Below are 72,089 nucleotides of genomic sequence, written 5' to 3'. Positions count from 1 at the left end.
AGAAGATTGGTTGAACATAAAACAGATTTACGAACAGAATGTCATTACTCAAATATTGTACTCCGATAAAACCTAAATATAGTATAGCTTCAGGCCAACACGTTTTGCCTTCCAACGCTCAAACCATTTTATGTTAAAATATTTTTAAAGATTAGAGGAAAGCTCTTCCTTACACAAGGGGTTCCCTAATAAACGTGAATTGTGCTAACTTTTCCAATGCTCTCCATTCCCAAGTGTCTGTCGTTTATCTCTGTGAAGACCGGTGACCTAGAAAGGAAACATTGAACTGCAGAAGAGCCTCTAGAGATAATTCTCATGTTATATATCACAAATATTTTAACTTGCACGTGCTTGTACCATTAACCCACGAACACATAAGCGTTTTCTAAATATTGCTTTTGTGTAAAGATAAATACTATATATAATTTGAAAATAAATGGTTTTAATGTATAAGTACGAAAACAAAGTTGAATTTCAATTAAACGAAACTTTCTCTTTAGGCCTCACGTTTGTTATACATAGACTGCATACGTTAAAATTGTTTTGTTTTGTTAATGTAAATACAATGTACTCCGTGAAAACAGTATTCTAAATGTTTAAGTGTAGATAGTTGAATACCAATTAAACGAAATTTTCTCTTTTGCCTTGATGTCTTTTACACATAAAAAATGTAGTGGAGTGCTTATATTTGTTTGTTTTTCACTTTAATTTTATCTACAGCTTTACCTTTCATCTATTAAAAGCCCCGCCACTTAACGTGCTCGCTCTTTCAGCACTGCGAGCAGCCGTGGATTAACCATTAAGCAAAATAAGCACATGCTTAGGGCACCAAATGAATGGGGGAACCACGGAGTTTTCCCCCAGCTCTTATGGCCTTAACTCTTTCATTGCCACACTTAACTTTAGTCGATTTTTTTGTAATTGTCATGATCTGCCGTGTTTAGCTTTACTCTGCATAGTTGGAAAAACGTTTTCTTTGTCTCGGTGAATGACTAAAGCTTTAAGAATGTGTGTGTGTGTGTGTTTTCTTATAGCAAAGCCACATCGGGTTGGTTGTCTCTGAGACAACGGAGGTGAATCGAACCCCTGATTTTAGCGTTATAAATCCGTAGACTTACCGCTGTACTAGCAAGGGGTGGTTTCCAGAAACTACTAAACTATGTATCTGAAGTAAGATGTCATTGATTGGCGAAATATTACTGTAAAGAGTAATATAAAATGTTAATAAAACTTCAGGTAAAAGATGATCGAATGTTATAATGTTTGACCTTGCAGATGAAATATTTTTCTCGATCATTCCTTCTGTCGTGACTATTTATAATAAATTACAGGCAGTGGAACTGTTTTGTTTTACCTTTTACTGCTTTATTCAGTCACATCTACAGAAAATTAGAGTATAATTCAAACGAAATGGTGACAGATGTGTACAGAGACGTGGCTAGTTTTATGTTTTTTCGGCTTCTGTTTTCGTACGTTATATTTGGGTTATCGTCTCGTTTGTTTTAGTTTTCTTTGTGTTAGTATTGCATTATACATGTGTGTTTTGTAATATTTTTATAAGTGTTTTTCACTGAAGCTTTTCTGAGCCATAATTTTGTGTGTTAGTGCATGTTTTGAAATTTATCATACCAACAAAATATTTAGAAAAGAATGCCACTGTTCATAGACTACATGTAACCTATAAGAGTTTTGGGTATGTATGTATTCCCTTATAATATAAACAGATCTGAGCTGAGATTTACTTTGTGGATAAATACAAAGGTGCCCAGTTTTAAATGTGATTTTAGATCGGGCACTCTTGTATTTATCCTAATTCATAAATAGCCTACAAAACTTTGTCAAATATTCCATTTTTAGACCCAAAAATGGAAATAAATTATATTCTCCTTACTTCTTTCTTGATCCTATCCTGACGTCATAATGCCCGACCCGGCCCTCTGGTGATATTTTTATGAGACGAACGAACAATCCGAGACAGAAACACAGAGACAATGACGACAAACTCTTAGGTGTAATTCGACTATTTTGCGACTATAAATTCAGATTAGTATGTGTTCTGTTACATACTTGAAAAGCTGGGAAAACAATTGACTGATCGGAGCAGTCTAAAGGCGATAATTCGACCTTTTACGCCAAATTGCGTAAGAGTTCGACATGTACGATAGCATGATTCTTAACGTTGTTATGTATACACTACACACTATACTACTTGTAATGGTACGGTGCTGTGGCATCGTGGTCATAAAAAGACATTGTAAAGAACCGACAAACCAACAAAAGCAATTTAGGGCTGTCTGAAAATGTACAAGAATTGAACAAGTTCATGTGAGAAAAGTTAGTACTGTGCACTAGGCTTAACGTCAGTGGCCTCATTTGTAATGTACACTGCTGGCCAAAATCTTAAGGCCAATGAATATAAAGAAAAAATACGCGTTTTGCATTGTTAGACTCAACCACTTATTTGAGTTAAGCTTCGAAAGATGAAAATAAGAAAAGGGAAAATAAAAAAAAAAAACATTTTAAACATTTAATAGGGAAAATATGAACACTATGAAATTAGCCTAAATACTAGCTGGTCAAAAGTTTAAGACCATACCAAAAAGAAGTCCTAAACAGGGTGGGAAATGCCCAATAAGAGGTCTCAGTAGTGAGTTGCACGGCCGTCATTGCGAATAATGGTAAACATTCGCTTTGGCATGGTCGATATAAGCGCTTGCAAAAGGCTGGCTGGAATGTTATTTCAAGAGGTGAAGATGGCTTCACGAAGATCATGCACTGTTTGTAATTGACGTCCATTTCTATAGACTTCCCTTGCCATCCAACCCCAAACATTTTCAATGGGATTCAGTTTGGGTGAACACTCTGGATGGTCCAAAAGAATCACGTTATTCACCATGAAAAAGTCCTGCGGGCATTGTGGATTGCTGCGTTGTCCTGCTGAAAGATCCAGTCATTTCCACACCAACGAGGGCCTTCAATCAATATGGATGCTCTCTCCAACATGCCAATGTAGCCAGCTGCTGTTTGACGCCCCTGTATAACCCGGAGCTCCATTGTTTCATGGAAGGAGAAAGCACCCCAGATCATGATGGAACCTCCTCCACTGTGTCGTGTAGAAAATGTCTCTGGTGGGATATCCTTATCGTGCCAGTAACACTGGAAGTCATCTGGATGATCCAGCTTAACGTTTTCTCATCAGAGAACAAACTCTTCTTCCACTTTTCTACGTCCCATGTATGGTGATTCTCAGCAAAGTTTAACCGAGCTATTTCGTGGTGTGGAAGGAGGCGTGACCTTTGAAGACGTTTACGGTTTTTAAAGACTTTCTCTCATAGATCCTATCTTATTGTTCTTGAGTTACATTCTGCGTAAGGACCTTAATCTGATTCGACGATCGGCTGGTGTCTTGCTAGACAACCCGTTGAATCCTTCTGTTCAACGCCTGCGAAATTTTTCTAGGCCAACCACCTAAAATTCTCTTTCCGTATCCCTCAGGGTCTTTTAAGAAATTTGCAACAGCAGTTTTGCTACGCCCAATCTCACCAGCAATGGCACGTTGAGAGAGACCTTGCTTTTGCAGTTGACAATTCTGCCACGTTCAAACTCTGTCAACTTCTTAGCCTTTGCCATGCTTTTACCATATGTAACACAGGAGAAGTCAGTGAGAGATGTTGACAACGCTAATGCTTGAACACAAATGACTAAATGTCGTTACGTGTTTACCGATTAACGCTTCGTTTCAGTATGCTCTTGAACTTTTGACCAGCTAGTATTTAGACTAATTTCATAGTGTTCACATTTTCCCCATTAAATGCTAAAAAAAAAATATATTTCCCCTTTTCTTATTTTTATCTTTCGAAGCTGAAGTCAAATAATTGTTGCGTCTAACAACGCATAATGCATATTTTTTTCTTTATGTTTATTGGCCATAAGATTTTAGCAGCAGTGTATTAGCGTTAGGTCTAACGTTAGTGTTGTTGTCTGAGAACTGAGTGACAATAACGTTAGGCCTAAATACTGTAACTAATTTAGTGTAAATACATTGGAAACGCTACTGTATTCTGAAATAATGAAGTGGACTATTGCAATTTAAGACCGTCGTTTTAAATTTACCCTTGCATCCAGGGATGCAGAAAAATTTTCAGACATATGCATATTTTGTTAATGTATGATTTGTTAGCTCATCTATAGTCCCCAGGTCAAAATTGAGCTCAAAGCTGAATTTACAACTCATTTTTCAGATATTTGATTAGGATTAAGGTACTTTAGCCTAGGCCTAACCCAGTATTTAGTAGTTGACTTGCTGTCAAGTGGCAGTTAATTTTTTCTCTACAATGCATTTGTTCTATACATTTTTTTTTGGCTTCAACCAGTCGGTGGAAAATTCTTCAAGCTGGTCTTGGAAATGAAAGTGTGTTAAAATCCCTCTCTGATACCAGATGGGAGGCACATGCTGTGGCAACAATAACAATTTTGAAGTCTTTCTTTAAGATTTTAGAAGATTTAGAATGTCTAGTTGAAGACCAGTCACAAAGGGGAGACACTAGAAGTGAAGCAGATAATATGAAAAATAAGATGCAAGAGCTAGAATTTGTTTTTATGTTGATCATGTGGGATGAGATTTTGCAAAGGTTTCATAAAGCAAGTCCAAGTTCTGCAAAATGAAAATGTGAAGTTAAAAATACGTTCAGAGCTGTACCGGTCATTAGCTGACCAACTATGCACTTTAAGGAATGACTTTGAAAGATTTGAAGCAGTTGCAAAGGAAATACTACCAGATGTTGATTACAATGCAGCTTAAACTTGCAAACGTGTCAGTAAGAAGGTACTCAATGATGGAAATGCATAAGAAGTAGATCTGAATATTAGAGATAAATTTAGTATCACCACCTTCTACAGAATTGTTGACAAACTATAAACCCAGATGAGAAGAAGAGAGGTGTACAAAGAAAGCCACCTTCTGTACAATTGTTGACAAACTAGAAACCCAAATGAGAGAAGAGGAGGGGTGTACAAAGAAAGCCACCTTCTATACAATTGTTGACAAACTAGAAACCCAGATGAGAGAAGAGGAGAGGTGTACAAAGAAAGCCACCTTCTATACAATTGTTGACAAACTAGAAATCCAGATGAGAAGAAGAGGAGGGGTGTACAATGAAAGCCACCTTCTATACAATTGTTGACAAACTAGAAACCCAGATGAGAAGAAGAAGAAGAGAGGTGTACAAAAAAAGCCACCTTCTATACAATTGTTGACAAACTAGAAACCCAGATGAGAAGAAGAGGAGAGGTGTACAAAGAAAGCCACCTTCTATACAATTGTTGACAAACTAGAAACCCAGATGAGAAGAGAGGAGAGTACAAAGAAAGAGAGGTGTAGAAGAAGAGAGGTGTACAAAAAAAGCCACCTTCTATACAATTGTTGACAAACTAGAAACCCAGATGATAAGAAGAGGAGAGGTGTACAAAGAAAGACACCTTCTATACAATTGTTGACAAACTAGAAACCCAGATGATAAGAAGAGGAGAGGTGTACAAAGAAAGCCACCTTCTATACAATTGTTGACAAACTAGAAACCCAGATGATAAGAAGAGAAGAGGTGTACAAAGAAAGCCACCTTCTATACAATTGTTGACAAACTAGAAACCCAGATGATAGAAAAGAAGAGAAGAGAGGTGTACAAAGAAAGCCACCTTCTATACAATTGTTGACAAACTAGAAACCCAGATGAGAAGAAGAGGAGAGGTGTACAAAGAAAGCCACCTTCTATACAATTGTTGACAAACTAGAAACCCAGATGAGAAGAAGAGGAGAGGTGTACAAAGAAAGCCACCTTCTATACAATTGTTGACAAACTAGAAACCCAGATGATAAGAAGAGGAGAGGTGTACAAAGAAAGCCACCTTCTATACAATTGTTGACAAACTAGAAACCCAGATGAGAAGAAGAGGAGAGGTGTACAAAGAAAGTCACCTTCTGTACAATTGTTGACAAACTAGAAACCCAGATGAGAAGAAGAGGAGAGGTGTACAAAGAAAGTCACCTTCTATACAATTGTTGACAAACTAGAAACCCAGATGATAATAAGAAGAGAGGTGTACAAAGAAAGCCACCTTCTATACAATTGTTGACAAACTAGAAGCCCAGATGAGAAGAAGAGGAGAGGTGTACAAAGAAAGCCACCTTCTATACAATTGTTGACAAACTAGAAACCCAGATGAGAAGAAGAGGAGAGGTGTACAAAGAAAGCCACCTTCTATACAATTGTTGACAAACTAGAAACCCAGATGAGAAGAAGAGGAGAGGTGTACAAAGAAAGCCACCTTCTATACAATTGTTGACAAACTAGAAACCCAGATGATAAGAAGAGGAGAGGTGTACAAAGAAAGCCACCTTCTATACAATTGTTGACAAACTAGAAACCCAGATGAGAAGAAGAGGAGAGGTGTACAAAGAAAGCCACCTTCTATACAATTGTTGACAAACTAGAAACCCAGATGAGAAGAAGAGGAGAGGTGTACAAAGAAAGCCACCTTCTATACAATTGTTGACAAACTAGAAACCCAGATGAGAAGAAGAAGAGAGGTGTACAAAGAAAGCCACCTTCTATACAATTGTTGACAAACTAGAAACCCAGATGAGAAGAAGAGGAGAGGTGTACAAAGAAAGCCACCTTCTATACAATTGTTGACAAACTAGAAACCCAGATGAGAAGAAGAGGAGAGGTGTACAAAGAAAGCCACCTTCTATACAATTGTTGACAAACTAGAAACCCAGATGATAAGAAGAGGAGAGGTGTACAAAGAAAGCCACCTTCTATACAATTGTTGACAAACTAGAAGCCTAGATGAGAAGAAGAGGAGAGGTGTACAAAGAAAGCCACCTTCTATACAATTGTTGACAAACTAGAAACCCAGATAAGAAGAAGAGGAGGGGTGTACAAAGAAAGCCACCTTCTATACAATTGTTGACAAACTAGAAACCCAGATGAGAAGAAGTGGAGAGGTGAACAAAGAAATAGCAAACAGATTTTCTTTCCTAAGTAATGTGCCAAATGACGTCACTTCATCTGCTGGAACTGAAAGGTACTCTCAGTGTTCCCAAAAGCTAATTGATGCTTACCCAGAGGACTTGGACACTAATCTCTCTGCCGAGCTTCAACATTTTCACTCATATGTGCGCCATAAGTTCAGTGCAACAAAACTGTAAAAAACATATTCAGTCATGCTGAACTTTATAAAATAATTTCAGAAGACAAAATTGAGTGTGTGTTTCCAAACAAAGGCATTGCATTGTGTATATTTTTAACATTAATGGTCACAAACTGCACAGCTGAGCGTTCATTTTCTCAACTCAAGCGTGTTAAAAACCCCAACAGAACAATTATGCTACAAGACAGGCTGGATGCCTTGTCTCTGCTAAGTAAAGAAGCAGATTTGTTTCGCCAAATTAGTTTTGAGGACTTGATCAGAGATTTTGCAATTAAAATATCTAGAAGAAAGCATTTTAAAATTTAAATGAATATTAAGGTATAAGTAAATAATATGGTTACAGGATTTTAAGTTCAAAGTGAAAAATTGTTAACATCAAAGTGAGAATTTTTTAATAACAATGTTTTGAGTAAATTTTTCATTTTTGTTGATATCAAAGTGTAAGTTTGTTAAAATCAAACTGAGAATTGTTAACTCAGTGTGAAAACAAATATACAGTAAAAATCATTCTTTTTAATTATCATTAATCAAACAAGTGGTTTCCCTCATCATTTCTAAATAAAAGGCCTCGGTATTGCTTGATTTTGATCCATACCCAATCTGTTAAACAAATAAAATAAAAATGTTTTTATGTAATATAGTTGTGGGGACTAGTCTGGAAGAAAACTGAAGGAGGGTTATAAATTTTCAAACTTTCATTTCACTTTCAGCTCTTATTGAGTCTTAATGTCTTGTCAGTTAAGCAATGGAGGGGCCGAGGGGGGCACCATTGCTGGGCAGTTCTTAGAGCATCAGTTGCTCTTAATCCGGCCCTGACTGGGAGGCATTATAAAGTAGCTGTCAATCCCCTTATTCGTTAATAATAGAATAGCCCAAGAGTTGGCGGTGTGTGGTGTTGATTAGCTGCCTTCCTCCTAGTTTATCAACTGAAAATTAAAGACTGCTAGTGCAAATTACTCGAGTAGGTTTACTCAATTATTTAGAACAAACAAATCTTTGTTTTTTAATTCAAACACTTCTGGTTTCCAGAAATAATCATTTTTGGTGGGAAAGTGTAGATTTATCACATCTGAAACATTATTTTTACGTATTTTCTTAATTGGCAGAAAGAATGTGGAAAAAGTAAAGAAGTCTAGATTGAACAATTGGGTTCGTTGGTTTTCAATGCTTCACTAGCATTAAATGAATCAATATTAAAATCTTCTCATTCACATCTCCTTAAAGAGCCAATTATATATATAATTGTATCACAGAAATGTTTGGTAAGCTAAAACTAGAAGTTTCAAGATAACACAAGCAAATATAAACATTTAAGATAAAGAAGTTACCCGGCATGGCCAAACGTGTTATGGCGTGCGTAATCTGAGGGTCATGGGTTCACATCCCCGTCGCTCGCCCTTTCGCCTTTATAAGTTTACGGTCAATTCGTTAGTAAAATAGTAGCTCAAGAATTGGCGGTGGGTGGTGATGATTAGCTGCCTTCCCTCTAGTCTTACACTGCTAAATTAGGGACGGCTAGCATAGACAGCCTTCGAGTATCTTTGTGCGAAATTCAAAAACAAAGTTAAATATTAATTTTTCTTTTAAACTTATTCATGCGATTACGTTAGACGGGCCAAAAATAGTCGAGTACCTTATCCAATTTTTAAAAGTGTATAAGCTTATGTACATGCCATTGCAAGTCTCATTGGATATTTGCAGTTTTATTATCAATACCAGCTGAAAATACATTTTGGAGTGCTAGTTAATATGTATTGGTTTCAAAATGCACAGGCTTCGGACGATTTTCAGCTATTTCATATTTAGGACTTTTCTTACATCACCTGAATGACTGTATGTGTAGAACAAATTATAATAATTATTATATAAATGTATTTATCTTTGCTGGAAGGACTGGAGACTAAATTGTAGTAGTGTAACTAAATTTTAAATAACCATAAACTCGAATAAATATCGAAGTCTTATATTTAAATGAACGGTTTATTTTAATCCAAAACTTATAACAATATATTAATTTTATTTAAACAAATACCTAAAAACTTTCCAACCTCGTATATAACTATGGCATACATGCTAGGTTTTAGCCTTTTTATTATTATTTTTGGCCCTGAGCCTGAACGGTAAAAGTATTACATTGTCCTATTTTAACTGTACCTCATTGCGAGTTTCGTATGCACGGTTGATTATTGTACATGGCTCCCTTAAATTTTACTTGGAGAATGACCAGGCTTAGGTAGATTATTCAGTGCAGTGGTATTTCTCTGTTACGTTTCCCTTAATCTAACCTGTCATTGGAATGACATAGAAATCGATGCTTAAAGACGTGCATAACTGCAAAAAATAAAGTAAAAAATCAGCATCTTTATTCTGAGTAGATTTAAGACAACTTAAGTGCATTTTTATTCATTAATTTTATAAATATATAAGGTTTTAATAAATGTTGTTTGATTATTTGTTTGTCACGTTATTTAGAAGTGGGTTATGACAATTTAAACTGTATCAGAGCTGTTAGTATCGATCAATATTGGAAGTAAAATACGTCCCAAATTTTGACACTGGAAATTCAGTAGCCATTGATTATGACCATGCCTATCGAGCATGCTTAATTCGAAAATATCTTGTATTGGTTTATGTAGCCTTTGTAGTTTGTCATATTTATTATTAGATAAAGCATTCGTTTAATTGTTTAAAACTAGGGTACTCTTGGATGGATGATTATGTCGTTGACTGAAAATGACAGCTAACCAATGTTTTCGGCTAAGCATAACCAGGTGATTAAGGCACTCGATTTGTAATCCGAGGGAAGCGGGTTTGAATCCCCGGCACACCAAATATGCTCGCCCTTTCAACCATGGGTATGTTATATGTGACAGTCAATTCCACTATTCGTTGGTAAAAATGTAGCCAAAGAGTTGTCGGCGGGTGGTGATGACTAGCTGCCTTCCTCTAGCCTTACACTGCTAAATAAGGGACTGCTAGTGCAGATAGCCCTCGTGTAGTTTACGTGAAATTCAAAACAAACCAAACCAATCAATACTTTTAGGGAACAGAAGTTATATGGTAGCGCCATCTACTAACAAAGTTTGTTAACATTCTAGATCCGAGAGGTTTTTCGGTCCAACACTCTATTAGTCAAATTAAAGAAGGACAATCTTGTTGTTCTTCTTTATTGATTTCTTTCTCTATAGTTTTGAAGAATTCAATCCAAGAAGAGAGGAGGTGGTAAAACTAAACACTAACTAAGGGAGAAATAATTGTCTACTCCTTCGCAATGGGTACACGCATTGCTTTTTATTGTCTGAATAAATAGTTTGTTGAAAACGTGTTCAGCTTTATTATTTAAACACGGAAGAGAATTTCGGTCTAACTGTTTCTATCACAGAACCCCGTAAATTTCCTTGACGAAATTTACCGTTATGCGAAATAATCTGTCCCAACTCTGAACACCATAATAAAGGAGGGAGAGTGTGTTGGAAAAGCCACCAAACTGAAAAATTGTAAGTTATATATTTCTGCCAAAGATCAATTTAGTAAACATGTACTGCAGTCTATTGTATGCATTGCTATTAACAACACTAAAAAACAAACTCTTTATTAGAAGAGGCTTCAAATGCGATATCGTTGCAAATTGAAAGTGTCAAAGAAGTATCTCAGCTGTTTATCAAGTACGAAGTAGCTGATACTTGTTTGTTTCTGGATGCTGTATATACATATGTAAAAGGCTAGTTGTCAGATTGCTTAATTCATTCTGGTGTAAATTTGTCATTTGTGCACCTTGCACTGTCAAGAGATTTCGCTGTAAACTGGAGTAAAAGAAAGAGAACCGTTCATACTTACGTATGAGATCTCAGACCAGTGTGTCAAAAATATATTTCCAACATTCTAATTTCTTGATGATAGTGAACACGTGATATAATAATCATCTATTATGCATAGATAATACGACTACTATATTTAAATATATTTCAAAGTAATATTTTCCCAAAAGTTCCTTAAGCCTTGTCCAATATTTTGCAATGAAATGCTCTCATTTTCTATGGATAAAAATGATTTAAATTTAGATTTAGTTGTTATAGAAAATGTATAATGCCGTGTTCTTTGGGTGTAAAATAGTCACTAGAACTTTGGGTAAAGAAGTTACTTTTGGGCAGCTCGTTTCAAGACAGTTGGTAATATTTAATGTGAATATGCTTAATTTGCTGCAGTGTTGTTCTTTTACATTAAGCACAAAGCTATACAATGGGCTATCTGTACTCTGCCCAAAACGAGTATCAAGCGCTGTAAGTCCGCAGACATGTTGCTGTGCCATTGGGGGCTTGCTGCAGTAACGGATCATGGAGTTCATTTTATAAGGGTCAAGTAAATAGTACTTGATATCTATAGATAGCTATATTTTATGGCATTAATTATCTATCAGATGTAATAGCGATTTACTGAAAAACAACAAACACACACATATACACAAACACGGTAGCCTATGTGTTATTGTCACGGATGAAAGATGTATCGTCTACATCTAGTTTGATTTGGTTTGTTTTGAATTTCGCACAAAGCTACACCAAGGCTATCTGAGCTAGCCGTCCCTAATTTATCAGTGTAAGACTAGAGGGAAGGCAGCTAGTCATCACCGTCCACTGCCAACTCTTGAACTACTCTTTTATCAACGAATAGTGGGATTGACCGTCAACTTTTAACGCCCTCACGGTTAAGAAGGCGAGCATGTTTGATGTGACGTGGATTCATATCCGTGACCCTCGGATTACGAGTCGAGTGCTTTAACCACCTGACCATGCCGGGCCCTCTAAATGTAGAGAACATAGTATAGATCCGTGGATCAAATTCCTGCTTCGACTTAAATGCGACAGAACGACTTTCATATACTCACAAATATATATACATATTATAGTTTTGGCCCGGCATGGCCTAGCGCGTAAGGCGTGCGACTCGTATTCCGAGGGTCGCGGGTTCGCGCCCGCGTCGCACTAAACATGCTCGCCCTCCCAGCCGTGGGGGTGTATAATGTGACGGTCAATCCCACTATTCGTTGGTAAAGAGTAGCCCAAGAGTTGGCGGTGGGTGGTGATGACTAGCTGCCTTCCCTCTAGTCTTACACTGCTAAATTAGAGACGGCTAGCACAGATAGCCCTCGAGTAGCTTTGTGCGAAATTTCCAAACAAACAAACAATATTATAGTTTTAGTTACACAAAATATCATAATGTTTATACTGTTTTAAGATTGATGAATAAATAACTAAATAAACATTATTATCATTAAATGTCTGCCAACACTTAAAATGAACCACAAATTTTCAAAAGCTAAAACTTTTTTATCTGTAAACTTGCTCATTTACAGTTTAGGAAATAATATTTGGTATTATTATTATGTCTAGAGTTTTCGATTAATTTCTTACAATATCTCGAGTCACCTATAGTTAAATCTGAAATAACTATTTTGCACTTAAACGAGAATGATGGGTTGTCTTCAGATGCATCTGTCAATTGTACGGGTATTTTCGTACTGAAAATTTCTTGTATTTTAAAATGGAAGGAAGGTTCTACGGAGCTGGAAAGGCTGGAGGATCTTTTGATCCGTTATCTTTCATTCAAAGACCACAAGTTATATTAAGATCTTTTTGCTGGGTAAAAATATTCGATATTAATACTTAATTGATAGATGAAAGTTCGATTTTGTAAATTTTAAGAGTAGGTGTGAGTGAAGAACAATGTATAACTTAGCTCATTTTTAAGAAATTTCAAAATAATGAATTAATAATAATTTAAAGAAGAATTTAACTTTCTGTAGTGTAAAGTAAGGTTCGCCAGTGTTTTTTGTAAGATTTGAAATTTTTAAAGTAGTTTTTTCACTTCTCACTTTTAGTTTTACTGGTGGTAGCAAACAAATTAGTTTGTAATGACAACTGATTCAAATGTTAATTTGTAAGGCACGTTATCGGACGATTAGTAACTAAGACAGGAAGGGAAAGTGGTAAGTATACTTAAGGTTTAGTACAAATATGGTACTCGTAGACTGTAACATATTGATCTTCTAAAATCTGAGAACTAGAATTTAAAGATTTTTCATGAACTAAACTTGTGAAATGCATACTTGCTTATACAGAAACTTAGTGTGATGGATTAGTAGTCACTGTTGGAAAGATCTAATATTTTTAAGCATAAATTGAAACATCAAGTACATTATATATACATGGTGTTTTTACTAAGCCCAGCAAACAGAACAAGGAATAGCTTTCTGATGTTTCATGGATCTCAGTTTTTAGTTCTATACTATTTATATGCTTTCAAAATATGCCATTTGTTTTTTGTTGACAAATAGATAGCCACAGTTTGTTCATACTTGAATTATATTTGTTTATATTTTTTAAATTCTAAATTTTTGACCTTGTAATGAATTATTTTGTGCGAGTTCTCCTGAAGTGAAGTAATTTATTCTATAAATGTATTATTTCTTTTTTTTGCTACACAGATTTTTGCCATTGTGGTTTTTGGATGCATTGTGGATGAAGGTTGGCTGAACAAAGACTGCATTTTTAACAAGGACAACAATGCTTGTAACTACGGAGTTGGTGTAGGAGTTATTGCATTTTTAGCAAGTATGGGTCTCTTGGTGGGTGAAGCATTGTTTGAGAGTATCTCGAGCGTCAAAATTCGCAGGCGACTTGTTCTTTGTGACTTGGGATTTTCAGGCGAGTGTCAGTTTCATATAACCAAAAAGATATATTATTTTTTTGAAATGAAGTTTCAAATTATTTTAATATTTGACTGTATTTTACTGTGTAGGTGACCAAATGATTAGTAATTCTTGCTGGAGATTAAGCTGATGTCTTTAAATGTTCATATCACAGTATTTGGTGAAAGGTTAAGTCTTAGGTTTAAGTGGCTGAAGTTTCTTGCTGTAAATGGTCAACATGAATGTAAACAAAGTTTTATTCTCTGTTGTAGGTTTGCTGAAAGTAAAGGTAATTCTAAGGCTACTGAGCAAGGTCTTTCAAAGGTTAACTATATCAATCAAATTTCTTGAGCTTTAGCTTTGAATATAAGTTGTATATAAAAAGTTAAGTTAATCTGAAAGAACAGTAGTTGAGGTCACTCAGTCATTTTAAGTCCAAAGTGTATTATTTTAATTTTGTCTTCCAGAATGTCTTGAATAGTATTTGTGGATAGTGACTATGGTCACACAAAGATCAAGCTAATTTTTCTGCTTAGTTACTTCTGATTGACTAGAATAATGTCTTCTTTACTTGTATATTGCCATATTAGTATCATAATTTATTTTTTGTCATAATCAAATACAGTCTTGAAAATCAGTTGACCAATCTTGTACAGTTTTGTCCATCTTGTTGTAGATGTTTAATCCAGATCACATGTAGTTGTAGATGTTTAATCCACATCACATATCTCATCTTGTTCTAATACAAATGCTCCTCTGTAAAACTAGACTGAACTTTTGGACACCTGCACCCTTTTAAAATTTGGTCTCTAGAAGAGCAGTCTTGTTGTATCACTGTCCTTATGATTTTGGCTGCTGTACAAACTTTTTGCTATTATATATCTCATTATTTTGTCATGACATATTCTGACAGTCCTGTGCAAATTGATGGAAGAAAGTGGCCCATGAAATCCCTGTTTGGTTGTCGGTCTGTTTTTGTCCTGATAGCTCTGAACTTGACCAAAGATGAGCCATCTTGCCTAACCCATATCCTTCCCACGAGATGCTTTCTGTATCCACTGGTGTTTTAATGAATTTGTTCCCACATTGAAAGTACACTCATTAAGACTTCTGTAACTTTTTCTCACATCAACATTTCTACTTTCCTGGTCACCAGTCCAAGATACTGCCACACTTGTTGCATTTATTCTGGTCTATGTACTTGTCAATAAACTTCAATCTCTTTGTCAGGCATTTTTCTTTTCTTTTTTTCAGTTTTCATGGATCTTTTCCAAGCTTTTCTTATCAGTTGTCCTTCTTGCCAGGTTTTTCTTACAGATTAAAACCTCAGTTCTCATATCTTTCACGTGTCCTTCCCAAACTCTTTACCCCAGCAAAAAGTTGATTTATTCCTAGACTGCTTTGCTCCCCAATGGCACAGCAACATGTGTGCAGATTCACATCACTAAATATCAGGCTTTGATACCCATGGTGGGCAGAGCACAGAGAGGTCATGGTGTAACTTTGTGCTTAATTCTAAACAAACCAAACCAAAACCCAGAGTGCTTCATCTTCCTTAAAAATTTAGTTGTATGAGAGGATGATCGGATATTTTCCACAATCACCCTTTGTTTCCTTTCTTCACAATATGATCATTCTAACTTAATTGTCTCATTTGTCATGCTGGGGCAGTTCATTTTCATTTCACTTGTACTGCAACTATTCAGGGCATTTAACATTTTTTTTTGTCAAATTCCTCTTCCTTTTGTGAATCATTTCCTTTTTTTTTGACTGCTTGGCCTTTCGATATATCCTTCCAGTTTTTGATTTCTATGGGTGATAACATTTGTTTTGCTTCTAACTATAAATGCTGTTGAACATGACTTTTTAGGCAGGGAGTTAGATGATCTTTGTGTTGCATTCCTTATGCCACATTATATTTTTGTCTTCCTCTAGTGGCCATTCTGTAATTTTCACACAGACTGTATGCAGATGAATGGAAATTCTTTCTCTGGAAGTCTGAACACAATATTCCAAGTATGGCCAAACCAGTAACACTTGTGATATAAATATAGCCTCTTTAAACTTTTATTCAGTATTACTGTAGATAAAACCTAAAATCCAGTTTCCATACCACCAGCAACAACACACTCCTCGATCAGAATACCAAGATGTTTTGCTTCCATAACACTGCATAAGTTATTCCTGTTAAAATTATATTTATAATCTGAATTATGATAACCTACATGCATTATCTTAGATTTATTATAATTAAAAACTGATCTGCCATTTATTCACTCAACTATCCAAAACAAAAAATAATCTTTTTGTTAAACATTTTCCTCCTCACAACCATCAAGGTCAAAGGTCTCAATATCATCAGTAAACTTAGGTAATTTAATAACCATTCTTTTATCTGTGTTATTGACAAAAATCAAGACTCAGTCATGAGGTACACCATTCTTGGCATTAATCCAGATGGGTTGAACTCTATCAATAACAACTCTCTGTTTTTTCCCATCCAGCCACATTTCTATAAACCTTTTCTTAAGAAGTATTTTTTTTTGTGATGCCTTATCAGATACTGTTTGAAAATCCAGATACTTCAATTACCTTTAACTTCATCTACACAAGTGAAACATAGTGAGTATTCAGTCGTATTTTAACCTTTGTGAAACATCTCTTATCAGAATTTAACACACTTTCCTCACTACTGATGTAAGATTAATAGGTCTATAATTACAGACACAGATTATTTTCACTTCTGAAAAGAGAGGTAACATTATCCAACTTCCAATGTTCTGACATCTGTCCATTGTTTAAGGACCAACAGTGTATTGTAAAAAGTGGCTCACTTATTCAATCCTTGACCTTTGGAATCCTGGAAATTCATTTTAGCTGTTAGTCCTATGGAGACTTTAGTGATATTTACATTTTCTTTACCTGAAAGATCTATTTCAGATAAATACCTTCCCACTAAACCTCTCACCCATCCTCCCCACTTCCTGTGTGTTTCCTTTTATCTTGTGAATGGGTCTCAGGTTTTACTGGTCTTGGAGATAGATGTCACCTTTCTTTTGATCACAGGTTATCACAGTACACAGTAGTAAGTGTATGGGTGGGAGTTTCGTCTGATGCATTTATAAACTTCCCTGTCGTTGGTGTTAGGTAACATCTGTCGGTATTCTTAGATGAGTAACTACTGAAAATATGTTTTCAGATCAGGAAAATGTCAATTTTGTTTTACTGATGAAAATGAAAAAAAAAAAAATCAAAATAAATACAAAATACAATCTTTTGTACTCTTCATTCTGATACCAAAAATATTTGCATGTTTGGTTTATTATTCTATTGATAATTAAGATATGTGAATGTTATAACATTTTAAGATACAATCAATTAATAATTAAATATTTTTTATTGGTTAATTAGTTTTGTGGTATGTAACTGAATAGATTTTTTTACTTTATTTGTAAAATTTAATATTTTTGTATTACACACAAGTCAAAACAACCAATCTAATAATTATTAACACCTGAAGGACTTCTGTAACTTTAAACTCTGTATCATTTCACACAAGTTGTATTTTAACATTTTTTTACCCAACGAAATATGTTTTAGAACTGGACAGTTAATTTTATTAAAGTCACGTGACTGATCAAATTACTGTTTTTGATTATTTCAGTTCAAGTTTCTTGTGAAAATAATGTGTTACTTGAATAATGTGTTACTTGAATGCAACAAATTAATGAGTGACACAAAAATTTCAGAGTTGAAATTTAAATTGTCGTATAGTTTTTAGGTAACTCTTAAGAATGAATAAAAATTGTAAGTTTTGATTTTCGGTTGATTTTAGCATGCTCTCAATAAAACCCTTAATGTTTGTGAATTTACTGAATTTTTTCAGAATATTATATTAAACTTGTAGTTCACTGGAAACAAATTAAAGTAGTTTTTAATAAAATAACAGATTTGTACTTTTAACTTGCCTATTTATCAGTTTTGGTTTGGCATGACCAGGTGGTTAAGGCACTCGACTTGTAATCTGAGGGTTGCGGGTTCAACTCTTCGTCACACCAAACATGCTTGCCCTCTCATTCATGGGTAGGTGTTATAATGTGACGGTCAATCCCACTATTTGTTGATAAAAGAGTAGTCCAAGAGTTGGTGGTGGGTGGTTGTGACTAGCTGCTTTCCCTCTGGTCTTACACTGCTAAATTAGGGACAGCTAGTGAAGATAGCCCTCGAGTAGCTTTGTGTGAATTTCAAAACAAACCAATATATCAGTTTTAAAAATTTGTAATAAAATTTTATCCATTCCTTTCAATTAAGATCCAAAAGGCTTTCAATTCAACATGGATTCAAGTAGCAATCAGGCTTAAGTCATACAGGCTTAGTTTGTGAGATGAATTTATGTTTCAGAACAATGTGTACAATAACTTAAGTAGTTGTTTAGAAGCTTGCATTATCGTTTCATATTAGCAAGTTTTAAAATAATATCAAGAAACAAAAAAATTGTAATTAAAGTTAAAAATGATTAGCTCCTTATAAATTTGTTTCTCTGTACCACAATTAAATCTTTTTAAAGCTTTACAGCCGTCTATTCTTACACACATGTGACATGTTTTATATGCAGAAGTTACATAACCTGTAGAGGGCAGTTCTGAAGTTGCTGAACTATTTTGTAGTACAGTAAAATATACCAAACAATGTTAGTGCTGAATCGACAAACCTAGACATTGTCGAGTTAAATACGTTGTCATGATATTAAGTTAATTTTATCAGTATGATTTATATTTACCATAAGTTCTTTAACTGTTTTATTATAATTAAAATAACTATTATTAAACAGAATTACCAACTGATCACTGTTTCTGTTGCAGGTTTCTGGTCCTTCATGTTTTTTGTGGGCTTCTGCTATTTATGTGATGCATGGCGTCGTGCAGAGTACCCCATGAAAGGTTTCGGTGTTGGTAATGCTAGGGCAGCCATTGCTTTCAGTTTTTTTTCTATCTTTCTCTGGGTAAGTCTGAAATTACACCATTTGAAATTTAATCTGTGGTTAAAAAGTTGTAATTATTATCACACTTTGTTACTTTAATATGAAACCCTCCTTATCTGAAAACAAAAGAGAGAGAGAGAGTCTAGTTTTAATAGGTGTTTGTTTATAATGTGATTCCTTGGTGGTTCAGTTTTGTTAGGTAGTAGAAAAGGTTCAGACAAAAGGTTAGGGTTAGCCACTGTTTATTAAAACATTGTGGTAGATAGTGATTTTGATGTGAATAGAGAGAGCTGTTCAGTTATATGCTGTACTGAGAAGACTGATTGTAAGCTTATATTTCAAAGATTTCAGAGTAAAACAACCAAAATTATTACGTGTGCCTGTATGTGCTCCTTTTCTTTTACGATTAATAGGTGCTGCAAACTAGTTATTTAATCTATTTATTTGGTTATCAGGAAAAGCCAGTTTAGTTTATTTTACAATTTTTCAGGAAAAGTGAATAATTGTTTTTAGTTAAAGTTTCATAGTAAAATAAAAAAATTATAAAAGTAATGAACTTTTTATCCATGGATTAAAAAAATTATAATTAGAATATTAAAAACTTGCGGATAATTCAATATAAATTATAAGCAGTTCGAAAACTCTTACAACATTCCAAGAATAATGTAAAACACTAACTTCAGTGTAATAAATGTAATCTCTAAATGTGTAGAAACTGTATAAATGACTTTGATAACTGCTGGATACAAAACTGTTTTGTGTTATCACAGAGAATGTTAGTATTCAGTTTAGTTAAAAGCTTTCCGTACAAGTTTAGAATTCTGTACCACCATAAACAAATAGTATACCCTTGAAGTTTTCTAATGCTAACTAGTTTCAGATATGTAATATGTTAAAATGTCTTTTTTTTTTCCCTATTGGTTTTTATTATCTATAAAAACAAACATATTTATACTTTTTTGGGGGCATTTTGATTAATTTTTGAATGAAATATTGTTTATAGGGGATACTGCTTGGTAAAAACAAAGAATATCGGGGGGCTAGAACTTAGTGTGTGTATTAATGTAACAAACACCGTGTGTGGGATGTACAAAAAGTATGTATTAATGTAACAAGTACCGTGTGTGGGACGTACAAAAAGTATGTATCAATGTAACAAACACCGTGTGTGGGTAACAAACACAGTGTGTTACAAAAGTATGTATCAATGTAACAAACACCGTGTGTGGGACGTACAAAAAGTATGTATCAATGTAACAAACACCGTGTGTGGGACGTACAAAAAGTATGTATTAATGTAACAAACACAGTGTGTGGGACGTACAAAAAGTATGTATCAATGTAACAAGTAAAAAAATAAATGTGTGGGATGTACAAAAAGTATGTATAAATGTAACAATTAACGTATGTTGGACGTACAAAAAGTATGTATTGATGTAACAATTACCGTATGTGGGACGTACAAAAAGTATGTATTAATGTAACAAACACCGTGTGTGGGACGTACAAAAAGTGTGTATTGATGTAACAAACACAGTGTGTGGGACGTACAAAAAGTATGTATTAATGTAACAATTACCGTATGTGGGACTTACAAAAAGTATGTATTAATGTAACAAACACAGTGTGTGGGACGTACAAAAAGTGTGTATTAATGAACAAATTCTTCGTGTTGATTCAATAAGTATTTTTGGAATACTAATTCTCAAAACTTCTGATTTTTCTAGGAATTGCACATCTGAACTAAATTTGTAGTCTTAACGTAAATACTGATTATTACGTTTATAATTAACTGTTTTTCTTTGGACATCTAAGATTCAGGTGTTGTTTTTTCAGTTTTATTTTTCATTTCAGGCTGGTTGTGCATACCTAGCTTTTAAGCGTTATCGTTTGGGTTTAGACACTTCATTTGGCACTGGCTATGACGCAGGACCAGAAGATGGCCCATATAGCAGTTATCCTAGGGGTCCAGATATGAATGAGGCATACCAAGATCCACCTTTCCCAGTTGGTTCCAAGCAAGGAACAACAGGTGAAGGAGTTCCTAATTTTCCAGTTTCATCTTACTGAGAAAATGGAGCATTTTGTTATCTCAGGCTGCTCAGAACAAATGAGCTGAGATTTCAACTTTGTATTTTGTTGTAAAATGTGGTGGTGAGAATGTTCTTTGTTTACGAGTGTTTGCAAGTAACCATGTTCACATCAGTAAATGTTAAATGTCATGTACACAACACTAATTTTATACGGTGTTAAAAAAAAAAGATTTGTTACAATCTGTTCACCACTGGTGGAATAACCCGGTTTGAGTGTCCTTCTCTTAGAAGATGATAACAGACCAGGCTCCTAGGTGTCATGGGTCCTGGGGCATTGCCTCATCTACTTCATGCTAATTCTGCCTCTGTTGTTTACCTATATCCAAATATGTACATGTTACAGAAGATATGTTTATTGGAAAAAAACCCATTAAATCTAACTTATTTTTCTAAATAATCTATAGATTGGTGCAAACAGCTTTTGTTGATTCTGTTATAATGTTATGTTGTAAGTTTAGTTTTAAACGGTTCATTTAACTTGGACCCCATACTTGTCACTTCAAAGTGAGAAGGTAGACTGTTAGTAAACTGTTTAATTGATCAAATGTGTAGACATAGTTGTATGGTAGATGTATTCCAGATTGATTTTATGTGTGTTATCACTTATTCCAGGATTGAAATGTGTAAGCAATATTGAATATATTTAACTGTTGAGAAACATACTTTTCTATCCAGAATCACTGATAAAACCAGACACAAATCTACATATGTTTCACAATCAACTTCTCTCTTCTCGGTAGGTAGAAGATTAGAGGTGTGAAAGACTGTGTGTAGTGAAGCAGTAAGGGATTTAGATGTATTTTTTTGTTTTCATACAAAAGAAAAAAAAGTGAATTTCTAGTTTAGAAAAGGATTTGAATAATACCACCTGACAGTTATTTTAGCACTTGTAAAGTGTGTTTAGTTATCAGTGTTACGTATTAACTACGTTCACAAGTTTAACTTCCTCACACTGTATGTGCATGTGAAATGAAGTATTCTATACATGTAGGGTACTAATTGCTAATCATTTATTTAGGTTAATGATCTGGTAAATGTAACAGGTTTGTGGATTGTACCAAACAACTTGTTTTGTTCATATCTGCACACTATGGGTGTGATGAAACTAAATATTTGTGGTTACATATGTTTCAAGCATAATTCACATCCTTGTAATGTTGAAAGGTCAAAGATATGAAATGTTGCAAAATGTGAGGGCTAAGCATTTTATATACATAAGCTTCTGATAAATTCTAGGTTGTATTTATAAGCACATTTGAAAATTGCATCATGTATGGTTACTAGGATATAACTCCTATAAATCATAAGCCTAACTTTCACATTGCATGCACTGTTAGATATATAAATGTAACCTAAGGTGTTGTAACTAATCAGATACTTTTGTGAGTTTATACTTGTTGAATTAAACATATCTACATGTAAACTTCATGTAAATTGGTTTTCCTGTTGTTTTTAATCAAAATTTTTACATTTTTAATATACTTACTAGCTTGTGCATACTTAGAAACAAAACTTAATTTTCTTTGTGTTCTGATGTATTGTTCAAACACCATTTTAATAAAACAAACAATGAAATGGACAGTGTTTATGCAAGAGGTTTGTAATTTTTGCAAACCTCAAATTTATTTGAATAATATTATAAGATGAAATGTGTGTAATGTAGTTCTCTTTAATTTACTATTTTAATATATTATTTTAAACAGTATGTAAAACAAATTATAATTAGTTCTTTATAAAATCAAAGTTTTCAGTTATAGATTACTTGTGTACGTAATATATACAAGATTCAGAACTTGTAGTCGTTTCAGCAGAAACCATTTATTAAAACCAGCTCAGAATTACAGGTAATATCAAAACCCAAATGGCCTGAATGTTTGTGAAATAAAACATTCCATTCTGGAAGAGATGTTCTCATTATTTGGACTTACTGATATTATTTAATACAATAGAAATATCTTTATTTCTAGATTTGTTATTGTCATGGTATCATAGCTCATACACTGTTGATATTCTGACTAAGTCAACCAAGTTCATAACTGAAACTTTAGGTTAAGCAAAACTGTTTTAATCTTAATAGTACACTAGCTTTTATGTCCATCTCCTACATGTAGAAAATGGTTTTAGTTCAGAAAAACTCATTTCATTAGAACTAAAGGAATGTTTATGCACTGATAAATCCATAATTCTAATGAACTATAGATAAGTTTTTAAAGCAGTGATGGGTTCATAGTTCCTTTTCATGGTTTAAAACGTTTAGCATGTTGTTTATCATATCTGTTTGGATTAGATTATTTTCTAAGTTTTTCATTTTGTTATATGAACAATTAGCAACACTTTGAGCTTACTTTTAAAATATTTATCATGGTTATAGACTTGTGTACAAAGTTGGGCAAGAGTAGAATATATACTCCTGACAAACAAGTGTATTTTAATTAGGATCTAACCTGACATCCTGGTCAAGTGATTGTTCTAAAATCCAGTACCAGGTACATAAGCCAAAAAAAAGTTTCAAAAGTAGAACAATCGATACAAGGATCAGTGAGAAGGAGTAGACATTCATTATAACTATCAGTAGACTGACATAAAATTTCCAAATAACAGTGACGTAACACCAGTGTTAGTAACATAACACCAGTGTTAGTCATTTATTTCAACACATTCTTCTCTTAAACTGTTGCTTTTTTCAAGTTTTTTGAAATCATTAAGTTAGAAAAGCTACAAATAATTAAGACTGGTTACATACTTATTAATTAAGCAAGTTTTAGCTATGTCACCCCTGCCTTATCAAACCTGCTTACAAAATCCCACATTTAGATGTGAAATGACGATGAGGTATTGAGAAATATTCTCTCCATTGTTTTTCTGTTGAAGCATAATCATTGTTATTGTATCTCAGAACAATTGGTATGGATGTTAACACTTCAAGTGGGTTTCTCGTCATTACGAATCAGTGTTGTGGTAGATTATAAAATAAGTATAACCACGAGTGAAATTCTCGAAAAATCTAATTACTCAACTGGGTAAAGCGGACTTGTTTTTGAAAAAGATTGCATGAACATACAAAAATAATGCAGCTCAAATAAGTCCAGGTACTTAGTACTGTCTTAAAGTAAGTTCTGGTATTCATTACCAGTGAGCGTTGATGGAATTTTACTTTAAAAAATTAAATATTTCAAATATAAAATGATTTCATGGATTCACTGGTAACCTGAATCTAAGATATCTAGCAAGCTTTATGAGATACCACTCAGACTGGGATTACAGATGTAACTATAATATTAGGGTAACAGTTAAGTTTGTGAAAATGGTGGAACTCCTTTTAGTGACCCATGTTTGACATTCCAGGAATTCTAATGGCTTGAATCTTCAAGATAGTCTTTTGGTCTTGACCATACTTAACCTTTGACAACTACAGTGCTCAATTGATGATTTAGTTCAATCTGATTTATTTTTTTTTAGTTTTCTTTCTCATGTGTATAATAAGATACTGTCTTGTTCCACTTGTCAGGATTTTTATTACTTCTGAGTTCTGTTTTATATAATTAGAAGATGAATATGATGCTGTTTGGTATTAGAAAGACGTCACATTTTGAACTTAGTTCTATGTGTGAACACAAGCTGTATTGACCTAATACCTACAAGATGTACGTTTAAGAGAAAGTTTGTCATTTATTATTTCATCTTGATGCAGGATGTGTGTCAAGTTAGAACTGTTTAATCTCTGTTTTGTACACTTTATTATACTTCCAAAAAATGGTGAACACAACAATAAGTTTTATGTAGATACCATACATGCACTGAAATTGTTTTTTGGTTTATTTTTAATGTTAGGTTTACATGTGGAAATTGGTGAAGTAATACAAAGAAGCTTGTAGTGTATCTTTCAGTTAATGTTAAATAATTTGTTGTGATCTAGTATTCTAGGATCCATTGTCGCAAAATTGTGACTCTTGATTCATGGCTGTGTGATAAGAGTGATGGTCATATCCTACTAAGTGATTAGTCCAAGGACTGACAGAGGGAGCTGTTGACTATCGTCCTTCTCTTCTTTCTTTCAGTTCAAAATTATAGACATCTTATTACAGACAACTCTTATTTACTTTCATGCAAGTATCTAAACTATTTTGTCTTTCAGCAGACAGTAAAGTGTGTTAGTTACACAAACTTTGTTTCAACAGACATTTCAGTGTTAATTAACACAAACTTTGTTCCAACAGACATTCCAGTGTTAATTAGCACAAACTGTCCTTGATGACGAGGAACCCACTTGAAATAAAAATGTATCTCAGAACGGCTGGTATCAACACTTTTATTGATAAGGAGGGAACAACATTTTGACCATCCTAGGTCACCTGAAGATGACATAAGGTCAAAATGTTATCTCCTTATCGATAAAAGTATTAATATCCATGCCAGCCATTCTGAGATACATAGCACAAACTTCCTTTCAGCAGACACAACAATGTGTCAGTCAGCACAAACTGTCTTTCAGCACACTGGTGTGTTAATTAGCACAAACTGTCTTTCAGCAGACACTACAATGTGTCAGGCAGCACAAACTGTCTTTCAGCAGACACTACAATGTGTTAATTAGTTGAAGACAAATTAACAGTTAAAGATTGTTATTTATTAGAGTGAAGTCTGGAAGGCCTTATAGCTAATTTGTTTAAAGTGATGTAATTACTTAACTACAGGAAGTACATCTGTATATTTAACAAGAATCTATCTTATTCACACAAACTTCCTAAAGCTACTGCACCTTTACCTTAATCACCATTGTTACCACTAAGTTGTTACACATTCCAGAAATGAGAGCATATAATATTCTAACAATAACTGTAAGCTTACTCACTACAATATAAGGAATAATAAATACCTGTATTATGTTGTATTTTGTAGCAGTTCTTTATAACTGTAAGTTTAACAGTGCTGTCTCCTCATTGGTCGACAGAAAGTTTTATGACTTGCAACACTAAAATCAAGGTTCTATTCTCTGTAGTGGACATAGCAGATAATTCATGGTAGATTTACTCTAAAACAAACAGTTCTATATTTAAAGACAGTCCATTTTGTTTTATTTCAGAGAAATTATGAAATTCGTCTTTTACTTCTTGTAGGAGTGTATTAAAGTTGTTTATGTCTGGAAAGAGTGTAATACGGATGCCATCTTTCAATGATTTATGTATAAAGACAAAATACAAGGATGTGCCGTGTATTCCAATGTTTTGATCATTAAGTCCTTATTATCAGTAACTGTTGTAACTGTTTTCATTGTTATTAATGTCAGATTTTATCCATTGCACACTTTAGTGTGCTGGAGACTCGTCAGAAAAAATGTAGGATTCATATTTTAATCTGCAGTGGTACAGTTCACAAAAGTGTCTGATATATGTATGAAACAAGACATGTAGAATGCTGTATTTGTAATTTGATTAGCTATCTAAGGCTTAAATATCAAATTAAAAGTTAGATGTTAAGTGTAATACACACATGTATAAATACTATGAAATTTCCTATTAAATCTTTTATTCTGACACAAATATTGTTAATAGAACAAGTTCTTGTGAGACTGTATGACTTAACTTTTGATAATGGACACAAGGAAAACCCAAATTAACTTTTTGGGACTTAATCACAAGAGAGACAAAGTTGAAAATGTGAAAGTGTTTAGATGGATTAATCAACTGATAATTGTTTTTAAATAACCAATAAGTAAGAATATTTATTTTAAGTACTACACAAAAGTTAATGTTTTATTATACACAGAGAATGAATTCTGGTTTGTTCCTGTCCAAAAGTGTGTAGAAAAGTACATGTTCCAGTATGTAATATAAAAAGCTAGGTATTGTGATATGTCTTCATAACACAAGTTTCACAGTCTGTTAGCTTGTAGTGACTACTTGTTTGTTATATTAGTCTAAATCTTTGCAAGTTTGCACAATACATATTCATGTGTTATTTTGTACATTGAGTATAGAAAAGCATGGCCATTGTGAAGGAGTTAAACATTTCAGTCTATTATCTCAATGGAGGATTTTAACACTGTGGGACCCCAACCCTGTAATGGATAGTGTGTACATGAAAGCCAATGGCACAACTTTATAAAGTGACTTCATATACAAAATATTGTCGAAAACTACAAAAATCAGTTTTTGTCTTTGGCTCACTTTGCTCCAGGGTAAAGGGTAAGAGATAGAATTCCCTGAAAACAGTAGTATTTGATGAGTTTTGTATTTATGTTTTGTATCTTAAATATTTAATCCCATAAAATAATAATATGAATGTCTACCATAACTTATAAGATTTCTGGTTTATTAATAAAAGGTTAGGGAACAACATAGTTTGGATTCCTTTTAAGCCAAAGAGACATAACTATTATTCGATGCTGTCATGGTCTTATGGATAGATTGGGATTCTTGGTCAGATGTTGGTAGCTTTCGCTTCGGTGTAAGGAGTTAAATAGCTTGTCTTCAGAATAAGTCAGTAAGGTAAATGCTACACGTCTAAATACTGTATAAACATAGGTTCACTGTGCTGAGGAAAAGACAATTAACAGCAACAAGTAATAATTTTCATTAAATTTTTTTAATTGCAAGAGAAGAGGATGGTATTTTGTTTTCAATAATGATTGACTGTAAAAGATTTTAAAATTAATTTTAATTTAAATTTATATATTATATGAACGTTGTACCTGTTTTTTATGTTCTGTTTATATTGTATCTTTAACAGTGTATGTGTACACTTGAGGTTTAAACACAAGTGTACCTAATTTAATGTTGCCACATAAATACATTTTAATTTGAAAGTAAGGAACTTGGAATATATGCACTAGTTGCCTAGAGATTTGGATATTCTGTTTTTATGTATAGATGGTTATATATATGTTTATGTCGTTGAGATGTATTGTTTCTAGTCCTAATAAATGTTTCAAACGTTAATATTATAAACTGTATTCTCCTGATATATCGTAAGAGCACTTCGAAGTTGATTCTTGGTATCACTGTGCTGGCATACTCACAAAATATCAATTTTTTTACCCTGATCTACAATTTGTTACTGTATATGCAATCATGAAGAAAGAATTGTATTTCACAAATATGGTAATAACTCTATAAAAGCTTCTCTTTTCCACGATCTCAGTCAGTAGAGGTGATAGTTCTTCAACGTTTTGTACTGGGCTCGGCATGGCCAAGTGTGTTAAGGTGTGCGACTCGAAATCCGAGGGTCGCGGGTTCGAATCCCTGTCACGCCAAACATGCCCGCCCTTTCAGCCGTGGGGACGTTATAATGTGACGGTCAATCCCCCTATTCGTTGGTAAAAGAGTAGCCCAAGAGTTGGCGGTGGGTGGTGATGACTAGCTGCCTTCCCTCTAGTCTTACACTGCTGAATTAGGGCGGCTAGCACAGATAGCCCTCGAGTAGCTTTGTGCGAAGTTCCAAACAAACAAACGTTATGTACTATCATTACAACAGCTAGTCCTAACGACGAAAATAGCCTGGATTGTATGTTGATGAGTATATCAAATCTCAAATTATTTATGTTTTTCTTATTTCTTGTGGTGGTTTGTTTTAAAAATTACAGCTTCAGCAAGCATTTTGAAAACTAAGCGGAAAAAAATATTTGAATATCTTAGGTAAACAGATTTATATTTTAGTAAGTTACAAGCGAGTACCTCGACTAAAAACAACTGTTCAACCAGGAGTCTCAAGCATGCAATACCCACCCAGTGGCGGAAGTGACGTCAATTATTCATGCCATTATTCAAGGTTATTTGTGGAACAGGTTTACTCACAGATAAGCAGATAAGGAAAGGGATTTATAGATAGTGACTAAACGAAAGGTTGATACTACAAAAAAAATCTGTATGTTGTGGTATCTTGATTTTCGAACAATTACTAAAAATGAACAGATCCAATAGTTTTGTCAATATGTTGTATGTAGAAAAGTATTTTTGAAACAAATCCAATACAAGTTGGTTGAAACAAAGCGAAGTAATTGACCAAAACCCCTAAAATTATGGATTTATTTAACCTTTTGATTCCACATTTAAGTTTGTGCGTTTAGGATCTCTAAAAGAATATATTTGTACTAAATACAATGTAAATTGGCCGAAATGTGGCGGAGCAACTGTCAGAAAGCCTTAAGATTATGCCACAAAGACATCTAAACCACGTATATTACAAAACGGAAAGTCGGCCATTTTTGTCTATCGGTGTGTGGGACCTGTAGAAATGTATCTGTGTAGCAAATCCCAGGTAAATTAGTTGACATATGACCAGGTAATGGACTAAAAACCCCAAACATTATTTGTTATGAGCTCTGGCTGTCCTAACAGGACTCAAAAATGGACAAATCCGAATTATTTTGTACGTCATTGTGTTGTGGGCATGGAGATTTACCTTTGTACCAGTTTCTTGATTGTTGTAAATGTGATTACACAGGAGCTAGAATATATATTTTTGGAGTTGTTTGATTTTGACCTCATAAAATCATTGAAAAGGCCTAAATAAATAATTAAAAATAAAAGTTATTTTCGGCATGTTGGACCAAAGTATAACCATAAAAAATTTTTAAGTCAATCCGCGGTGACAGGAAGGTTTGGTTTGTTTTGAATTTTCGCGCAAAGCTACACGAGCGCTGTCTGCTCTAGCTGTCTCTAATTTAGTAGTGTGCGGTTGGAGGAAAGCCAAATAGTCATCACCACCCACCGCCAACTCTTGGGCTACTTTTGGTCAACGAATAGTGGGATTGACCATGATATTGCAACACTCCCACGGCTGAAAGGGCGAGCATATTTGGTGTGACTGGGATTCGAACCCGCGACAGAAAGAAAGGAATAGCTGTCGACTGAAAAAGTGTTTGGAAAAAGAATATGGAAAAACAGTATGTTCTCTAATGAAACGTACACTGCTGGAAAAACAGTATGTTCTCTGATGAAACGTACACTGCTGGCCAAAATCTTAAGGCCAATGAACATAAAGAAGAAATACGCGTTTCGCGTTGTTAGACTTAACCACTTATTTGAATAGAGCTTCGAAGCATGAAAATAAGAAAAGGGAAAATAAAAGTAAAAAACTACTTTAGCATTTAATAGGAAAAATGTGAACACTATGAAATTAGTCTATATTCTAGCTGGTCAAAAGTTTAAGACCATACCAAAAAGAAGTCCTAAGCAGGGTAGGAAATGCCCAATAAGAGGTCTCAGTAGTGAGTTGCACGGCCATCATTGCGAATAACTGCAAACATTCGCTTTAGTACGGTCGATATAAGTATTTTCAGGAGGCTGGCTGGAATGTTATTCCAAGTGGTGAAAATGGCTTCACGAAAATCATGCACTGTTTGTAATTGACGTCCATTTATGTAGACTTCCCTTGCCATCCACCCCAAACATTTTCAATGGGGTTTAGTTCGGGCGATCACGCTAGATGGTCCAAAAAAATCACGTTATTCGCCATGAAACAGTCCTTTGTCCTGCGGGCATTGTGGATTGCAGCGTTGTCCTGCCGGAAGATCCAGCCATTTCCACACAACCGAAGGCCTTCAATCAATAAGAATGCTCTCTACAACATGCCAATGTAGCCAGCTGCCGTTTGACGCCCCTATATAACCTGAAGCTCCATTGTTCCATGGAGGAGAAAGCACCCCAGATCATGAAGGAACCTCCTTCACTGTGTCATGTAGAAAATGTGTTCGGTGTGATATCCTTATCGTGCCAGTAACGTTGGAAGCCATCTGGACCATCCAGGTTAAATTTTTTCTCATCAGACAACAAACCCTTCGTCCACTTTTCTACGTTCCATGTTTGGTGCTTCTCTGGAAAGTTTAACCGAGCTGTTTCGTGGTGTGGAAGGAGGCGTGGTCTTTGAAAAGATTTGTGGTTTTTAAAGCCTTTCTCTTGTAGATGCCGTCTTATTGTTTTTGACTGCATTCTGTGTCCGTAAGGGCCTTAATCTGGTTCGACGATCGGCTGGTGTCTTGCCGGACAACTCGTCGAATCCTCCTGCTCAACGCCGGCGAAATTTTCTTGGGCCGACCACTTGAAATTTTAGTAGTACCTAGTGACGATTACCATAGCATTGTGTTTTGATTGTTATATTTCGAACATTTAAAGGGCTATTGGTGCTAACTGCTCTTAATTTTGGGCTGCTGTAAACACACAGTGGGAGTTCATAGTTACTTCTTTCACGTACGTACGATCCCAAACCATGACAACTGGACCCTCATATTAACAGTCCGACACTCTAATAATTCGGTCGCGCCTAGCCCTCATTAATAAGGATATTTCTTGCTGTCTATTTTTCCACACTCGCTTTCATATTGCAGGAACCAAGTGCGGACCCAATGTTTTTTCGGTTCTCGTCCATTTACCGAAAAAAACAAAACAAAAAACGCTCGCCGTACTTTGTGACCGGTGCTGCGTAACAAGAGTGACAGTCAAATCTCTATATTCAGTCTGACAGTGGCTGGTATTGTTTAGTTGCTTTCATTCTAGTTTGTCACTTCAAAATTAGGCATATTTAGTCCTTGAATAACTTCAACAAACAAGTTACACAACAATTTCATTATGAATATGATTTCTGAAACAACTGATAGCGTAAGTAGTGTCTCGACAACTACTGTATCTGATGTATTCCAGCCAGCCTGATGAATCATGGTATTTAACGAAATGCCTCATCGGGATTGGATATAACCGACGTCGTGTAGTTGACATGTTATTTCCTTATACTTTTCTGTCACTCAAAAGTCATTATAAACCTCATTACGCCTATCTTTACGCTCTGAGGTTTATTTGACGTTTATTCTCTTGTCTGAGTATCTAGCAATAGTTTTTTGAGGGTTAGTAAGTTGGCCTAAGTGGGATATTTGTCCTGTTTATCTACAAGGGCTATTCAAAAAATACGCGGACTGTTTGAATTGCGCGGCTCTAGTTGGTTCCAGGGAAATCCGCTTGGTGTCACTAGGTTTGCACAGATCAGCTGATTACGACGCCATTTCCCGATTGCAGATATCTTCATTTGTGTATTAGCTACGCGGTTGTAAGTGAAGTGCGATTTTTTCGTTTGGCGGATTTCAGAATGAATGACCTGAAGGAGCAACGACTCACTGTGAAATTTTGTGTTAAACTTGGAAAATCTGCGACTGAAACTTTTGCTATGCTTAACACGGCTTACGGTGATGTTGCTATGAATCGTACGGCATGTTTCAAGTGGCATGAACGTTTTAAGGATGGTCGACAGTCCATTGAAGATGATGAGCGTCCTGGACGTCCTTCCACGTCAACTGACGACCCACACGTCGACAAAATCAACACCCTGGTGCGGGCAAATCGACGTCTGACTGTCAGGGGAGCTTGCTGAAGAGTGTGAGATATCAGTTGGATCTTGTTACGAGATTTTGACCGAAAAATTGAAGATGCACCGCGTTGCTGCGAAATTTGTGCCTCAGAACTCGTGAGTTTTTGGCCAAACACTCGATCACTGTTCTTCCCCACCCCCACCCCCCCTACTCACCTGACCTTGCTCCTTGAGATATGTTCTTGTTCCCCAGACTCAAAAGACCCTTGAAAGGAAGAAGATTTGAGACGATTCCCGAGATTAAGGCAAATGCGACGAAGTAGCTGGAGGACATTACAAAAGAAGCGTACCAGGACTGTTTCAACAAGTGGAAACACCGTTGGGATAAGTGTGTGCGTTGGGGAGGAGAGTAATTTGAAGGGGTCCCAGACCTGTAACTTCTAAGTGAAGTACATTTTGTTTTATGACGTCAGTCCGCGTATTTTTTTTGAACAGCCCTCGTATTTACATGACAAATTATTGTTTCATTCTTTACCTGGATAGCATATTATTCAGAACTGTAAGGAAAGTACATAGTTAGCACTCTCCGCTACCGGAAGCGGTTACTTTTAACCGAACAACACTATTGACTAACCAGAGCTAAATTAAAAATATAAATAAAGCAAGCTGGTAGCTCCATGTCTCGAACCTAAGATCCACTTATACACTAAACTAAATTTAGTAGTTACACTTCCCGAACCAGACACCCTAATATACACTTACATATCCCCATGGCTCGAACCTGCGATCCTCGTATTATTAACCTAAATTTGTTAGTTACACGTCTCGGACTTGGGGCTTTCGTATACGCCAATCGAAACCAGTAAGGTTTTCATCCGTTTGTTTTGAACCAACAACGAAAATTTCATACTTCATATTTGTAGTTATCAATTTATTGCTTTAGTTTTAAACAAACCGTAAATCAACATCAGTATAATATACAAGGCCTGGCATGGCCAGGTGATTGAGGCACTCGACTCGTAATCCGAGGGTCGCGGGTTCGAATTCCCGTCACACCAAACATTCTGGTCCTTTCAGCTGTGGGGGTGTTCTGAAGTGACGGTCAATCCCACTATTCGTTGGTAAAAGAGTAGCTCAAGAGTTGACGGTGGGTGGTGATGACTAGCTGTCTTCCTTCTAGTCTTACACTGCAAAATTAGGGACGGCTAGAGCAGATAGCCCTCGTGTAGCTTTGCGCGAAACCATTTGATTTCCGAAAAAATTAGACGTTTCAAGAACCAAAATACACTTCTTATTTACCTCTATGTTCCTTTCACACATTTTAATGCAAGATAGTACAAGTTTTGAAAACTTAAGACTCCTTGGCTAAAACGAGTTAATAGTCTATTAAAACATTACCACGATTCAGTGGCATTTTAAATAAATCATCTCATATTGTTAGAGTTCTGTTTTTATTAATTTAATCTCCATTTCAAGAGTCTTTGAAGTGTGTGTGTGGGGGAGAAATGTGCCCCCTTTCTCACTGAGGCACAATGGTACGTCTCCGGACATACACCGCTAGATACTGAGTTTTCGATATCCGTAGTGGGCAGAGCATAAATGGCCCATTGTGTAGATTTGTGCTCACTTCTAAACAATTAATCAATCAAAAACCAAAAAAAGATGAAAGAAAAAACGTCATTAAGATTCGAAAGTATCTTAATCGATTTGTTTATCTAATGATTTATTTTGTAACAGTAAGACCTTAAAAACGAGATGGAGTCAACTTGTCACGAATTTAATTTCTTGGATAACAAATAACGGGTTTTAACGAACTATAGTTGAAAGAGAGATAAATAGTAATACTGTGTCAGCAGGTGGTAAATAAAGATTTCTTTACGTTCGTTAATTATGTTGCTGTAAGCGTTTCTGGTTATAAAATCCAATATGATGGATTGCTCGAAAGGGTATACATTCTTTCGTTATCTGATTTAAACTGAAGCTTCTCACAAATCAATGTAGTGCATTACACTAAACATTTTATTTCTTTCTGGTCTCGAATCCCTGCTAAACCATCTCAATGGACCGATATTACAGCGATGGATGTAGTAACACTCACCCATGAGGTGATCGATACGGAGTATGCGCAGTAAGTAAAAAAAAATCGAGAGGTATCTGCAGCGTCGAGAAACAAGGAAAGGTGACAAATACAAGATTATATTCTCGTTAAAGGTTTATACTCACTTAAAACTGGATCAAATCCTGCAAAACCCAAGGTAAGCGCTCTTCATTAACTTTGTTATTAAAGTTAAACAGTTCATTTATCAGAAGCTCGTCCAGTTATTCTAACAACAGAATCACATGCTGTGTTTTTAAAGAGATTCTTACATGATGAGAAAGGCTTCTAACGTAGATAGTTGATAAAAACTTTTACGAGCGCCGTCGCATTTAATATTATGGTACAAAACTGATCAACAAATCACTTACTGATACAGTGTGAGTAAGAACTGAAATACCTACAATATCAGTTGTTTTTAGCATGCCCAAATCATGGTGAAATTAAACATAGTACCTTGAGAATTGCTTACCATTGTTATAATATGCTGCTAAGTTTAGTATAAACCAATTCTTTTGCATAACCAGTAAGCAGTCACTATCTTTAAAGTAGTCCAATAAATTATTTTAATATTAGTGGCTATTGACAAAATAAATAACTCTTTAAACATATCTTGTAACTTCAGTAGTTGTATTTTATTGTACTTCTACTTTTATTTGTTAACTTCAATAACTAACATTCTTTTGAACCCATGCTTTCATCTGCTAACTTCAATAACTAACATCCTTTTGAACCCATACTTTAATTTTTGTTTGTTTGTTTGGGAATTTCGCACAAAGCTACTCGAGGGCTATCTGTGCTAGCCGTCCCTAATTTAGCAGTGTAAGACTAGAGGGAAGGCAGCTAGTCATCACCACCCACCGCCAACTCTTGCGCTACTTTTTTACCAACGAATAGTGGGATTGAACGTCACATTATAACGCCCCAACGGCTGAAAGGGCAAGCATGTTTGGTGCGTAGGGGATTCGAACCCACGACTCTAAGATTACGAGTCGAACACCTTAACCCACCTGGCCATGCTGGGCCGTGGAACCACTGCCTCTCTGGTGTTGTATTGTCCTATTGATTCTCTAGGTTTAGTTTTCGCTAGCAACACCGTATGGTATTTTGCAAAAGGTGACATTTTCGTTGGTTTTTCAATTTCGTTGCTTATAAATTAGGGTTAATTAATATCATCTTCATAAAGAAAAACATTAAGACAACAAAATAAGATAAAAACTATAAACGTATATGTATGTGTTTTCTTATAGCAAGGCCACATCGGGCTATCTGCTGAGCCCACCGAGGGGACTCAAACCCCTGATTTTAGCGTTGTAACTCCGGATACATATCGCTGTACTAGCGCGGGGGGTGGCAACTATAAACTACTTAATGAATAGAATCAGTAGCTTTATAACATAACGACTATTCTAATATCAAATATTTGCATATGTTAATCCTGAAAAAGCCTCAAAAACGAAACGTTGATTGAAATAAATTATATATATCTGGAGTGTACAAGTCGTGTCTCCCAAACCTTTTTTTAAAAAATCAAAGTACCATTAATTATTCAACAGGGCTTGAAGTTTTGAGGGTTGCTTTTCATAGGTTTATTTAGCAACACTGCTTATGCCAGCGTGGAACAATTTTAACAGATGTTCACAGTGTATTGGGTTGAGGAATAATTCGTGAGCATTTTTCAAGTTAACAAAATATATTCATAAATAAAACGCTTTCGCAAAATATTTCATGTCATTTGGTAGATAATTTTTTGCTCTAATAGGTGGTGTGTTTGATTTTTATATGCCTTTAATTTTTGCTTTCATTTTCAGCTCATTAAATGGAATGTCAAGTGGACAAAATCGAGCATTTTCGACACCATCTGCTTTTCGCATTTAATTTCTTGCAATTTCGTTTAGGTATTACATGAAATAAAGTATCGTAATAAATGTTTTGGGTGTAATGTGTTCATGCATTGAAGTATTGTATAGTCTTGCATGTAATGCTTGAATGAAATTATTTAAAAACGCTCACGAATTATTCCTCAACCTAATACTTATTGCAATTCTACCATGACATCATGTCTACTTATCTTGATTTTCAAAGAGTACTGATAGCCCAGCCACATATAAGAACTTTGAGCCAAACAGAATTAAAATTCAACACAACTTTTATCAAACTTCGACTCTGATTGGATAAAAGCTCATTCATTCATTTAATACGGAAAAAAACGTGGACATTCCTGCTCAAATTAATTGCTTTAAATGGGAACTCATAAAGACGAACACATTGAAACACACACGTAATAACATTTTTTATTGTTCTTGTTGTTTTACGTTAAGCACAAAGCTACACAATGTGTTATTTGTACTCTGTACATAACATATATCAAAGCCCGATTTCTAGAGTTCAAGTTTACAGACATACCGCTATGCCACAGGGGCACTTCAACAATGTGAGTGTTTTTATTATAACAAAACCACGTCATGCTGTATGTCTGCTGTTTCCACCGGCGAGAACTGAATCCATGATTTTAGCATTGTAAATCCAAAGAGTTACGGCTTGTCCACCGAGGACGACATTTTCGGACAGAAATGCATTTTCAGCCGCGGCATAACGGCTCTGAACTTATTATTATTTGTTTTCGGGTATAAAAGTTCAGTAGCTCTAAAACTCTAATTAGGTTTCAAATTGGCCAAGAGATGACGGAGTTATGAGCTACAAGTTTGCACTTGGAAACAAAAGAAAAAAAAACAAACAAACCGAGGACCGTCCTATGACCCTTTATGCCGCAGCTAAAAACAACATGCGTTCTGTTACAACATTATTTATACTGGATAAAAATAAGCTTTTCAATCTTCACTGACACTTGTTATTAAAACCAAGAAAATCTAAAATTGATAGCTTTGTTATGTAGACACCTGTCTTCTATTACAATCAGTAACTTTTTTTATCTACTGACATTTAATAAGTTATGATGCACCGATACTGATGCACTTAAGTAGCTAGTAGAAGGACATACCTTTTAGCGGCTAATGGGAAAACAAATGGCTTCACCGACTGACAGCCGTTAATGACAAAGGAGAACCTGTTATCTATTGACATTAGAAACAAATGACGGAGAAAGGCTTGTAATATATAAATAAGTCCCTCGCTGGTACAGTGGTAAGTCTACGGATTTACAACGCTAAAATCAGTAGTTCGATTCCACAGCGGATAGCCCGATGTGGCTTTGCTGTAAGAAAACACACACACTCGCTGACTTTTCCAAATGTTTAGAGTTTTAAGGGTGTTTTCACAGCAGTACTTCCATCAATGAATTTTAAGCACCCACAACACTCACGGAGCTATAACTTTGGAATATAATCCTTATGAGGATAAAGTTGAAGTTATCACTTAAACACTATCCGATTTGGAATGCTAAATTTTCCTGTTTTTTGTGTGTTTATCTCAGAGATGTCGTTACTTATTCCGAGAATCCCTTTTAAGCAACTTATTTTATAATTATTAGAGGTAGGACTTTGATTATTTTTAATGAAATTGTATTTAAATTAATTTGGTGTTTGTTTGTTTTCAGGATGTTTTACAGTATCGCTGTGGTGACGAAGAGAACTTGGTTCAGAAACAGTAAGGACGTTTTATCTTTGAGATACAGTTTAAAACTTGGAGACTTTCTTGGGATCTGGTTCCATTTACCACAAATAACTAGCTCCAACGAAATGTTGTTGGAACATTAAAGCCATCGTTTTAAAAACTCTTTTCACTATGACTCTCCGCAGAAGGATTCGATTAGCAAAAATGGCGAGAACAAGAAAAGTAAGCAAACGGCAGCAGAAATCATTTTATTTCGTATTAACATTTCTCTTGTTATTCATATGTATTCTCTTTATTGAAGTTGTTTTTGTGGAAGAAAGTAATCCCATGGAATTTAGTTTTTTTGATAGATTAGGGTGGAAGAAAGACCCGAATAAAGAGATAGTGCTGCCCCCTCGCGTGGCGAGAGAACTAGCACGCGTCATAACAGACGCTGTGCAGGAAGATTTGAACATTGTTGTCAATTTGTATTACGATGCCGTAATGGACGAAGTGGGGGCGCTTGGAAATAAACATGCTGACCATTGGCAACCAGTCAGAGGAACAAAAGATAAGTTTCGTGTTTATTCGGCTTACTATGATGACAGAAAAGTACAACTGATTCGGGTGATCGCAGCTGCACGGACAAGAAATGCAGACAAAGTGATGTGTAAGTTTTGGTTTTCTAGTAGCTATTCATCAATAACCGTTTCCGCGTTTAACAAATTAATACAAGAAAACTGGAACTTGAAATATAGTGCTTATTTTGTGCTGTGTCCGTTAAGTAAGGCTCTTCCCATGTTGCCGGAAAAGGTGTCCATAATTAGTTCAGAAAACGCTGAAATTACGAACTGGTTGGTCGTGCATAACAACAAACAAAATTTCACTCCTCCTCACGGAATAGCAGTTTGTGTTAAACCTGTGCATTACGATTATAACAAACTGTTAAACTTTATCGAATTTATTGAACTAAACAAGATTTTTGGAGTTAAACATTTTATTTTGTACAACAGCACGATTGGTCGCGACGTTGCATGTGCCATGCGACAATATATGGCAAACGGAATTATGACTGTTCTCCCTTGGAAACTGGACATGGTGTCCCAGAAGGAGATCCGGACAGAGGGCTTGTTCGCTGCCCTAAACGACTGTTTGTACAGAACAATGTATAGGTTTCGGTTTGTCTTAATGATCGATTTCGACGAATTTATTGTTCCTCACAAGAGCGAGTCACTAACCGCAATGTTGGAAGTTCTTACTAAAAACAAATCCCCGAAAGTAGGCGCTTATTCGTTCCAGAATTCGTTCTTTTATCTCCAGTGGCCTTCAGATCCCATGTCTAGGGGTTTACCTGTTCGTTTGATAACACTCGAGAAAACCGTGAGGAAACTAAAGTTCCACCCTCACAAGCAACGCTCCAAGTGTATCGTCCTTCCAGAACACGTGGTGGAAATAGGTAACCATTTGGTGTGGGAGTTTCTTCCAGGCCGGGCCATGGTAAACATTCCCTCGGATTTTGGCTTTCTGCATCACTACCGAATATGTGAATTTGGAGGAAATGACTGTATGAAGACGACCTCTGGAGTGGACCGCAGGATTTATTGCTGGAAGGACCAATTGGTCCAGGCGGTTCAGACACAACTGAGGGACTGGGGATTGTTTGTAATTTTTTTGTTGTTTCGCCAGCCAAAAAGACCAGCCAACTTCTCTGATAAGCTTTACTTGAGTCTGGAACACTCACTGCCTTACGTTTTGCCCACTGTTTAAAACCTATACATTAAGATTAAGGAAGTCTACAAGGCTTTATAGCTAACATTAAGCAACAGCAATATCCACACGAAAATTGAAAAGAAACTGCACTTGAGACCCTGGTTACTACAAGATATCTGTAAGGAATCTTACCGTAACTTGTTGTGAGAACGTGAAAATATTTGTCTTGAGTAGTACCACGGTATTCATTCTGATTAATATCAAAATATCTGTTTTGAATAATACCAAACTACTCATCATAAATAATATCAAAATATTTGTTTTGAATAATACAAACTGTTCATCATAAATAATGTCAAAATATTTGTTTTGAATAATACCAAACTAGTCATCATAAATACTGTCAAAATATTTGTTTTGAATAATACAAACTATTCATCATAAATACTGTCAAAATATTTGTTTTGAATAATACCAAACTACTTATCATAAATAGTGTCAAAATATTTGTTCTGAATAATACAAACTGTTCATCATAAATAATGTCAAAATATTTGTTTTGAATAATACCAAACGACTCATCATAAATACTGTCAAAATATTTGTTTTGAATAATACAAACTATTCATCATAAATACTGTCAAAATATTTGTTTTGAATAATACCAAACTACTTATCATAAATAGTGTCAAAATATTTGTTCTGAATAATACAAACTGTTCATCATAAATAATGTCAAAATATTTGTTTTGAATAATACCAAACGACTCATCATAAATAATATCAAAATATTTGTTTTGAATAATACAAACTGTTCATCATAAATAATATCAAAATATTTGTTTTGAATAATACAAACTGTTCATCATAAATAATATCAAAGTATTTGTTTTGAATAATACAAACTATTCATCATAAATAATGTCAAAATATTTGTTTTGAATAATACCAAACTACTCATCATAAATAATATCAAAATATTTGTTTTGAATAATACCAAACTACTCATCATAAATAATATCAAAATATTTGTTTTGAATAATGCCAAACTACTCATCATAATAATGTCAAAATATTTGTTTTGAATAATACCAAACTACTCATCATAAATAATGTCAAAATATTTGTTTTGAATAATACCAAACTAGTCATCATAAACAATATCAAAATATTTGTTTTGAATAATACAAACTATTCATCATAAATACTGTCAAAATATTTGTTTTGAATAATACCAAACTACTCATCATAAATAATATCAAAATATTTGTTTTGAATAACACCAAACTAGTCATCATAAATAATATCAAAATATTTCTTTTGAATTATACCAAACTACTCATCATAAATAATATCAAAATATTTGTTTTGAATAATACCAAACTCCTCATCATAAATAATGTCAAAATATTTGTTTTGAATAATACCAAACTACTCATCATAAATAATATCAAAATATTTGTTTTGAATTATACCAAACTACTCATCATAAATAATGTCAAAATATTTGTTTTGAATAATACCAAACTCCTCATCATAAATAATGTCAAAATATTTGTTTTGAATAATACCAAACTACTCATCATAAATAATATCAAAATATTTGTTTTGAATAATACCAAACTACTCATCATAAATAATATCAAAATATTTGTTTTGAATTATACCAAACTACTCATCATAAATAATGTCAAAATATTTGTTTTGAATAATACCAAACTCCTCATCATAAATAATGTCAAAATATTTGTTTTGAATAATACCAAACTACTCATCATAAATAATATCAAAATATTTGTTTTGAATAATGCCAAACTACTCATCATAAATAATATCAAAATATTTGTTTTGAATAATATCAAACTAGTCATCATAAACAATATCAAAATATTTGTTTTGAATAATACCAAACTACTCATCATAAACAATATCAAAATATTTGTTTTGAATAATGCCAAACTACTCATCATAAATAATATCAAAATATTTGTTTTGAATAATACCAAACTACTCATCATAAATAATATCAAAATATTTGTTTTGAATAACACCAAACTAGTCATCATAAATAATATCAAAATATTTCTTTTGAATTATACCAAACTACTCATCATAAATAATATCAAAATATTTGTTTTGAATTATACCAAACTACTCATCATAAATAATATCAAAATATTTGTTTTGAATAACACCAAACTAGTCATCATAAATAATATCAAAATATTTGTTTTGAATTATACCAAACTACTCATCATAAATAATATCAAAATATTTGTTTTGAATAATACCAAACTCCTCATCATAAATAATATCAAAATATTTGTTTTGAATAATACCAAACTACTCATCATAAATAATGTCAAAATATTTGTTTTGAATAATACCAAACTACTCATCATAAATAATATCAAAATATTTGTTTTGAATAATGCCAAACTACTCATCATAAATAATATCAAAATATTTGTTTTGAATAATATCAAACTACTCATCATAAACAATATCAAAATATTTGTTTTGAATAATGCCAAACTACTCATCATAAATAATGTCAAAATATTTGTTTTGAATAATGCCAAACTACTCATCATAAATAATGTCAAAATATTTGTTTTGAATAATACCAAACTACTCATCATAAACAATATCAAAATATTTGTTTTGAATAATATCAAACTAGTCATCATAAACAATATCAAAATATTTGTTTTGAATAATGCCAAACTACTCATCATAAATAATGTCAAAATATTTGTTTTGAATAATACCAAACTACTCATCATAAATAATGTCAAAATATTTGTTTTGAATAATACCAAACTACTCATCATAAATAATTTCAAAATATTTGTTTTGAATAATATCAAACTAGTCATCATAAACAATATCAAAATATTTGTTTTGAATAATGCCAAACTACTCATCATAAATAATGTCAAAATATTTGTTTTGAATAATATCAAACTAGTCATCATAAACAATATCAAAATATTTGTTTTGAATAATGCCAAACTACTCATCATAAATAATGTCAAAATATTTGTTTTGAATAATACCAAACTACTCATCATAAACAATATCAAAATATTTGTTTTGAATAATATCAAACTAGTCATCATAAACAATATCAAAATATTTGTTTTGAATAATGCCAAACTACTCATCATAAATAATGTCAAAATATTTGTTTTGAATAATACCAAACTACTCATCATAAATAATGTCAAAATATTTGTTTTGAATAATACCAAACTACTCATCATAAATAATTTCAAAATATTTGTTTTGAATAATATCAAACTAGTCATCATAAACAATATCAAAATATTTGTTTTGAATAATGCCAAACTACTCATCATAAATAATGTCAAAATATTTGTTTTGAATAATATCAAACTAGTCATCATAAACAATATCAAAATATTTGTTTTGAATAATGCCAAACTACTCATCATAAATAATGTCAAAATATTTGTTTTGAATAATACCAAACTACTCATCATAAATAATGTCAAAATATTTGTTTTGAATTATACCAAACTACTCATCATAAACAATATCAAAATATTTGTTTTGAATAATATCAAACTAGTCATCATAAACAATATCAAAATATTTGTTTTGAATAATGCCAAACTACTCATCATAAATAATGTCAAAATATTTGTTTTGAATAATATCAAACTAGTCATCATAAACAATATCAAAATATTTGTTTTGAATAATGCCAAACTACTCATCATAAATAATGTCAAAATATTTGTTTTGAATAATACCAAACTACTCATCATAAATAATATCAAAATATTTGTTTTGAATTATACCAAACTACTCATCATAAATAATGTCAAAATATTTGTTTTGAATAATACCAAACTCCTCATCATAAATAATGTCAAAATATTTGTTTTGAATAATACCAAACTACTCATCATAAACAATATCAAAATATTTGTTTTGAATAATATCAAACTAGTCATCATAAACAATATCAAAATATTTGTTTTGAATAATGCCAAACTACTCATCATAAATAATGTCAAAATATTTGTTTTGAATAATACCAAACTACTCATCATAAATAATGTCAAAATATTTGTTTTGAATAATACCAAACTACTCATCATAAATAATTTCAAAATATTTGTTTTGAATAATATCAAACTAGTCATCATAAACAATATCAAAATATTTGTTTTGAATAATGCCAAACTACTCATCATAAATAATGTCAAAATATTTGTTTTGAATAATATCAAACTAGTCATCATAAACAATATCAAAATATTTGTTTTGAATAATGCCAAACTACTCATCATAAATAATGTCAAAATATTTGTTTTGAATAATACCAAACTACTCATCATAAACAATATCAAAATATTTGTTTTGAATAATATCAAACTAGTCATCATAAACAATATCAAAATATTTGTTTTGAATAATGCCAAACTACTCATCATAAATAATGTCAAAATATTTGTTTTGAATAATACCAAACTACTCATCATAAATAATGTCAAAATATTTGTTTTGAATAATACCAAACTACTCATCATAAATAATTTCAAAATATTTGTTTTGAATAATATCAAACTAGTCATCATAAACAATATCAAAATATTTGTTTTGAATAATGCCAAACTACTCATCATAAATAATGTCAAAATATTTGTTTTGAATAATATCAAACTAGTCATCATAAACAATATCAAAATATTTGTTTTGAATAATGCCAAACTACTCATCATAAATAATGTCAAAATATTTGTTTTGAATAATACCAAACTACTCATCATAAATAATGTCAAAATATTTGTTTTGAATTATACCAAACTACTCATCATAAACAATATCAAAATATTTGTTTTGAATAATATCAAACTAGTCATCATAAACAATATCAAAATATTTGTTTTGAATAATGCCAAACTACTCATCATAAATAATGTCAAAATATTTGTTTTGAATAACACCAAACTACTCATCATAAACAATATCAAAATATTTGTTTTGAATAACACCAAACTACTCATCATAAATAATGTCAAAATATTTGTTTTGAATAATATCAAACTCCTCATCATAAATAATGTCAAAATATTTGTTTTGAATAATACCAAACTACTCATCATAAATAATATCAAAATATTTGTTTTGAATAATGCCAAACTACTCATCATAAATAATATCAAAATATTTGTTTTGAATAATATCAAACTACTTATCATAAATAATATCAAAATATTTGTTTTGAATAATGCCAAACTACTCATCATAAATAATATCAAAATATTTGTTTTGAATAATATCAAACTACTTATCATAAATAATATCAAAATATTTGTTTTGAATAATGCCAAACTACTCATCATAAATAATGTCAAAATATTTGTTTTGAATAATACCAAACTACTCATCATAAACAATATCAAAATATCTGTTTTGAATTATACCAAACTACTCATCATAAATAATATCAAAATATTTGTTTTGAATAATACCAAACTACTCATCATAAATAATATCAAAATATTTGTTTTGAATAATACCAAACTACTCATCATAAATAATATCAAAATATTTGTTTTGAATAATGCCAAACTACTCATCATAAATAATGTCAAAATATTTGTTTTGAATGGTATCATAAGGTTCGTTGTTTAACTTTTCCCATGCTCTTTATATCAACGCTACTTTTTAGGAAATTTCAGGTATAAAAATATATTTTAATATGTGTACATAATTTGTTTTTTAATTGAATTAAATATTTGGTTAGTTTTTGTTTGCTAATTTTGTCTTAGGTAATGCATAATAAATGTACGTGTCGAACTGATAACCGATAATGATGAAACAGGCGAGAATATCCGTTGACTTATTTTAGGTTTTATTGTTCGTATCAATATTAATACATATTTAAACATGTCTCTTTTGTGTAAGAGAAGTGTTACACTGTCAAAGTGTGTTGTAAAAAACAAGTGAATACCTTCAAAGTACATTTTGAACCATTACACACGATGTTTCTTTCGATGCAAAGTATTAGCGTTAAGTGCTGCACCAAACGTCTCTTTCGTACGGCAATTTGCTCAAGCTGAGACGTCTTTTATGGCAATGAGGCCGCAGCGGTGAGGTTTGAAATACCTGCTAGGGTTAAGACATTCTTCCGATTAATTATCCACTTAAACTCGATTTGTGAGGAATCTAATCAAATGTTTCTACTAAATTTCATCGAAACTCGTTCGTCCACTTCCTCACAACAACTCGTGATACCAGACAGAAGGATAACCGCTTTATGTATATGTATATATATCAGGTCAACCGATAAGTAATGTCCGAAAATTTAATATAGAAAGTGCATCACCATTTCTGTCTTTGTAGAATGTTTTAATGACTAAAACATGTAGTAGGACGTGTATAAAAATGTTCAGACAAATAAAAGAAACTAACCCAACTACACTTTTTCATATTATCAATCAAATAAACCCTTATGAAGATGGATGTGTCTGAGGAACACATTAGGCATATAATGTTTTATGAGTTTACAAAAGGCAATAGTGTAGCAGAAACTACACGGAACATTCAAGGTGTTTATGGTGCGGAGTCTCTCAATGAAAGAAAGTGTCGAAGGTGGTTTCAGAAGTTCATATCAGGTGACTACAGGTTAAGTTCAGGTCGTCCTGTTGAGTCTAATGATGACTTGCTGCTGGCTGCACTTGATGAAGATTGTGCTGTAACAGTTGAAGAACTAGTATAGAAACTTAATTCAACCCATTCAACAGTTCACTGTCATCTGCAACAGCTTGGATACGTGTCAAAACTTGGGAAATGGGTTCCCCATGATTTGACAGAAGCCAACCTTAGAGCAAGAGTGGACATTTGCACTTCTCTGCACTCTAGTGAACGTAACTCACCTTTTTTGGACAGGTTGGTAACTGGAGATAGAAAGTGGATACATTATACAAATGTTAAGTGCCGCAGACAATGGCTTAGTGCAAGTAAACTGGCTAAAGTGCAGCCCAAAATGGACCTCCGCCCTAGGAAAGCCTTGTTAAGCGTTTGGTGGAATATTGTTGGTGTGATTCACTTTGAGTTGTTGCCATTCAACGTAACGACTACGTCAAACTTATATTGTAAACAGTTAGAGCGCTTTAATGTTGCACCAAAATAAAAGGTGTTGTGTTACACCAGGATAATGTACAGTTCCATACAGCATGTTATGTTACACCAGGATAATGTACGGTTCCATACAGCAAGGATCACATCTACAAAGATTGAAGATCTAGACTGGTAAAACTTCCACATCTTCCTTATTCTCCAAACCTTGCCCCATCTGATTATCATCTATTCCGAAGTTTGCAGAACTATCTTGATGGAAGAGAGCTTGGAACACATGAAGATGTCAAAACTACTATCTCTACATTCTTTTCCTTCAAACTCCAATAATTTAAAAGAAGTGGCATTCAGAAGCTTGTGAATCATTAGCAGGAAGTAATTAATAATAATGGAACATACATTATTGATTAAATAACATTAAAAGCATTTGAAATGCTTTCTCTTTTTCTGAATCTAAAATCGAACATCACTTAAGGGATGACCTGATATTACTTGGGTTGGCCGATGGGCATCCCAGAGGGTGTGTCCAGTGGGTCACAAATTATTTCTGCCTTGACTCTTCCTGTCAACAGGAAGTCGAATGTACTTCTGCTAATGTTGCCGGTAATCAGCTGATTCCTGTGACATCTGTCTGGGAATTTGTTGTGGCTGTCACGAGAGATGCCAAAAGGGGTCCTGAGACTGAGAATTCTATCTCCCTCTTCTAAGAGTGCATGAGAGACTCTCTGATGCTCTGGCGTGCTGATTGCTGGCACAAGAGTGTTATATCTTGAGGAAAGAGTGACATCTGGTCTGTTGGTTCTGCTGCTGGTGCAAGTTGGCCAACCTTCTCATTGTACTTGACACCAGCGTGGACTGGAACATACACAAAGGTGGGTGATTTATCATGAAGATAAGATGCAGCCTCTCTCCACCCATCAGGTAGCCAGCTATTCTAGATTCTCCGCAACACTGCCATGGAGTCGGTAGCAAACACAACTGTGGTGACATTAGGGGATTCTCAAACAAGCCATCCAAGAGTTTGCTTGACAGCCTCAAATTCAATCCTGGTGCTACTTGTATACAGGGTGTATGCTCCAGACTTCTCAATTATGGGTGTGCCATGCAGAAACGCAGCAAAGCCCCAACCTGCTCTCATGACCTCTGGTGTGAATGAGCTGTCTATTGCAATGATGAGATTTCCCTTCTGGCTAAGTTCCTGGAGCATCTCCTGTCATGCCACTTCTGCTGCACCTTGAGGCCACTCTTTACAATCTCTGTTGAACTTGACAATCACTGCAGGTTGGCACGGCCATTCCTCTTCTACAGTCCATAGCCATGGAGGTTGGTTGGAAAGGGAATATGAATTGCAGATCTTCTTGCAAGCCAGTGCATCTACTTCAAGCCACGACTTCCTCTTTAGATGAAATATTGGTGTTACTTCAAGTCTTGTGTGGCGTAGAGAACGTCTGTGGTGGTTGAATGGTTCAGCAGTGAAAGAGTACTTCCTTGTAATAATGTGAAGTCCATACCTTGGATTTTGCCAAGCCTTGGCAAACAGTATGGCTCTTTGTGATGTTTACCTGTTCATGATACTTGGGAATCCAGTGAAATGATTGAACACTGGTACTGGAGTTAATTTGATGCAACCTGTGATGATCCTGAGACATGCGTTCTGCAGCCTTTCCAGCCTTCCAAGTCGCTGAGTTGTGCCAGGGGCAGTGTATAATCAACTACTGAATTGATTGATTGATTTACTGTTTTATGGCACAAAGCAGCGAGGCTATCTGCGCCAGACATTCGGTAAAAATGTAAAAAAAAATAAAAATAAATAAATAAATGTAGTAATAGACATAAATGGAAATGAAGGTAAAACAAAAAAGTATAAAACCAATGTTGACACCTAGTCTACAATGTTAAGATAGAAGGCAGAGTATAAAAAGTTGTAAGGTATTTACTCTAGCAAAAAGGTAATGATCATAACCCGCCAGGAAGATTAACAGGTAAGTTCAAGAACCACCGTCAATCACCTGAAGTTGGCCTTTCCAGTCCTGGTTCCGGGTTATGTGTCATAACAGCTATTATCAAAATGTAAAAGAATAAAAGTTTTAAAAGACATTCCGCAAAATCGTAATAATGAGTAGCCAAATGTCCAGTAAAAAGATAAAAGTCAAGTAAATGGAGTAAACTTTGTAAAAGTAAATGAAGGTAAAAACAAAACAGCAATTAAAACAGAAAATGGTGTAAAAAACCAATGGTGACATCCAGTCAACAAAGTTGTAAAGAACTACCTGTAGCAGAATGGTAATGATCGTAACCCGCCAGGAAGACTAACAGGTAAGTATAAAAACCACCGTCAGTCACCTGAAGTTAGTCTTTACAGTCCTGGTTCCGGGTTATGAGTCAATATGGCCAGTACTAAAAAGTTAAGTAGTAAAAGTGTGAAATGATATGCAGCAAAAGTATAATAACAACTCGCCAGGATGACTAACGAGTAGTTCAAACAGGAGCGTTAGTCACCTGAAGTTGGCCTTTCCAGTCCTGGTGTCGAGTTATTTAATGTTCTGGCCATTGTCCAATGTCAAATTGAAGGAGAGAGATTAAAACTGTAAAAAAAAGAACCACAATTAAAAAGGTGTAATGAATAAATATGCAACACTTAAATGAGATTAAAAAGGTTAATGGCCATTAAAAAATTAAAAACATTATCAAGGTGGACAGAGTCACCATCACCAATAACTCTGTCCAATGTTACAGATTGACCCTGGGAAAAATATGTTTAAAATATTGCCGTCGTTGAGAATTGTAACGATGGCAAGAAAGTAAAACGTGGCTGATAGTGATTTGAGTGTTACACAAACTACACATTGGTGCATCAGTTCCAGATAAAAGAAAATGGTGAGTTAAAAAACTGTGACCAATGTGTAGCCTGGTGAGAACAACTTCCTCCTTCCGAACTTTACGGAAGCTAGATGGCCAAATTTTGGGTTTGATTTGAAAAAGTTTGTTGTCACGTTGCTCATTCCAAGTGGACTGCCAGCTGGCACGGAGCCGAGCCTTGAAGACAACACCATAGTCCATGTACGGAATAGGCATAGGAGTGATGGTGCTGAAGCGGACATATTTAGCTGCCATGTCTGCAAGCTCGTTCCCGCGAATACCAACATGGCCTGGTATCCAGAAAAACTGGATTGAAGTAGCTGCTAATGAGAAATGGGCCAGTCGGTTTCGAATATCAGCGAGAATAGGATGTGAGCTAACGTGTAGCGATTCCAAGGCAAGTATAGAACTAAGCGAATCAGTATAAATAGTGCAGTTGGAGTACTGCTCAGCTGCAATATGATCCAGGGCAAGAGATATGGCATACAGTTCAGCAGTGAACACAGAAGCTGTAGAAGGGATTCTGCGCACAACTACTGACCCATAGCAAACCATAGCAGAGCCCACTGAATTACCTGATTTGGAACCATCTGTATAAATGGGAACTGAATGATTGTTTGAAAGATATTCATTGAATAAAAGACGGTACTTCCAATATGGAGTATCTGCCTTGTTTAGGTGACTGAAAGAAAGGTCACATTTGGGGGCTGTAATAAGCCATGGTGGAATGGGCCGACCTGTGGAATCTGCAATGTTATCCAAGGACAGACCCAATTCATCCAATTGCTCCCGGATGCGAAGGCCAAACGGAGCAATGACAGATCGTCTGTTCTGAAAAAGTACTGCCCACCGAGGAAGGAAAACACATTTCCAGGTGGGATGCTTTGGTAAGGAATGAAGTTTCGAAGTATATTGCAAAAATAGTTGCAAACGGCGAAGGTGTAGAGAAGGTTCATGAGATTCAATGTATATACTTTGAACTGGAGAGGTACGGAAAGCCCCAGTGCAGAGTCGAAGTCCTTGGTGATGAACGGGGTCCAGCATCTTTACGGCCGAGGGTCTGGCAGAGCCATAGACCATTGATCCATAATCGAGTTTCGATCTAATAAGAGCACGATATACCTTTAACATTGAACAGCGATCTGCCCCCCAACTGGTAGAAGAGAGAACACGGAGGATGTTCAGTGCTCTTGTGCATTTGACCCGAAGCTGCTTTAAGTGTGGTATAAAGGTCAGTTTACGATCAAAGATAAGCCCCAAGAACTTGGTCTCCGGGACCACTGGCAGCAAAACTTCACCGATATGAAGTTCAGGATCAGGGTGAATACCCCGTCGACGGCAAAAGTGCAGGCATACAGTTTTGGAGAGAGAGAAATTAAAGCCGTTCGCCAGAGTCCACTTCCGTACACAATTGAGGGCGGTTTGTAGTTGCCGCTCAATATATCTCATGTTTGATGACTGACATGAGATGTGAAAGTCGTCGACATACAGCCCATTCGCAACAGTGAGACGGAGTTGTTCAGTGATGGCATTTATCTTTATACTGAAGAGTGTAACACTCAATACACAGCCTTGAGGGACTCCAAGTTCCTGTACAAAAGAACGGGAAAGTGTCGAACCCACACGAACTTGGAATCTCCTGTCCATTAAAATTTTTTTAATAAACATGGGTAGATGGCCACGTAACCCATATGTATGGAGGTCTCGCAAAACGCCATACCTCCATGTTGTGTCGTAAGCCTTCTCTATGTCAAAGAATATTGATACAAGATGTTGGCGGTTGAGAAAGGCTTCTCTGATAGATGTTTCAAGACGAATTAGGTGGTCTGTGGTGGAGTGCTCTCGACGGAACCCACACTGGGTGGGCGAGAGGAGGTTGTTTGATTCCAGGAACCAAACAAGACGAGCATTAACCATCCTTTCTAATGTCTTACAGAGACAGCTCGTCAAAGCAATTGGACGGTAGTTTGAAGGAATCTTGGGATCTTTCCCTGGCTTAGAGAAAGGTAAAATAATAGCCTGGCGCCAGGCATCAGGAAAAACATTCTCCTGCCAGATCCGGTTGAAAACAATCAGAAGGACATCAAGAGAAGCAGGAGATAGATGTGCAGCATGTCATAATGAATATCATCAGGTCCAACAGACGTACTGGCAGACCGATGAAGGGCCATTTTTAGTTCCACCAGGGTAAAGGGACAATTATAGTCAAAGAAACAGTCAGTTCGAAAGGAAAGAGGTGATCGCTCTGCCCGAGTCTTGATGGCCAGGAAGGTGGAGGAACAAGCAGAAGTGCTAGATACCCGGCAAAAGCTTTCACCTAGAGTGTTAGCGATGTTCCGAACATCAGTCACCTCCTGACCATCAGAGAGTAAGATCGAGAGGGGGATAGAATTGTAGTGTCCATTAACCTTTCGAATCCTGTCCCATATGATCTTGGAACTGGTGGTAGAAGATATACTGGTTGTGAACTTAATCCAAGATTACTTCTGGCTGTGACGTCTTACCCATCTAGCATGTGCACGGGCCCGTTGGAAAGCAACCCGGTTTGAAAGTGTGGGATATCTACGAAAAGTATCCCAGGCCCGCTTTTGAGCCTTCCGTACTAAGTGGCCAGCAGGATTCCACCACGGACGAGGATATCGTGGAAAACGTGTCGAGGTTTTAGGAATACACTGAGCAGCTGCATGTGTAATACAGTCAGTTACCGCTGCTACACAGTCATCTATTGATGGCTGATTTACGATGGCAGGATCAAGTTCGGCGAAAGCAGTGAAAGTGGACCAGTCTGCCTGATCCAGCTTCCACCGGGGCACGCGGGTAGGGTGGCATCGACCACGGCCAGTCTCTCTCAAAAGGATCGGAAAATGATCACTGCCTAGTGGATTACTGTCAACCCTCCATGAAAATGGGAGAATAATGAAGGGCAGCAAACTGAGAGATCAATAGCGGTAAAGGACTGACTAGGTGCATGAAAGTAAGTGGAAGAACCAGTATTGAAAAGAGAAAGATTGTGATCAGAGAGCATCCGCTCTACAGATCGGCCCCTCCCATCAATAATAGCACTTCCCCAGAGGGGATGATGTCCATTAAAATCCCCTAGGATTAGAAATGGAGATGGCAATTGTTCAACGAGAGCATCAAGATCTGATTGATCATATGTCTTTCCAGGGGACAGGTACAGAGAACAAACAGTGATGGTATGACCCAAGGAAACACGGATGGCTACAGCCTCCAAGGGTGTGTTGAGTGACAAAGACAGGGTGGGCACGTGTTGATCAACCAACAGTGCCACCCCTCCATGTACTCGACCATCACACAACCTATCATTTCTGTACAGAGAAAACTGCCGAATGGAGACAGTATCAGAAGTTTTGAGAAATGTTTCTTGTAAAGAAAGACAAACAGGATGGTAGGAAGCAATCAGCGTTTTGATATCATCCAGATGAGAACGTAAACCTCGACAGTTCCATTGTATCAAGGTGGCCATTTTTAAGAACGGGTAGGTGAAGTGGCTGGAGAACCCTTCGGTTTACGACCACGTCTTTTTTCTTTACTGTCTTTAGTCGGAGGAGGTCTATCAACCTCCATGGATCCTGCTCTGTGTCGGGTGGGAAGGTTTTTTGTTATTGGAAGGGGAATCCAGTGACTGAGGACGCGAACGAATAATTGTTTTGTCTCTTGTGGTGGGAGAAAAAGATGTATCAGAAGAAATGCCTGTATTTGAAACTGAAGGACGTGAATCTTGAGGTTTGTTGGAAGGTATGGGAGGAACACAGATAGGTGTGGAAGTCGATTCATCAACCTTTTTAACCACGGAGGTCAAAAGGCTTTTCATTTGTTTTGAAAACGATTCTCTTGGAGGCACAGAGAGATCTGTCTGCACTCCCACTGTAGTTGTGGAATGAAGTGTAGCAGCATATGTCCGAGATGGAGTTGTGGACAGCAATTTCCGAGCCTCAGGATAACTAATGTTATGTGTCGTTTTCAAACGCTGCACCTCTTTTTCCTCCAACCATTTTGGGCAAGAATGAAAGTAATAGGGGTGAGAACCATTGCAGTTTACGCAATGTGGGTTCATGTCACAGTCATAGGCATCGTGGTCCTTGCCTCCACAACGAGCACATGTCAGGGAACCACGACAGGATGTCTTTGAGTGGCCGAATCTCTGACATTGGAAACATCGAAGAGGGTTTGGTATGTATGGCCGAACCCTGCAAATGAGATAACCTGCCTTGATGGTGGCAGGTGCACGTGGTGAAGTAAATGTTAAAACGAGGGTATTTGTTGGCAGTGTAATTCCATCTTTGCGAGTGGAGATGCGCCTCACTGCAGAAACTCCTTGAGTGGAGAGACCAGCAAGAATCTCTGACTCGGGAACGTTCTTCAAACCCCTTTCAACAATAACTCCTCGTGAAGAATTCAAGGTAGCATGGGGTGTAACCTCAATAGGTATATCCCCAATTGCCTTTGAATTCAAGAGGAGTTCACTGTGTTGGGATGTGGATGTTTCAACCAATATGTCACCAGATCGAAGTTTCTTTACTGATTTTGGAGAGCCAGCAAGTCCCTCTAGTCCCTTTTGAATAAAAAAAGGGGACATTTGCCCTAAAGGTTTTTCCGAAAGAGAATGTAATATAAGAAAATGAGGTACGTGTGTTACTGATGTTGAAGATTGCTGTTCTGAGTATTCAAGACGTGGTCGCTTACCCATTGACTGTTTTTTTACAATTTTATTTGAATTTTTTAGAGGATCCATAGGAAAAAAGAAAAAATTTCGGTACCCACTGACCCCACCCACCATGGAGCCCTACAAGGGGACGCACTACAAAGTCACGCAAGGACATTGTGCCTGATGCTGGTGTTTGGGTATAATGCTCACGAAACCCTGGCGTTGCTGCATTGTCCTTGCGTGACTTTGTAGTGTCACAACACCCGTTGAGAACTTCCAACACTGGTACTTGGTTGACTCCAGCCCAAGTGGACCAGCCGATTGACCCAAGGGGGCCACCCAAAGGCCGCCCGTCTACAGGAATTCGAGGCCAAAGTGGTGTGTTAGGGTTGGACCCCTCAACCATCAGGATCCTCTCCTCACCTTCACGGGTCGCCACGCACGGCAAACACGTGGGTGGATGTTTAGATCCCAGAGAAGGTAACCAGATAGAACAGAATCTTCCCTGGGAGGTCCCCTCACCACGTACAGGAATCCACACCGAGGGGTCAACCACTGAAAACACAAGGATTCTGTACACCGTGTTCAAGTGACATTCCTCAGCAAGCCTGTCTGCTGCTGCATGAATGGCATTCATTCCTTTTGTAGCCCTGACAATGAGCTCATCCACATGCTTGGAGAAGTTCAATTGCCTGTCAAACACAATGCCCAGATAGCACAATGAACCCTCCTGTGTAATTTCTGTGCCTATGAAGGTTGGAATGGGAATATTTGATGTGTTAGCACGGTTGTTGAGAGGAAGGAACAGTGCTTTGGCCTTCGCTGGATTTATCAGCATGCCATTATCTTTACATCAGTCTCTGGGTTGAATCCTACTTGTGATCACTCTTGTAGATGTCCCACTGGTATGAACCAAGATATCATCAGCAAATATTTTGATTCTGATGTCATGTCTGTCCAGCCTTACTAAAACAAGGGTGTAAATGTTAAAAAGGACAGGTTAAAGAGGTGAACCCTGTGGAAGGCCAGTGATTATGGTTGACCAGTCTGACCTCCATTCACCATGTTTCATGATGACAAGGTGCTGAATGAGGTCTGACATAACCCATCTGATACATAAAGTTGGGAGTCCCAAGTGCAACATCTTGTCAGCGAGGAAGTCGCACCCTATTGTAGGTATCTTCAAGATCAAGGGCAACTGCTAGAGTGTTCTCCTTCCTTTCAAAAGCAGACCACGTTTCTATTGTGAAGTGGAGACACTGATCTAAGTTTCACATTGACGCCTGTATCCTCCAAGACCATCAGGAAGTCGGTGCTCAACCTGTTTGGTGATGTAGTGACCAACAACTCTCTCAGGGAACTTTCCAATAAAGTTCTGTTCCACAATAATACGATATTCCTTGAGGCTTATGTAGTCTTTTCCTGGCTTTGACACAGCACTTATGAAAGCATCTGTCTAGACTTCTGAGATGACTCCTGACTTCCAGGTCTGTTCATATGTCTTTGGTAAGCTCTGGATCACCTCTGTTGGCAGATCTTTAACATTCTTGACAATGGTACTATCTGGTCTTGGTGATCCTTCCTTGCTGGTCCTGATGGCATCCACCACACTTTCCATGTTGAAGCACTGCATGGGCTCACTCACCTTAACCATCTTTTCAATTTGATTCCTGACTACTATCCTGTGATCCTGGTCATTGTGATTACTTTGATTGATGAATCAAACAAGAAAGGCTTTTCCTTGATTCTCATCGATGAGTAGTACTTGTCCAGAGTCGCTGTACAAAGTGGTTCTTCCAGAAGACCTCCGATCTTTCAGCTTGTCATGGAACTTCCAAAACTCCCTGATGTTGAGATTAGACTTATCACATAACCCATACCATTGTGCTCTGATGGTTCTAGCTGCAGTTCTCTTGAACCTTGAGGTAGCAGGATTACGTTCAACCCTCAGCTCAGTGAAGATTTCCATGTTATCAGTGGCCCTGCACTGCTCAAACTCTCTTTCCTTTCTGTTCTTTTTTTACTAGGCTGCATCCACGTCAGGATTCCATCAGTTTGGAGCATTCTTGCATGTGGTTATGGTCCTTGGATGTTTCTCTTTTCTGATTCTGTCCTTGACAGTAGCCCAAATCCCAGTTTTGTCCCTTTGACTGTAGAAGGCCTTCTTCCTTGAAAGAGTGACATGATGGAGCTGGTAAAAGAAATGTACCTCACACGGGAAGTGGTCACTTCCAACTCGGTAGCTCCTTTTCCAAACGGCCAAATTTTTGCCATCTTCATTTATCAGAGCCAGGTCAATTTGTGTCAGGGTCCCCATATCTCTTTGCAAGCCTTGTAGGTTCTCCAGTGTTGAGAGTCCAAAGATTTAACTCAGGAAAGGCCTCAACAGTCCTAGGTCATTCCTGTTGGAGCCTGCGGAATCCCAGCTGGTATGGCATAAATTGAAGTCCCCTACACTGAGAAATGAGCTATAATTGAAGCTCAGGTCCTGAAGGAATTCCCACTTTTTAGTACTGGGTGCAAGGTTGGCCATGGTGAATGGGCTGGGTAGTCTGGGGTCGGACACTCTCATTAACTGGAACTTCCTGTTGTGGGTATTGTATGCTTGGTCATCCAGATGTTCCACTCTGATAGTACTATCTATTCTGCTAGCGATGTCTAGTCCACTACTGCTTAGCAGTCTATCCAAAGTCCATCCTTTCAGATTAAATTCGGCATTGTCTTTGAAGCTTGGTCTCCTGCAAAAGTATCAGGCCGAACGCCCCAATTACCTTTTCCAAGATAGGTTTGCTTCCTCTTATTATCCTGATGTTGCAGTATGCAACCATGAGATGTTTCCTTCTCAGTCTTTCATAATTTCCAGCTCTTTTCCCAGGCTTCTTCTTCCTAAGACCTCTTTTCCTCCGTTGCTAGGGGCATTCGCAACACTGCTTACCCCCGTTGCTAGGGGCATTTGTAACACTGCTTACCACCCGTTGCTAGGGACATTTGCAACAATGCTTATCCCCGTTGCTAGGGACATTTGTAACACTGCTTACCACCCGTTGCTAGGGACATTTGCAACAATGCTTACCACCCGTTGCTAGGGACATTTGCAACAATGCTTACCCCCGTTGCTAGGGACATTTGCAACACTGCTTACCCCCGTTGCTCGGGACAGAAAGGCACTGCAAGAGGCTCTGTACAGGCAGAAGGAGACTGACAGTTTCAGTTTGTTTTTCATCTCCGAATTTCTCCAGATTCCGTGAATTAATCTTAGCTGAAATCTTCAGAGTTGCGTGGCTATAAAATTGATTTTAACCGCCTGATTTGGATCAGATAATATTTTACGTATCTTCTTTCGGTTAATCTAATGATTCTTTTAAGTTAATTAGTTTCTCTGAGTGTTTGATTTTGTTTTGAATTTCGCACAAAGCTACACGAGGGCTATCTGTGCTAGCCGTCCCTAATTTAGCAGTGTAAGACTAGAGGGAAGGCAGCTAGTCATCATCACTCAATGTCAACTCTTAAGCTACTCTTTTACCAACGAATAGTGGGATTTACTGTTACATTATAACGCTCCCACGGCTGAAAGGGCGAGCATGTTTGGTGCAACGGGGATGCGAACCTGCGACCCTCGGATTACGAGTCGAATACCTTAACACGCTTGGCCGTGCCGGGCCTTCTCTGAGTGAAGACCACTTCCTATAACAGACACGTTTACAGAGAACCAATGTTCTGTGACATAGCTACTTATATTGTCCATAAGTTTGGTGAGTCCCGGAAAAACAGGTGACTAGAACGAGTGTCACAAAGTTTCGCAAAGAATACGAAAATTTATCACGGTGATGTCTCTGAAACGAAACGTTTTCTCACCTGTGTGAAAACGTCAAAACGTCTGTAATAATTTCACTGGAGTGAATCTTAATAACTCAAAATGTACATGGAAAGAAAATAGTTATCTAACTGTTTCTGTCTCAATACACGAAAACATATAGTTACATTTAAATCTATATGTACGCGTAAAGTCGAAATGTTTGCGCAAAGCTACATAAAATTATCTGCGCACAGCCGTCCCTAATTTCGAACTGAGGGAAGAGCGGAGGTCAACAGCACCAACCGGCATTTTGGGCTCCTCGTGCCAGCCGAAAAATTATAACTAACTTAATTTTTATACTGTATTCATGGCCCCAAAGTTTGATGTAAGGTTTTTACAACAGGGGAACGCAAACCATGAACCCTCATATTCAAATTCCAGACACCCTAACCACTATGCCACATCCGAGCCATACATAATATACACGTTTGGTATATCTTAATACTGTTTTTATACACCAACATGCTTTAAAGAAATTAAATAAAAATATTTTACATTTTTTTATTTATTAGATACGGTTACCAATATATATTTTTAAAATATCGTTCAAACATCTAATTATATTCACTCACTGACTTTAAATTAAAGATATACAGGTTTGAATTTCATACGAGCATTTCTACCTTACAGTGACACAGCGGTATATCTGCGGACTTATAACAGTAGAAACTGGGTTTCGATAACCGTGGCGGGCAGAGCACAGATAGCCCATCGTGTCTTTTTGTGCTTGACTACAACTAATAAAACTAAACTTTGACATAATTAACTGGGGCTTTTTAGTATGTGGAAATCGAAACTTAGGCTTTTGAATGTGTGGAAGTTATAACCGTACGACTGAAGCACGTGCAACCGGGAAAGTTTCATTTTGGTTGTAATTTCGCGCAAAGCTGCACGATAGATATTTGTGCTAGCCGTCCGTAATTTACCAACAAACAAACAAACTGTCCCATCCTTCGATATTTTCATATATATTTTAATATTAGGCAGCTTATAAAATGATCTTTTTACTTGAACGTCTTTCCAACTTTAGTTTATGTATATAAAAACCACTCAAAACGTTTAAGAGACCTTAATAAATTATTCACGATACTAGTAGTTAATGTGAGAGCTGCAAGGTGTGCTATCTACACTCTGTCCTTCACTTGGAATCGCCCCCGCTCGTACAGCGGTATGTCTCCGGATTTATAGCGCTAAAATCAGGGGTTCGATTCCCCTAGGTGGGATGAGCAGATAGCCCGATGTGGCTTTGCTATAAGAAAAACACACACACAAACACACTCACTTAGAATCGAACTCCGGACTTTAACATTGCATGTCACATGGGACACGACGTGGCTTGGTGGTTAGGTCACGAGACTTACGATATGCGGCTCACGAGTTATACTCACATCACCGAACATGCTCGTCCTTTCAGTCATCAAGCCGTTTAATGTGATGGTTAATTCCATTATTCACTGGTGAAAAATAACCCAAGAGTTGGCGGCAGCTGGTGTTGACCAGATAGTATATCACTTCAAAATTAAACAAACAAACGAACCTTCAAAAGTTCCAGCACTTTCTGGCAAGAAACGTTCGAGACTAAAAAATCAGTTTGTAATTATTTTGAATAAAAACTGGATACTTATTACTGTGTCGGAGGACCTGACAACATCACTAAGCTACAGGCTGGTTATACTGTACTTATTACTGTGTCGGAGGACCTGACAATATCAATAAGCTACAGACTGGTTATACTATACTTATTACTGTGTCGGAGGACCTGACAATATCAATAAGCTACAGACTGGTTATACTATACTTATTACTGTGTCGGAGGACCTGACAATATCACTAAGCTACAGGCTGGTTATACTATACTTATTACTGTGTCGGAGGACCTGACAATATCAATAAGCTACAGACTGGTTATACTATACTATACATATTACTGTGTCGGAGGACCTGACAATATCAATAAGCTACAGGCTGGTTATACTATACTTATTACTGTGTCGGAGGACCTGACAATATCACTAAGCTACAGGCTGGTTATACTATACTTATTACTGTCTCGGAGGACCTGACAATATCACTAAGCTACAGGCTGGTTATACTATACTTATTACTGTCTCGGAGGACCTGACAATATCACTAAGCTACAGGCTGGTTATACTATACTTATTACTGTGTCGGAGGACCTGACAATATCACTAAGCTACAGGCTGGTTATACTATACTTATTACTGTGTCGGAGGACCTGACAATATCAATAAGCTACAGGCTGGTTATACTATCTCAGACAGTTCCTGAGTGAAGTTGTCTCTTGGTACCTTTCTACCTGAAGAACACATAATTCATGACACATTTAGATGAATATTATAATATTGTCAGTCCCCAAAACTGAACAACATAAATACATATCGCAATGACATTCTTTCTTTAGTTGGGTTCTTTTAAATTATTCGGAGAAGATAATTGGAGGCCGAGTCCGCATAACAAAAACAAATTACTCTATTTCTTCATTAAATTGTCACTTCTCATAACTTGTAAGTCACGCTATCTGTATTACTTTCCTTTTGTTATACTGTTCAGCTCCATGGTAGGTAAAATGTTCTTCCAGGGTAACGTTTCACATCTTGGTAGTTCTTAATGTCGTGTTTTCTTGACGTCATCGATTCCTTTTATCTCCGTTTCCTCTTGGTTGTGAATTGTATTCTCTTGTTAACAGCTACTTGCAGCAGGTGGCCGAACCATTTCAACACTGCTTTCGTATAAGTTTCAGTATTAGTCTCACATCAAGCTGTCGTTTGATTTCTTAGTCTGGTTTACTGAAAGCTTTAATCGTAAGAATTTCATTTTACACGGTGTATTCTTTGTTCGGTTCTCTTAATGACGTTCTACGTCTGGCATTGATATGTTATTGTTGTTGTAAATATGACACTGATAAGTTATCTTCGTTTCTAAAGGGATTTCTTTGTGGGTCAGCAGGGTCTAACAGGTTACACTGTTTGCTTTCTGACATACGGTTTCTACCTGTCTGTCAAATTTACTATCTTTACGATCTCGAAATTCTAGAACTCCTGACATTGCTACAGTTAGGTCTCCTTAGCATTCAGTTTAACACTAACGTAAGAATACACTTACTTATATGATTTTACATCTAAAAGCAAAATACTGATGATTCACTCTGTTGACTAGAAGAAGTCTTCCTCCCAGTATCTTTAAACAACATCAAATGTACTAGGACATCTGAAAACAAAATTTTCAGAACCTACTGGGCCTACGCCAGTAAACTATTCGATCTCAACTCCATACGCCCTCTAGCTAACATTAAAATTACAATATCAAAAATATAGTTCATTACAAACAGCTAAAGCATTCAAGTTGTTTTTCTTCCACTAACTACGGATACCCAGATATGGTAAATAACTGAATCTTCGAGAAGTTATAGTGTAGATTAGAAAACATAAGACAGAATAAAGAAAACTACACGTTAAACAGGAACTATTTTAAAGGTTACAGCACACGATACTTTATTTGTTGTCAAGCAGAAGAGGCACTGAAGTATTCTTGGTGAATGTGAAACCGACAAAGGTTCGAACAGCAATGTGAGGATTGTGAGTTAGAATCTCACTACTGAATATGCTCGCCCTTTCAGCCGTGGGAACGTTAAAATGTTACGGCCAATCCAACAATTCGTTGGTAAACAGTAACACAAGACTTGGCGGTGGGTGGTGTTTAATAGCTGCCTCCCTTCTAGTCCATCGCTTCAACATTAGGGACTGGTAAAGCAAGTAGCCTTGCTCGAATTTCAAAACAAAACTTTAATGGAAGAATTATTTACATTTATTTATCCTGTTTAGAATCAAATATGAATAACTTGACATCATTTTATTTATTTATCCTGTCTTAAATAAAGTAATTTGTTTGTTTGTTTTGAATTTCGCGCAAAGCTACACGAGGACCATCTGCGCTAGCCGTCCCAAATTTAGCAGTGTGAGACTAAAGAGAAAGCAGCTGGTAATCACCATTCACCGCCAATTCTTGGGCTACTCTTTTAATAATGAATAGTGGGATTATGACGCCCCCACGATTGAAAGGGCGAGCATGTTTTGTGCGACCGGGATTCGAACCTGCGACCCTCAGATTACGAGTTAAGCGCACTAACCACCTGGCCATATCAGGCCCAAATAAAGAATAGCTTGACATAGATGTAGTTATTTACCCTGTCTAGAATCAAATAAGGATAGTTCCATATCAGTTTAACAATTTATCCTGTCTAGATTTTCTTTGTTTGTTTGGAATTAAGCACAAAGATACGCAATAGGCTATCTGTGCTCTGCTCACTACGAGTATCGAAAGGTGTCGATCCGCAGACTGTGCTACTGGGGGCAGAAATCACAATATTTACAATAAGCTGTGAGTGTGTGGAGGGCAAAGCCATATCGGGCTATCTGCTGTGTCCAACGAGGGAAAGCGAAACCTTGATTTTAGCGTTGTAAATCCATAGACTTAACGCTGTCCCAGCGGGGGACGCCCGCCTGGAATCAAACAAGAACAATTTAACATCAAATTAATTATTTATCCTGTTTAAAGTCAAACAATAGTTTGACATTACATAATTTCGTCTTAGCTTTTCTAAAATATGGAAATATGATTATGTTTTACATTTAGTAGTTTAAATACAATATACTCTATAAATACTTTATCCTTTGCCTATCATTCAGTACAAAGCTAAACAACGAGCTATTTGTGCTGTGTCCACAACAGGTATTAAAAACCCGGTTTTGCGTTACAAGCCCTCAGAGTTATCGGTGAGTCACCACGTAAGAAGAGCAAATACTTTGCGAAATAAAAATGTAATAAAAAATCAATTTGGGGTCTGAAACTCTGTATTCTTTTGAATTTTTGTTTTGAGTTTCGCGCAAAGCTACTCGAGGGATATCTGCGCTAGCCGTCCCTAATTTAGCAGTGTAAGACTAGAGGGAAGGCAGCTAGTCATCATCATCCATCACCAACTCTTGGGCTACTCTTTTACCGACGAATAGTGGGATTGACCGTCACATTATACACCCCCACGGCTGAGAGGGCGAGCATGTTTAGCGCGACCCTCGGATTACGAGTCGCACGCCTTACGCGCTTGGCCATGCCAGGCCCATTGTGGAGGCACTGTATCTGAACTGGAATGTAACCCCCCCCCCATCCCCACCTCAAATGATACGAACTTATTACAGCATTAATACTGCACTACCAAAAACTAGTAAGGGCTAACTAACGTACTTTACCATGATGTTAATAGTATGGTGAAAAAAAAAAATACTGAAATAAATTTCAACTTAAATTTGAAACTCTATCACTTATATATTACTTGTTGTCAAAGCTTAATTATGACAGAAACTTAGCACTTAAACAGACTACCATTTCTTTATTGCTATACCTTAATAAAAGAATATTTCAAAAACACTGTGAGTACTATCCCACGGGCAGGTGTATGGGTCACCTTAGTATACTTTAACCCCTATTATAAAAACTGATTCGGCAGAACAAACAGAACTATTTTTTTTAGTAAGAACTGCACCAATTAAATAACGATTTGGACTTTTTCAGCGCTTGAATAGAAACCAGCTGAGGATGTTCTATTTATTCGTTGACCGAAATAATATGCTTGCAGCTTACTCGCGACTGCAGCTCTAAAATATATTGCTTATCAATATAAACACGCTACTGGAGTCTGTTACATTTTCCATTTTCGTAATTCTTCGCAGTCGAATACAAAGAAAACGTACAGATATACAAGGCTGGTGAAACTAATGATTCTCAATAAAACATCGTGACGTCATAACGACGTCTAGATGATTTCTATTTGTACATCTCCGTACAACAGGAAAACACATTTACGGGGTTATCTCCACAATAACAAATATCTCTAATATTTATAAACATTTGTGTAACTAAACATTATCCTCATGGCAAATTTAGTTATTTATAAAAAGTCATATTAAATTAGAAACGAATAGAAACTATTCGATTCATCAGATCATTTTTAATCTCAGTCTAACGAATATTTCTTTCCCAACAGAACACGGTTACAAACATTACAGACACGCAGTAACAAATGAAACAAGTAGTAAACATTTTCTGACGCAAATTATTAATAGGCTAGAAAGGGCGAGTATGTTATATCCAAATAATTTTGGAGGGTCACCATGTCGTCAAGCCCATTCATAACCCGTCTGACAGCTGTGCAACTTGACAAGAGTATCTGTAATAATTTTTATTGCAAAAGGTTCTTTCATGTCAAAATCATATTTCCCTGCAGGTTTTTCATAATCTATATAGTTTATGAGGATTACAGTTCCCTAGCGTCCATTCCAGTCACGTGTCTTCATAACAAAAAGCACGAATATTGGTTTCATTTTCCAGCTGATTGAGGTATATGATAGTTGAATGAACATGCCATGAAATCAATATGTGTACCAGTCACTGACAGAGATCCATCTTGATTATGTCGCATAGTGTTGCTTAGGGTCCAGACAGTTTTTATTACTGACCTGTATTTCTAGACTTTATCTTACTATGGGTGAGATATGACTTGTTGCAGGTCTCTTTCTTGATGGTCTTAGTTGATCCATATTTTTGGTTTTCTAATGCAATCAAGTAAAAGGGATATCCTTCTCTTTTAAATACTCGATACCCAAGTCCTAAAGTGAGTGTATAAATATAAGTCGATTAATTTCAGGTTAAATCACACTCCCTATGAAATGTCAATGACATCAAAATATAATCCCTACGTGCCATTCTACCACAACTTTATATCAGCTGTAACTGTCACATGTCTACCATATGGCAGCAGGACTTATTAAGAGTTAGTAACTGTTGTTTTTAATGCAAAGTTACACAGTTGGCTATTTGCATCCTCATAAAATATAACAGTGGAAGTCTTTGAAATTTGCAACAGGTACAAGTTGAAGAAGCGAATTACAATGAAGGTGTCTCAAATTTACTGTGGGAAACAAAATTTTTCCACATTCCCTTAATGAAATTAATTTCAAACAGAAAGTTTCATATTTGTTTGTTTGTTTTGAATTTCGTGCAAAGTTACACAAGGGCTATCTGCACTAGCCATGCCTAATTTAGCAGTGTAAGACTAGAGGGAAAGCAGCTAGTCATCACCACCCACCATCAACTCTTAGGTTACTCTTTCACCAACGAATAATGGATTGACCATCACGTTATAATGCCCCCACAGCTGAAAGGGTGAGCATGTTTAGTGTAATAGGGATTCAAACCCACGACCCTCAAATTACGAGTCAAGTGCCTTAACTACTTGGCCATGCCTAGTCCTTCATACTTGTTAGACCAGAGGTTTTCTTTAGGATTTACAACTTGTTAACTGAAGCATTTAATTCCATTGGAGGACTTACAACATATTCAAATACAAACTGAATTTTGTTATCTGAGAAGGACCTTAAGAGTATGCATGCTAAGTGATCAAATTAGGAATCCCTAAGATTCAGGTATAACCTTCCCTAACTTTGAACTAGAGACTAGAAGAAAAGCACCTTCTCCCATAATGTCTGACTCTTTGATTTCAATAATGTAATTAACTGACACTTTTGTAATGCATCAATGGCTGAAAGTGTAGAACGTGTTTTGTAGGATCATGTCTTCAACCTTAGACCCTTCAATTCACAGACATGTACACACATTTAAGATCCACTCCAGGGTTGTTTATCATTAGGTTAGTTAATATACCTAGTGCTAATTTTGTTGTAGAAGTTCTATATCCATAAGTGTTACATTCATGTACACATGTTTTGCTCCTTATAAATATTATGAACTACAACACTATAAAGTGTTACTGAGACAAAGTTCAAACTTTTATCTTATACATTAGTTTCCACACTCTGTCACTAAATTTATTAAATATTAATCACTCAAGACCTGAATTTAAAACTAAAATAAACACTTAATCCACCCAGAATCGAGCACAAGTTCCTTGAAACTATATAAACTTATTATTACTTTCTTAATGGAAAACCTCCGATATCACGCATAGTTATTTCAGAGGAATATTGGGAAAGTATTTGTGCTTATTTAAATAAACATGGCTTAAATCATGTCGAACAACTTGCTCACTTCTGGAATAAACTTGAATGAAAATGTTAAACAATTGCAACATTTTAGTTTCTAGGTGCAGCTGTTACCTTCCATGTGAAATTTTTCACTAAAATAATAAATTTTGTTTTGCTTTACAAAATTAATAGCTCCTACAGAATTAACACACCAAAGTGAAGGAAACGGTTCTGATTTTCAATGTATATCAAACCTGGAATCATTACTTATTCTCATCTAATAATATAAAAATTGAAAGATTTGTTCCATCATCATGGCCATTTCTAATATTATTTTCATCCTTACTCATCTGATATGTTTTATTTCTTGTGAGCAGCTGTGACACGTCTCACCATTTTCATTCTAGAGAGAATAACGATACAAGACTGGAGAAAATTTCAATTATCTTACAAAGGACACAGGAATTGTAATTATAAACTCTAGCATTCTTGGATGTTTGTTGCTTTAGGATGACACTGTGTAACACTACAGAACTTACCAGCTTCTGGCTGTTTGTTCTAGCATAAAGCCACATACTAGGTTATCTGCATTCTATCACAACAGGGAACTGAATCAGGACTGTACTATCGTAAGGGACATGGTTAAAAAAAAAACCCTCCAATTTCTTTGTCGATCTAATTTAGGGTACCTCCATTTTTTTTATTACTATTTTGTCCGTAAAATACTGACCCAGAAGACAAGCATAAGTGAACATATTAAGTTTAATTAATAAATCACAGTAAAAATAATTAACATGTTAATTACTCAATCATAGCAAATTACATCAGAATATTTTGTTTCCAAGACCTCTGGCTTTCAATGTAGTTGCTTTCAAAACTTTATGAACCCAGTTTAATTCTAAGGTGTTTTGGCCACAAAAAGATTACTTGTATTACATACATAACAAGCTTATAGTTCCAGTTGTTTCAGCTTCATGAAATACACCAATATGTCAAGAGTCAAAGGTACATTTAATGTTTCATTTACTACAACAAAGAATAAATACAACATACTACTGAGGAATCTTTCAATAAAGCAACCAAGTAAACATCTTTTTTATTGACAAAATTCACATTACATGACTTCACAAAATCTTACTATCTCTTCCAGCCATACAAAATTATTATGTAAACAAAACATTCTATTAATATCCTGTTATAATGTCTGTATAAATTAAACATTTTATGAGCATAATATCACTGTATTGGTATTAACTATACACCAATATATCTGTATGAAGTAAATACATTGTTCATATTACACCAGTATGTCTGTATGAAGTAAGTATGTTGTTCACATTACACCAGTATGTCTGTATGAAGTAAATACGTTGTTCACATTACACCAGTATGTCTGTATGAAGTAAGTACGTTGTTCAGATTACACCAGTATGTCTGTATGAAGTAAGTACGTTGTTCACATTACACCAGCATGTCTGTATGAAGTAAGTACATTGTTCATATTACACCAGTATGTCTGTATGAAGTAAGTACATTGTTCATATTACACCAGTATGTCTGTATGAAGTAAATACATTGTTCACATTACACCAGTATGTCTGTATGAAGTAAATACATTGTTCACATTACACCAGTATGTCTGTATGAAGTGAATATGTTGTTCATATTACACCAGTATGTCTGTATGAAGTAAATACATTGTTCACATTACACCAGTATGTCTGTATGAAGTAAGTACATTGTTCAGATTACACCAGTATGTCTGTATGAAGTAAATACATTGTTCACATTACACCAGTATGTCTGTATGAAGTGAATACATTGTTCACATTACACCAGTATGTCTGTATGAAGTAAGTATGTTGTTCACATTACACCAGTATGTCTGTATGAAGTAAATACGTTGTTCACATTACACCAGTATGTCTGTATGAAGTAAGTACATTGTTCACATTACACCAGTATGTCTGTATGAAGTAAATACATTGTTCACATTACACCAGTATGTCTGTATGAAGTAAATACATTGTTCACATTACACCAGTATATCTGTATGAAGTAAATACATTGTTCACATTACACCAGTATGTCTGTATGAAGTAAATACATTGTTCACATTACACCAGTATGTCTGTATGAAGTAAATACATTGTTCACATTACACCAGTATGTCTGTATGAAGTGAATACATTGTTCACATTACACCAGTATGTCTGTATGAAGTGAATACATTGTTCACATTACACCAGTATGTCTGTATGAAGTGAATATGTTGTTCATATTACACCAGTATGTCTGTATGAAGTGAATACATTGTTCACATTACACCAGTATGTCTGTATGAAGTAAATACATTGTTCACATTACACCAGTATGTCTGTATGAAGTAAATACATTGTTCACATTACACCAGCATATCTGTATGAAGTGAATACATTGTTCACATTACACCAGTATGTCTGTATGAAGTGAATATGTTGTTCACATTACACCAGTATATCTGTATGAAGTGAATACATTGTTCACATTACACCAGTATATCTGTATGAAGTAAATACATTGTTCACATTACACCAGTATGTCTGTATGAAGTAAATACATTGTTCACATTACACCAGTATGTCTGTATGAAGTAAATACATTGTTCACATTACACCAGTATGTCTGTATGAAGTGAATATGTTGTTCACATTACACCAGTATATCTGTATGAAGTAAATACATTGTTCACATTACACCAGTATATCTGTATGAAGTGAATACATTGTTCACATTACACCAGTATGTCTGTATGAAGTGAATATGTTGTTCACATTACACCAGTATATCTGTATGAAGTGAGTACATTGTTCACATTACACCAGTATATCTGTATGAAGTAAATACATTGTTCACATTACACCAGTATGTCTGTATGAAGTAAATACATTGTTCACATTACACCAGTATGTCTGTATGAAGTAAATACATTGTTCACATTACACCAGTATGTCTGTATGAAGTGAATATGTTGTTCACATTACACCAGTATATCTGTATGAAGTAAATACATTGTTCACATTACACCAGTATATCTGTATGAAGTGAATACATTGTTCACATTACACCAGTATGTCTGTATGAAGTGAATATGTTGTTCACATTACACCAGTATATCTGCATGAAGTGAATATGTTGTTCACATTACACCAGTATATCTGTATGAAGTGAGTACATTGTTCACATTACACCAGTATATCTGTATGAAGTAAATACATTGTTCACATTACACCAGTATGTCTGTATGAAGTGAATATGTTGTTCACATTACACCAGTATATCTGTATGAAGTAAATACATTGTTCACATTACACCAGTATGTCTGTATGAAGTGAATATGTTGTTCACATTACACCAGTATGTCTGTATGAAGTAAATACATTGTTCACATTACACCAGTATGTCTGTATGAAGTGAATATGTTGTTCACATTACACCAGTATATCTGTATGAAGTGAATACATTGTTCACATTACACCAGTATGTCTGTATGAAGTAAGTACATTGTTCACATTACACCAGTATGTCTGTATGAAGTAAATACATTGTTCACATTACACCAGTATATCTGTATGAAGTAAATACATTGTTCACATTACACCAGTATGTCTGTATGAAGTAAATACATTGTTCACATTACACCAGTATGTCTGTATGAAGTAAATACATTGTTCACATTACACCAGTATGTCTGTATGAAGTGAATACATTGTTCACATTACACCAGTATGTCTGTATGAAGTAAATACATTGTTCACATTACACCAGTATGTCTGTATGAAGTAAATACATTGTTCACATTACACCAGTATGTCTGTATGAAGTGAATACATTGTTCACATTACACCAGTATATCTGTATTAAGTAAATACATTGTTCACATTACACCAGTATATCTGTATTAAGTAAATACATTGTTCACATTACACCAGTATGTCTGTATGAAGTGAATACATTGTTCACATTACACCAGTATGTCTGTATGAAGTGAATACATTGTTCACATTACACCAGTATGTCTGTATGAAGTAAGTACATTTTTCACATTACACCAGTATGTCTGTATGAAGTAAATACATTGTTCAGATTACACCAGTATGTCTGTATGAAGTGAGTACATTGTTCACATTACACCAGTATATCTGTATGAAGTGAATACATTGTTCACATTACACCAGTATGTCTGTATGAAGTGAATACATTGTTCACATTACACCAGTATGTCTGTATGAAGTTAATATGTTGTTCACATTACACCAGAAAGGTATGAAGTGAATATGTTGTTCACATTACACCAGTATGTCTGTATGAAGTAAATACATTGTTCACATTACACCAGTATGTCTGTATGAAGTTAATATGTTGTTCACATTACACCAGTATGTCTGTATGAAGTGAATACATTGTTCACATTACACCAGTATGTCTGTATGAAGTAAATACATTGTTAACATTACACCAGTATGTCTGTATGAAGTGAATATGTTGTTCACATTACACCAGTATATCTGTATGAAGTGAATATGTTGTTCACATTACACCAGTATATCTGTATGAAGTGAATATGTTGTTCACATTACACCAGTATATCTGTATGAAGTAAATACATTGTTCACATTACACCAGTATATCTGTATGAAGTGAATATGTTGTTCACATTACACCAGTATATCTGTATGAAGTAAATACATTGTTCACATTACACCAGTATGTCTGTATGAAGTGAATACGTTGTTCACATTACACCAGTATATCTGTATTAAGTAAATACATTGTTCACTTTACACCAGTATGTCTGTATGAAGTGAATACGTTGTTCACATTACACCAGTATGTCTGTATTAAGTAAATACATTGTTCACTTTACACCAATATGTCTGTATGAATATGTATCAAATACACCATGAAACAATTTATCAAAATTATATTTCTACTGTTGGGGTTTTACTGTACAGGAAATCTAATATTCATCTTTAAATGTTTTTAAAGTCTGAAATACCTTCATGCATTAAAAGCCACTCTTTGACCTTGTTGAGTGTACCATTAGAATACAGCCCCAAAGAGCCATTGGTTCTGATAACTCGATGACAGGGTACAAGAAGTTGTATGGGATTATTCCTCATTGCTGAGCCTACAGCTTGAGAAGCATTAGGATTTCCTGTCAACTTAGCTAATTCTCCATAACTAATTGTGCATCCAACAGGAACTTGTTCTGCCAACGTCTTCCACACTTTCTCACGATAAGAGCCTAAGTGTAAAAATAGATTATAATGTTGTAAGCAGTGTAAAAGTAATTTTCAAAGTCTGATCACTGTCAGGGTTTTATGTACATGAGTGTGTTAAGGATCCTTCTACAGTAAATGTCTGTGACTTGTTGGTGACAAATTCAAACAATAAATGTACAGCACACAATCCACTTGCTTTAAAATAAAATACTTAAAACAAATGTATATACAAAAATTCTTTATACTATAGGATATCAAAGTTTCATCTAAAAGTCTAAGTAATTCTCCTTCCTTGTCTACAATGCTAAAATAAGGGGTTCGATTCCCCTCGATGGACTCGGCAGATAGCCCGATGTGTCTGTGATATAAGAAAACATACACTCCTTTTTTGTCAAACGTCCACACAGACTACTTCAATTAATTTAGAATCCAATTAAAAAGACAAATTATTCCCCTTATCCCTGTTAAAATGTACAATTCATTGTAAAGTATTGGCTGTTCCAACTAATCACTCACATGACAGTTAACTTGACCTTCTCTAACTTTTCTCTGACTGAACTTCAATTACTTTTTCTTTGGTAAGCTGCACTCATTAGTAACTGATATCTTGTTCACTGAGGACTGAAACTCCCTATAAACTATGTG

General features: G+C 35.5%; 3 protein-coding genes across 8 annotated transcripts in view; 2 read left to right on the top strand and 1 right to left on the bottom strand.

Moving 5' to 3' along the window:
* The first annotated feature begins 12,662 nt into the window (after positions 1–12,662).
* LOC143224750 (synaptogyrin-1-like) lies at positions 12,663–27,921 on the top strand. Its single transcript, XM_076453018.1, has 4 exons — positions 12,663–12,852; positions 13,697–13,916; positions 18,763–18,902; positions 20,736–27,921. Exons 1-4 carry the CDS (start codon positions 12,754–12,756, stop codon positions 20,949–20,951), a joined length of 675 nt encoding a protein of 224 aa, XP_076309133.1. The 5' UTR covers positions 12,663–12,753; the 3' UTR covers positions 20,952–27,921.
* Positions 27,922–34,414: 6,493 nt separating this feature from the next.
* LOC143227024 (beta-1,4-galactosyltransferase galt-1-like) lies at positions 34,415–39,978 on the top strand. The gene is made up of 2 exons (XM_076458568.1): positions 34,415–34,524; positions 37,921–39,978. The coding sequence occupies exon 2, from the start codon at positions 38,109–38,111 to the stop codon at positions 39,681–39,683; it is 1,575 nt and encodes a 524-aa protein (XP_076314683.1). The 5' UTR covers positions 34,415–34,524; positions 37,921–38,108; the 3' UTR covers positions 39,684–39,978.
* A 27,262-nt stretch (positions 39,979–67,240) lies between these two features.
* Positions 67,241–72,089, bottom strand: part of agt (O-6-alkylguanine-DNA alkyltransferase) — a 21,133-nt gene continuing 16,284 nt past the window's right edge. For all 6 annotated transcript variants that reach the window (XM_076453016.1, XM_076453015.1, XM_076453011.1 and 3 more), the window contains exon 4: positions 67,241–71,467. In XM_076453016.1, coding sequence (XP_076309131.1) covers positions 71,193–71,467 — 275 coding nt within the window. In that variant the 3' untranslated portion in view covers positions 67,241–71,192. The remainder of the gene's footprint in view (positions 71,468–72,089) is intronic.

The sequence above is a fragment of the Tachypleus tridentatus genome, chromosome 9 (genome assembly GCF_004210375.1).
Source record: "Tachypleus tridentatus isolate NWPU-2018 chromosome 9, ASM421037v1, whole genome shotgun sequence".
Classification (NCBI taxonomy): Eukaryota; Metazoa; Arthropoda; class Merostomata; order Xiphosura; family Limulidae; genus Tachypleus; species Tachypleus tridentatus.
The sequence above is the reverse complement of the archived record's forward strand: the minus strand, read 5'-3'. Positions and strand labels throughout refer to the sequence as shown.

Excerpts from the sequence above, each read along its gene's own strand:
- LOC143227024 (XM_076458568.1), top strand. The coding sequence starts at position 38,109 with ATGACTCTCCGCAGAAGGATTCGATTAGCAAAAATGGCGAGAACAAGA.
- LOC143224750 (XM_076453018.1), top strand. The coding sequence starts at position 12,754 with ATGGAAGGAAGGTTCTACGGAGCTGGAAAGGCTGGAGGATCTTTTGAT. Across the intron at positions 12,853-13,696 it reads TATTAAGATCTTTTTGCTGG|ATTTTTGCCATTGTGGTTTT; the intron begins GTAAAAATATTC and ends TTTGCTACACAG. Across the intron at positions 18,903-20,735 it reads TTTTTTCTATCTTTCTCTGG|GCTGGTTGTGCATACCTAGC; the intron begins GTAAGTCTGAAA and ends TTTTCATTTCAG.